Consider the following 63,509-nt stretch of genomic DNA (forward strand, 5'->3'; position numbering starts at 1 on the left):
TTTATAAAATGGTTTCTAATTTATTCAAATAGTAACTAATTATTTTCGTCTCTAAAATTAGTTTTTATTTAATAATTTTCTATAATATTAATATTATTATTATTATCAATATAATTTTTTCGACAAAGTTTTGTGTTCTAATGGGAATAATTTCTTCTTAATTTTTTTAACAATTAGGATACATATGTCCTCTATTATCAAATTAGCCTCAATAGTAGTAAATGAAAGGAAATTTCAACATAACATTGTACAAATAATCTTTTGAGAAAATGTTAGTCATATATGCCTTTAACACTTACATAATTTTCACATACATATTAAGCTAATAAATAGAACAATATACATTAATAAAGTAGTAGAGTTGAGCACATAACTAAAGTTCTATATACATATAAGAATTCATTTATGCATCTATTATCTTGTTTACATTTTTTTTATCAACAAGAAATAACTAAAATAAATCAGCACACTAAGGAGTGATCCAACCCTCATACAAAATCTTTATATAAAGTAAGAATGAACAAAAAAAAATACCTTTCCAGTCTTGTTTACACTTAAGGGTTAACTTGATTTATTATTTTGTTTACACTTAATTTAACTCATGAGTATGAGAGTGTATAAACTAATCAAGAAAAATAAATATCAATACATAACAACCAATTTTGTTGTTGAAGTTGTTTTAACTATATTTGGACAAATTTCTTTACTATATGGATATGAGAAATAAAAAGAAAAGGGTAATAAGTTTCTCTATAACATAAAAAATTAGTATATGCATATATAAATTAATTTGTAAAAGTTTTCTCATCTAACTTATCGAAATTATTATTTTTAAATTTGTGTGAAAACTAATTTTAACTATGCACCCATTTGTTTAATTACATGTTCTTATTTATTTATTTTGTTGCAAAATGTTTAGGATATTCCAAACATATTCTTTTCTTTAATCCCATTTTTCTTTGTTAATTAATGACATTCTTCTCATTAAGGCAAACAGTAATCTATAAAGCATGTATGAAAAGCAATGTAAGCATATATTTTTTGAAGTTGTCCACATGGCTGGTCTCTTATAAAATCCCCCATTCACCACATTCTCAATCTCTCACACTTCTTCTCTTCTCTTTCTCTCTTCCACACCACAAACCAAACCAAAAATGGTGAAATTCTCAAAGGAGCTTGAAGCTCAACTCATACCAGAATGGAAGGAGGCCTTTGTCAACTACAGACAGCTCAAGAAATACATCAAAATCATCAAACTCAAAAGGGTTTTCAACAACCAACCACAGCCCCCAAAAGAAACCTTTGGTCGTTCCATTTTCGATTCCTTTCGCTTCATAATCAACAAGCTCTACAATTCAAACAACAACAACATGCAAGACATCATTCAGGTAAAGTTTACTGTTTCTTGTTTTGTATCCAAAAAAATAAATAAATAATAGAGGTTTTTAAAGATATCTCAATACTTATAAAAAAAACAAAGACATCCTTCAACCTAAAACTTGCTTAAACATCTTGAAAAAGAAGACTATGCAGTACAAAAGCTACAACATCTACTTCATATTCTAAGATAAAAAAAAAACATCACCTCTAACATTAAGTAAGATCACTATGTACATGTATATGTATAGTTTATAAAGTTTGTGCATGTGTGTGTGCTTTCTGGTTTGTTTGTTTTACTTTTGTTGTTGTTGTGGTAAAATATGAGTTCCGGGGATGTGTCTAAAACCTTTGCGTGTGTTTATGATTTTGTGTGTGTTTGTCTTGTTGTGTCTGTGATGCAGAAAAAAATGACATGGTTTTCAGACAATGAAATTTCTTGGAAGCCATTAACACGTATTTAAGGTTAAGTACCTCATGCAAAATTCAGAAGCTAGCTCTAGCTGGTAAATTTTGTAGGAGAAGGTTTGAAATTGTGAATTGGTTGTGGTGAATAAGAACCACAAAAACTCATGAAAATAGTCAATGATCTATATATTGGTTTGCACAGAACCTAATATATATTTTGGAACGTGCTGCATCACATTAAACATCTTGGTAGGTTTAAAGTTATTCTCTTTTATGGTGAAAACATGTGATTCTATAAAGTGATTCTTATGAATATATTATTTTCTGTTTGATAAAAAAAATATGAAAAGATTTTAGTTTTGATCGTTAAATAACTTTTAACCTACTATAAGTCTATTATTTTATGATCCAAAAACCTTACAGTTATTCTCTAAAATAGTGAAAAAACGTGATTAGGCTCTGATGTTGTTAAGCTTTTGACCATTGAGTAACTGTTTATCTAAAACTACTATATATTCTTTATTTTATGATTCCAAAATCTTAAAGTTATAATCTAATATATTGAAAAAAAAAGTGATTAGACTCTGATTTTGTTAATATTTTTTATCTTTGAATAAATGTTATAATCTAAACGAACTATAAATCCATTATTTAAGATCCAAAACTCAGTAATGTGCAATAAGAAAACTAGATAGAAAAATATAAGGTAATACAGAATAATAAATATTTGAAATTTATTTTATTTATCAGCATGGGTTTGGAATAAAAGAATATTAGTATAACATTAATTACTCATTGGGATTTATTGTGTTATGGTTTGTATATGGGTTGCCCACCTAAGTGGTTCATATTATTTATTTTTTCTTGCTGATAAAAAAAAAACTCATAAATAAATATTTTTACATCTAATTATATATATAATAGCATACCCTTTAAATATTATATACTCACTAGGAGACTAAATTGGAACTGATAATAAAATTTATTAACATTGTTTACATATATTTTTAGATAAAACGTTGAAATTCGGTTCCGTATCAAATATTGTCCTTATAATGATAAATAAATAAACTATACAAGTTTGATGGAGTGAATAAAATAATAATAATAATAATAATAATAATAATAATAATAAAAATGATGAAGTGGAGAAAGTGAGAATGGCATTAAGGGCTAAAAAGCAAGTTTAGTGGTCTTTTTTTTTTCTCTGAAACCTCTTTCTGCTTTTGCTTTGGAGAGTTTCTCATTCTCTCACGAAATCAAGGTGAAAATGGATAGTGGGAACACTGTTGCATACATATCCATCACCAATGCACATGTTCATCAATGGAAACTCGTCAAAAATTATTTAAAAATGAGAGAGGTAGCTACAATTCTACATCAATATACGGATATTAATTTGGGATAAATAGTGCTCTCAATGGGAAAATCAATAAGGTTGGATCATTATGGAATTAGGAGAGTTTTGGATTTTTTAGGTTTGGTTGAATATTTTTTTGTTGTTTTTTTTTATAATAGAGTTGGAGTATCTTAAGTGTTTTATATTATTTTATTTATTTTTTCTGAGAAAAAAAATTATGAAATTAGGAAAACAGATTACCATATGATTAAAAAAAAATAGGATTTTTATAAATTTGTGTATATGGGTTTGAAATATTTGGATTGCTTTGTTTAGTGAAATTTGAAAACGTCGGAATACGCATATGTTTTAAGGGAAGAGTGATTGGTCATTTTGAAATTTTCTCCTTGAGTCAATTGAAGGTTTGGTTTTTGATTATTACCAAAGTTCTTTCCGTTTTTATTTTCAGATTGGTGTATTGATCCTTTGACTTGCATGTTTTTAATTAAAACAAGTGAATAGTTTTGGGTAACTGTTTCTTTCTACTGTTTGTGAGGGATTGTTGTTTCTTGTTTGAACTATTGTGGACTTTTGGTCCCAGATGTATAAGGGTTGGATCACCCCTGAAGTGGTTCATATTATTTATTTATTTTTTGCTGATAAAACAAAATGTATTTGTTGATAAAAAAAAATTATATCTAATTATATCTTGGTGTATACAAATAATTATTTATCATTTTCCGTGTTTGGAAAAAACGTTTATAAATGTCTTGATATTGTTTAGTCTAATGAAGATTTTTTTTTATCAGAAAAAAACGAATAAATAAATAAAAGATATTTTAAGAATACATCAATCATTATACAAAATTTTCTTTAACCTCCTTACTTTCTCTAAGTCGAAGTCGAGGATATAATGTATTGTATAATATTTTTGGTTATGATTTAATTGATTGAATTTTTTTAATATGGATTGAACTATTCCTAATGCTTTTATTTATTAAATTTCTTTTACTACTAATAAAAAAATGTTGATTGAGATCAAAGATAGAGATAAGAATTGTAATTTATGTTGTTTTGTAAATAATGGTGAGATGAAAGAAACCCTAGGTGTGATATGAATGTGTGTGTTGCAGGTGAAGAGAAAAAGAACAGAAGAGAGTGAAGAAGTGTATGAAACTGAGCTGGCACAGTTGTTTGCAGAAGAAGATGAGGTGCAAGGCTTTTTTGCAAAGCTTGATGGAGAACTTAACAAGGTGAACCATTTCTACAAGAAGCAAGAGAATGAGTTTGTTGAAAGAGGAGAAACGTTGAAGAAGCAGCTCAACATCTTGTTGGAGCTTAAGCAACTTCTCACTAACAGACGCAGAAAAAATCCCTCTCTAAAACCTTCTAATTCTGGAATTTTCCCCCACTCTCCTTCCCAAGCTTCAACTCACTCAGGTACAACCAAATGAAATGAAATTTTAGATACAAAAAATTCTGTGATTTTTGTTTTTTTATCAGAAAAAGGATTGAATAACAGGAACCACTTAAGGGGTGGTTCAGACCTTATACATATCTAAAAAATATGAGATAATTTCTCTGGTCTCCCAAACCAACAAATAGAGAGAGAATTATTTGATTTTTGTATTCACTTAATTAGGTTTTGTTCATGTTTATTCTCGATTAATGTAATAAAAATATATAAAAATGAGTGCATGTGATCCATGTATTTGTGTATGTAGAAAGTGTTGGAAATTCAGAGGTTTCAGAAATGGATGAAGTGATGTCAACATTGGAAAGAAATGGTTTAAGTTTTGTGAACTCAGCAATGAGGTTGAAGACGAAGAAGGGAAAGCCTCAAATGGCCATAAGAATTGATATTCCGGCCACCACTCCAACGGCGGCTACTTCCATGGTGTGGGAGGATTTGGTGAACAGTACAATGAAAGGAGGAGGAGGGTGTGGAGGAGAGATCATTAACAAGAGAAAACTTCAGTGTGCTGAGAAGATGATTAGAAGTGCATTTGTGGAGCTCTATAAAGCTCTTGGCCTTCTCAAAACTTATAGGTAATTCATCTATATAAAATACTCTTATTTTAATTAATGTATGTTATATTAATTAATTATATATATCGTTTTTGTTTTACAATATTAGTAACAATAGTATTTTTAGAAAGAATATTAGAGAATTATTAAAATTTAACATAATTAACTTATATTTATGTATATATTAATTCTATTTTTTATAAATGAAAATTGAAATAGTGTTTATTTCATTACTTCATCATTCACCAATTATTACAGTTTTTACTAGAAAATAATTAATTAGAAACCAATTTTAGAGACAGAAAGTGATTAATTACTATATTGACTAAATTAAATAGTATTTTAGATATTAAAAAAATTATTGGTATCTAAGTTAGTTTTTATTATTGATAAATAGTTTCTAAATTAATACTTAATTGGTTACCAAGATTTCGACTACTAATTATTTAGATTCTAAAGTTGGTAGCTAATTTGCTACTAATTTAGAAATTATTTGTCAAATAATATAATTTAATTTACATACCAATATTTTTTATAATTTCCAAAATAGTATCTAAACTTAACCATAATCATATAATAATGTTTTTTTAACAACAAAGAATAAAATGAATTAAAGACTCTTCAGGAATGTCTCAACCCTTGTAGAAGCACCTAAACCTTGTCACCTACATTTTGAAGCAACCTAAACCTTATCACCTACATTTTGATTTCCAAGGGACAATACCTACACATCTATATTGAGCCAACAACAAAATCATATAAAATGTGAAAGTGATAATTATAACAAAAGTAGAATGAATAAGGTATAATCAATATATTTAATTTATATGATAAGTACTAACCTATAACCTATGATTAAAAAGTGTATATCCTTATCTAACAATAGTGATGTAAGATGGAAAGAAGGAATGTTGATTTGGGGAGATCATGGTAGTTTATCCTTGAATTGGAATGATGGAAAAAGATGATTCTACAAATGATAATGAGGCTAATAGAGTGTGGAGTTGCATGGAGTTTCACTACACCACGTAAGAAAAAAGATTATTTGGGTAGATAGACGTTGGTGTGATAGGTAGGTTATACCGTCTAAGACGTTTCTCCTAGGATCTAATCTAAGTTTCAACAAATAAATCCTCATTTTATATCATCCAATCATGCATGCTTCAAAATCATGGAGAACAAATCCAAATTCTTCATCTTTTTTCTCTTCTCAACCTTTTAATTTAACCTTAACTTTCTTCTCCACTTTGTAACATCAATGACGAGACCAATGACATGCTAAGATGCAATGAAACTACCAAACTTTTGCTTCCTACCAAAGAATTCTTACGTATCAATTTCAGCTTTTGGTCATGCCAATACGTAATATTTTACCTATTTCTCATTAAATGGCAAGTTATATAGGTCATACCCTACCATAAGTCCCTTTATTTTTATGACCCATGTGAACACTAGTTTTGTTCCTTACCACATATATTCTATCTTCTTTGTAGTTCCTTGAATATGGTAGCTTTCACCAAGATACTCAAGAAATTTGACAAGGTATGACTTCATCCCACTTATAAACATGATGCAACACCATATGTGTGTATAAAACAAAAATACCTAATTTCACTTAAAAGTATTAGTTAAATTAATTTACTTTTCTTGATTTCATTAAAGAATACTATTTTAAAATGACCCTTAATCAAAGGTTATGCTTAGATGTCAAATCAAGAGTGTCTACAATGATAGTATGGTTGAATGAAATAGTTTATATTTAGGTTAATTTTTTTTTCATCTTCTTTCACATGAAATTAATTTTTGTCCCGAATTCAAATTTTAGACCTCTTGTGCATTTGTAGTAAATAAACTATTGAAATGATTCATTTCAATAGTTACCTTACTACAACAGGAAGTCTAATATTTGGATCAAGAACAAAATTCAATTTCGCGTTATAGGACAAAAATGAAAAACATATTTAACCATTTATATTCTAGTTTACTGGATACGAGTATTTTGTTGTTGTTTTTTATCAGCAAAAAATATAATTAAATTAAAGTTAAACATTTAAGAGATTTTTGAATTCCTATATAAGTAAAGATGAGGGACTAAAAAAAGTTCTATATAAGTATATAAAAAAGGGGAAAATGGGATAAATATGTTTTGTTTTTGTTCCTTATTGAGTTACATTGTGTATGTAAGCATAGTTATTGGTTGTTGGGGTTTAGTATAGTTTATGTTGGTACTCAAGCTAGTTATGGAAAGAGTAAAGAGAAATGAAAGAACATTAAAATTGGTGTTTTGTTACATAATTCATGACTCTTACCAACTTGCGATTGAGGGCTATATTCTTCACGTGAAGGTAGTGAGAAATATAACAACTTATCTCAATGTATTCAACTCCATATGTTACCAAACCTAATTTCCAAACACAAAAAACAGTTATCTTCTTTCTTCTTTATAGTTATTGGCTCATGTACTTCTTTTTTTAAAAATTATAAAAGAATGTAAGTAACATACTATTCACTGAAATTATATATATATATATATGTATTTTTTTAATTTAAGGAAAAAAAATCAGGAATAGATTATGTAGAGGTTGATCCATACCTCTCACTTTCTTCATTCATAAATAGTTGTAAGTATTGTTAATTAAATATATCAACATGATACTTTTGGAACACAAGTGTATCTAGTTTTTTTTTATTGTAAGTTTGGTTGAAGATCCTCTTTATTTGGACTTTCTCTTCCAATAGAGTTAAAGTAACCCTAAAATATTTTATATTATTTTTTTATGATAAAAAAATAATAATTAAAATTTCATTAGATTTTGTATATATCCATCCACACACAAATACTTAGGTAAATGTGTAAGAAAATTGCGATAAGAATTTATTTTATTTTATATATTATGCAGCAAATGTGATTATTAACATTTTTATAAATTAAATTTTAATGAATTGCTGGTGTGAAAACATCTTACATATGAACTAGTAAATTTATTAGATTTTTTTATGTTACTAATAAATTTAGAATATTTAATTAGAAGGTATGAAAGATGTATGAGTTTTTACTATTTTTTATTTTTTTTATATTTTATTGATGAAATTGTTTCGCTTTAACTTGTTGACGGTAGATGTTTTGGCAGAATTTATTTTTTAGAGTAATTTTCTGAAAAAGTTTATGTTGTTAGGTTGTTCTTGTTTTTTTTTATATGTGTTGAAACATCTTAAAGTGGTTCATATGTATATATTATTTATTGTTGATAATTTTTTTTAATGAAATTGTTAAGTTTTACTTTAAAAATTGTTTTAACTCAATAAAATATTTACACTAATAATAACATTGGCATTTGATAAGGTATCTTGTCAAAAGGCTTCTACAAATTATTTGAAGGAAGTGAAGAGATCCCATTTTATTAGTTCGGATAAGGTATGATTTATTCTAAACCCTAATAAAAGAAAGAAAAATGGATTCAATATTAAGATAGCTTTTTGATTTGATCCTTTTTCAAATTGTACTAATTAATAATTGGTGTTTTTATGCAATACAATACTTTTGAGTAAAGGTTGTTAGACTAATGGATGAAGTGGAATGCACATTCACAAAGCACTTTACCAACAATGATAGGAAAAGGGCAATGAAGTTTTTGAGACCACAACAACCTAAATCTTCTCAAATGGTCACCTTCCTTGTTGGTAATCACCCTCAATCTTATTATCAATAACTCTCAATATAATAAAAATTAATTGAAGAGATCAAAATAATTAGTTATTATATTGATTAAATTAAAAATAATTGTATAAATTAAAAAAAATATTAAATTTAAAGTAATTTCTATTATTAATAAAAATATATAAAGTAATTTTTAAATTGGTATATAATAATTAACTATCAAAGACTGAATTACTTTGCTTTATTTTATATTTTAAACTAGTCTCTTTTAATCTTATAGAGACTGATTTAGAATTTAAAATATTAGTAGCTAAAAACTTAACTAATTTAGATACCAATTTAAAAATAATTTTATAATTTTTTATTAATAATAGAAGTTACTTTAGATATCAATAATTTTGTAATCTCTCTCAAATAATATCTAATTTAATCAATATATATAGTGACTAATTATTATTTTTTTAAAATTTGATTGTTATTAAATAATTTTTTATATTTGGAAAATGTTATAAAAGTTTAATGGTAATAATTTAATAGTTTTAAACTTTCAACCAAAAACGATAAAAAAATATACAGACATTATTTATAATAATATAATAATACTTTTAAATTAAAAAATAAAATAAAAATAAATAAAATATTAATTTATTATGATGCGTAATGTGTGTTTTTACACTACAAGAAAAATATGAAATAGAAATCAATTTAGAGAAAAAAAAATAATTAATTGCTATAGTAACTAAATTAGACATCATTTTAGAAACTAAACAAAAATTTAGTTTTTAAATTGGTTTCCATTATTGTTAAATGGTTTCTAAATTAGTATCTAGTTAACTACCAAGGTTTTAACTACCAATTATTTAGTTTCTAAATTTGGTAGCAAAAATATTGGTTGCTAATGATATACTAATTTAGAAACCATTTAACAGTAATAGAAACTAATTTAGAAATAAACAAATTTTTAGTCTCTAAAATGGTCTTTAATTTAGTCATTATAATAAGTAATTATTTTTTGTATAAAAAAATAGTTTTTATTTCATAATTTTCTTGTAGTGTTAATGTTGGTTGTTAATGTTGGTCATGTTAATATATAACACTAAACCTACTAATCTAGTTCATAGGTCAACATTTTGTTCTCCTTATTCTAACAATTCATTGATTTTGATACGTTACTTCCTCTGTAGGGTTGAGTACAGGTTGTTCTGTATCCTTGTGTTGTGTGTACGTAATCTTGGCTCATTTGTGTGGAATTTTCTCTCCCAACTCAGACCCTGCATATATGGATTCTGTTTACCCTGTTTCAAGGTGAAACAATGCATGCTTCCTATTCAATTTCCTTCATAAATTACTTTTCTTTATGCCCTTTTAACCAAAATTATTCATCATGCATTCAAACATCAACAATTGTATTTTGAGGTTCACCATATGTATGATAAAAACTTCTAAAGAGGAAGAACAAGAAGAAGTATAAGAACATAGTATGTATTTGTTGTGACTTTAAGAATAGGACCACTAAGTTGCTAAGTACTTAAACATCTAAAAGCTGCAAAATTGAAAGCAGAAAACTTATGTTAGAATGATTTTGTGCAGTGTGTTTGTGTTATTAAGCCTACACCTGTTTATGTATGGATGCAATCTGTACATGTGGAAGAGAACAAGAATCAACCATAATTTCATATTTGAGTTCTCACAAAGCTCAGCACTGAAACACAGAGATGCATTTCTGATGTGCACCACTCTCATGACAACTGTGTTTGGGGCAATGGTGATGCACCTGCTTCTAAGGGCTGCAGGTTTTTCTCCTGCACAAGTTGATGCCATTCCAGGAATTCTTTTTCTGGTTAGTCAACTTTTCCATGTTACTAGAAAGATGAAAAAATGTGAAATAGCATGGTTTGGTTGAAACTCCATAAAGTGATTTACAATAGAATCTGTAGTGTTGCTCAAGTGAAAACCTTTGTGTGTGTGCTGATTATCATCAACTTCCATTTTCAGTTCTTTGTGGGTCTTCTCATTTGCCCATTTGACATTTTTTATCGACCTACTCGTTTCTGCTTCATCCGTGTTATTCGCAACATACTTTGCTCTCCATTTTATAAGGTAAACTTCTTCCATACATCACAAAATAACCTATGCACTGTAAAACAATTTACTCTACTCAATCAGAAGCATTTTTTTTATCTGCACACTACCTTCTACCGAAAAAACAAAAGAATCGTGAGATATTAAATCGAATACATACCTATCAAGAATTCTAAACATTCGTCAGAGAATGAGAATTCTAAACATTTAGAAGCAATACAAGACCAAACTTTAACTTAACTCCCTACAATGTTAAACTCTCTGCACTATAAGTATATAAGAGTTAAATTCTTCATATATTTCTTGGAATTATTGGGTACATTGACATGCCATAGTGCATGCAGTAATATACAAATCGAGCTTGTGTTTTCTAATTTAGCTTACTATTTCTACAGGTTCTTCTGGTAGACTTTTTTATGGCTGACCAACTAACTAGCCAGGTGATCTTACTATATCCCAAGTTAATTTTGTTTCAACTCTGCTTCTGAAATATGCATACTATGATCAACATTAAATTGCATGTTATTGGTTTCAGATTCCATTGTTAAGGCATTTGGAAACAACAGGTTGTCACATTTTTGCTAAAGTTTTCAAATCACACCACCCTCAGGCTTGCCATTCTGGAAGGCTGTATGTAGAAATAACCTATCTCATATCATTTTTGCCATATTGGTGGCGTGCTTTGCAGGTATGCCCTTGGTGATGCATGATACTATATAGAATCATAAACATAAACATTTTCTAGCTGAATTTTTTTAACCACTTCATTATGTTGTTAACCTATGAGATTCAGACACTTCTCTTAAATGGTTTGTCCGTGTTGGACACACGTACGACACGTATCGGTGAAATGTCCAATTCAAAAAATATTTGTTAGATTTCTAACACAATCTTAAAAAGGAGAAATACATTAAGTTTCTAAAAACTCAAACTTATTGTATAATTATAAAATTAAGGAACAAATCCTTTTGAAACAACCATGAAAAACATCTTTCTGTTAAAAAAGAATCTGAAACATATTTATGCACATAAATCTTTATTATCAATTTATATAATTCATAATTATATAATATATAGATCTTTGTTTTCGTGTCAGTGTTACATAGGTTGTGAACTAACACATGTTACTTGAATGACACATGACAGTGTGCAAGAAGATGGTTTGATGATGGTGATGTGAACCATTTGGCTAACATGGGGAAGTATGTTTCAGCAATGGTTGCAGCAGGAGCTAGAGTCACATATAGCAGGCAAGATAATCATCTATGGTTTGCTATAGTCTTTATCACTTCTGGGGTGGCAACAGTTTACCAATTGTATTGGGATTTTGTGAAGGACTGGGGGTTTTTTAATCCCAACTCCAAAAACCCTTGGCTAAGAGATCATCTAATTCTAAAGAACAAAAGCATATACTACATGTCTATTGTAAGTACTCTTTGACCACTTTGTTTTGTGAATGTTAGAATCATGAATTAGTCTTTTGATCCTAAAGGGGCATTGGATTTCACTTTTCAGGCATTGAATGTTGTCCTGAGAGTGGCTTGGGTGGAGACTATCGTCCACCTCAAAGTGGGACCTGTTCAAACAAGGCTACTAGACATTCTTTTAGCTTCACTTGAGGTTATTCGAAGAGGGCATTGGAATTTCTATAGGTACTTTCTCAAACATTTTACAACATCTCAAAAATCACTTTTTTTTTTTCATTTTAAGAACAACAAAACATGGATACCGTTGAAGATCTCACATCGACTGGAGATCGGGACATTTCATTTTTTATAAGTAGTGCAAACCTCATCTTATAAGTCGGTTTTATGAGATTGAGTTAGGCTTAAAGTCCACTTCTTAATATGGTATCAAAGTCATTTAAAATATATTTTCATAAGAGTTTGTTGGACTTATTATACCACCCGAGACCGTTATCAGACCATCCATAATATGTTAGTCCACACACGAGTTGCCACTTGAGAAATGTGTTAAAATCTCATATCGAGTAGAGATTGAGACATTTCATTTTCTTTTATCTTGAAATGGTGAGCAAAATTGGCTGTGAATTTGACAATTTTTGCATGAACTGTACAGATTGGAGAATGAACATCTAAACAACGTAGGACATTTCAGGGCAGTGAAGGCAGTTCCACTACCCTTTCGTGATATAGACTCAGACAACTGAAATGGTTTTCTCAGAGGTGTGCACAGATTGTCCTACAAAAAAGAGACATGCAAAATTGCCATAAGGGAATAAAATTTTGAAGGTCACATACCTCATTGGATACTAATCAATGGAAAGTACAAACCAAAATGTAATGCCAAAACAAATCCATAAAAGATGGCATTTTGTCGTCTACAACTTTTGGATTTCATGTTCAAGAACAACATCATGCTAACAGTTGATTTGGAATGTGGGTTTGAACAAGATCTGTGTATCCAATGTTTTGTAAATTGCAACTAAGAAAACTACGTGTTGATTTAATTTGTAGAGGTGAGTTGGAAAGAATTATTTAATAATCAAATGAGAATGGCAATTTTAAAGTTAATAAAAATTTTATCTTCCAAACTTGTATGCTATAAGCCAATAGTGTCCCTTTATTTGTTAATGTATTGGTTCTTCATTATTCTGAGTCAATATTTAGTTTAATTACATTAATGATGTGAAAAATCAAATCAAATTCAGCTCATTCAGTATTATGCAAATGAAAAATCAAATGTCTATTGATCATACACAAATAATGACATTCAAATGTAGATTCAGAATAAAAGTTTTTCAATGGTCATTTTATGCCTAAATAGATTGAATATGAAAATATACAGAGTCAAGGAATACCATTGGCTTGACATATATCAGTGACAAGTGGTCACCCTAGAAATGCACCTATTGCATAAAATACCAACACCAAATCATCCACATCCTAACATAATCAATTCCCTCTAAACTATAACTTTAGTCCTTAGCATGTAAAAAAAGCAGCACACAATGACACATTCTTGAGAATTAATCATAACTATCAAACTATTAGATGCCTCCACATAGCAGGTCGATCTCTTGATATGAGAAGAGCACGAGAGCCAAGATAATCAAAGGAAGGACAGTACATATCATCTGGGCCAATAACTTCTCTAAAACTTTGAGCATTGGAGTAATCCATGTTCAGAACCCTTAGTGCATCATCTTTCACTGCATCAAACACAAATAGTCCTTGGCCACAAACACCCATCACAAAGTCAGAATTACCCCAAACTTGGGAGATTGCTGCATGGTGTGAGTGTGCATTGGATTCTGGGAGAGCATAGGTGGTGAACAGGCCTTGTCTGCGTAGCGAAAACTGTTGCAGCATTGTTGATTGCTTCTTGCCCATTGAACTTGTGCTGGAGCAACCAATGAACACAGAATCCCCACGAGAGAAAACTGACTGCACATTCACACCAACTTTTGATATCCTTAGACCCACACCAGACTTCTGGCGAAAGTCCATGACATTGATAGAATCTGAGGTGCAGAACACACCATCGTTCCCTTCAGCCTCTGATGAACTCATTCTGCAATGTTGTATTTCTAAACTTGGTTAATCATTTGTATGAATTTGGTTAATCTCCGATAAAAAAAAAACTAGCGAAAATGCATGAATTTTGAACTACTAAAGAAAAGTTCTCTTTCCTCAAGGACAAAAATCAAGCTCTTTAAGGACGTTTGCTAGCTCTTTAATTTTCTGTTTTCACTTTTTAATTTAAAAAACATCACATTGTTTTCAACCTTTTTCCTGTTCTTAAAAAATTCAATAGAAAACAGAATATTAAAAACAAATGTTTTCAATTTTTCCTATGCAAATATTTGGAAACAGAAAACAGATTGAAAACAAAATATTTTTTTTTGTAATTAGAAGATGAGATAGAAGATAAAAATGTAAGTAAACATCCCCTTATATTTACCCACATGTTATCCAATTACATGAAGAAAAATTAATGTTCTTTACAACATTGAATTACTTTCAACATTATCTGTTTTACAAAATTTGAAAAACATCCCCAGATTATTAGATTGGAGAAAATGACATCAAGGAGACGATGAACTTGACCTAACTTTGGCATGTTCCAGTTTCTCAATAAAAAAGAAAATAAATTGCATACAGGCCTAGAGTGGAGTTTTACTGATGACAAGATAGCTATAATATAAGAGTAAAGATACATGTGCTTGTGGGTGCTATCAGTAGAAAGAACGAATACAGAAAGTAACTAAGATATAGTTTTCTTGAATAAGAGGCAAATAAATAAAATAGTGACCTCAGATTGCATCAACAGAACATTTTAGGTAAAGACAAGAAGCAAGAAGTTAATATTAAAACAAACTCACCTTTTGCGAACCCCTCCACCCAATTCTGCATCAGTGTTGCTCACATGGAGAGCAGAAACTTTTTGACCATCTAAAGGAACAGATAAGAGAGCTTGAGGAGTAAGTGAGTTCACATCCCACAAAGAAATGGATTCAGCTTCAGCAACAACTACTTTCCCTCTGTTCCTCCACTGCAAAGGGCTGCAATAATCCATGGCCAGAACAGGCTTCTCAACATCCCATTTCATGATTTGCTCGCCATCGCGAACATCGAAAACTTTGACAGCTCTCTGTGTGCTGGCTGTTGAGATGATGAGAGGTCCACAGGGCCTGTACCAACACTGCTTAGGCTCTGCTGCCACAGTGCTGGAGGTAGAATTTCTTCTTTGCACAACGTTGTTAGGCAAGGCTCTAAGTGCAATTCTTGAGGAGGCTGTTCCAGAATCTACCTGCAAAGCTCGCACTTCTTTGGTGTAAAAGTCCCACGAGCAAAATCCTGAATCCATAGTATTGCCAGCAGATGCAGCTACTACAAACCTTCCAGAGCAACCATCAGAACCAGGGGCACGAATTACCCAACAATCTCTCCATATATTGGGCAAAACTTCTGGGGGTGGCATATACACGGCTTTTTCCTGGAAGAATGATGAATTGTCAGCAGAAAAAAAAATGCTTCTTTCTTCTTTAATCAATCCCAGTATGAATTATTAGTACTTTCACATGGAAAACGTCTATGTCATATCCCTACAATTCTGCACCAGTCTGAAAACCCCTACAATTTTCTTTTTCGTTTCATAATCTGTTTTGTAGACCCTCAAGAAATATAGTACTAAATAATAACCAACAATCATATGAATAACTACCTCAGTATTTATTACTATCAACGTTCAAATCAAAAGAACTTGATGAGACCAAAAATTAATGACACCAGCTGAAACTCTAGGGGTCCATATGATTAATTATGTGTTATGCAGAACATTCAAATCTCACCATTAAATCTAAACGTGGGTCATTTTTTAACATTCATCATTAATTGTATCTTTTTAAACTAATCTTTCATTTCAAGCCTTCGATTTTTGCACCTGTCTGGAAAATTTTAAATGAAAAATAATAACTTTTTTCATAAGCACTTTAGGAAAGAGTTAGAAATAAGCATATTATTCTTTCAAAATAAACTGAACCAATACAAACTGAAAATTGATAGCATCACATAAAGAGACATAAATAAGCACAATGCGGATGACCCACGACAATAGTCACCACTATATCTACATTCAAATCAAAGATGAACTTGGGGAGACCAAAACTAATAACACTAGATTGATATTTTAAGGTCATTCAATCCTCTTATAGTACCTTTCATTGAGAAGATTCATAATTTCAGATCCTATCACTTAAGTCCAATCTAAATGGCCACAAATACAACAAATAATCAACCGTCTAACGAATCACCTACATCAATTCACCATCATTTTATTCTCAACTCAAAAGATCTACTACTCCTAAGACCAAATCAACAACACTACTCCACAATTTGGCATTCAGAATCTGCAACAAATGAAGAACACATACCTCACAATTGGCAATATCATAATAGCTGCAAGAACCATCATGATGAGTAAGGAGGACTGCTTCACCTTCCGAAACAAACCACCCACCACAGGCAACCTTGTTACCAATCCCATTCAGCCTAAAATTGAAAGCCTCATCCATCTCCTCCACAACCGCCCCTTCCTTGTTCTCCTGATCATCAAACTCCTCAAGCTTCTCATCCGCCGCGAGCATCGGATCCATGCCGTTCCTCGGATCACTCAAGCCCCCATTCGCACCACCCTTGTCCTTCATTTCCTCCTTAGCATTCACCTTATCAATCAAGGCCAAAAACTCAACCGCAACTGAGTTATCGTCAACAGGGCTCAACACCTTCTCTTTTTCCAAACAATGCTTATCCTTATCACTCTCAACAACCACTGTCCTCTCCCGAAGCAGTTTCTGGTGAGGAAAAAGACGCGCCTCGAGTTCCTCGTTGTTCAATCTAGACCCTTTGACCAAGTTCTTGTCTTTCCCAAGGGTGTCGCATTCACTGTCCTTATTGGAAACAACATGAACCATGGCCTTTTCAATTCCTGAGATCTTGTCCTGAATGTCGGAAAGAATCACCTTGGAGGCATCAGGGTTGTTCATATCCAACATCTCCTTGGTCTTCTTTATGTCTGAAGCTATTCTCTTCACTTTGCCCTCGAGAAAAGCGAGCTTCTCGTGAAGCCTGCTAGGGCCCTTTGCCCTCGTGCTGCTACTTCCATCGGTGGGTTCTCGGGAGGTGGTGGTGGTGGTGGTGGAAGGCTTGGGCTTTTGGGCGTTGGAGGTGGAAAGTTTGGGTTTTTGTAAGGTGGGCTTGGGGGTAGGATCACGGGTGGGCTTTTGGGCGGAGGCTCGTTCGAGGGAGGCCCGGGAGACATCGGAGGGGCTGGAACTGCGGCCGCGAGGGAGGGTTTTGAGGGTTGGGTTGGAGCGGGAGGTGGAGCGGCGAGGGTTGGAGTTTTCTTTGAGGAGAGAAGGGGAAGGGGCGCGGCGAGAGGCGGAGAAAGGGCGGGGACGGACGGCGGCGCCGTCGTCTCCGCTACCGCGGCGAGTGGCCATATCTGTGTGGAATAAATCTATAACAAATTGATTGATCTGTTTTGTGGTGACAGAAAGAGAGAGAAAACGAAAAAGAAGAAATTTGCAGAGTGAATGAATGGATCGAAGGGATTGAGCAAAAGGGTAAGCGGGAAAATCACTGCGATTTTGAGTTTTGAAATTTCTTCGCCGGGAATTTGATTTCTTCTACACTTTACAATATTTATATAAATTTAAGAATTCAAAATCCCTAATTGATACCACATTAATGATTAATGATTTATCAAAAATCTTCAGTGAAGTTTTTATTTTAACTATGGAAGCTTAGTTTTTCATCATCCCATAAGAAAAGTTTTGTAAGAAACTTTATTAAAACCTAGTTTATTCAGAATGTTATATTTTTATAAATATATACAAACAAAAAATCCAAATTTATAGAAACTAATTTTTTTCCTTCCATTCTTAAATTCCTAGATATAAGGCTAATTTTTTATAGTTATTTAAAGTTTTTATATTATAGTTATTAATTTTATATGTATTAATATTATGATTAAATAATACATTGTATATATACTAATATTATCTCAAATATATTAAGTTCTTGCTTCAATGCTTAGTGCTTTTATTAAACTATTTATTTTACAATAAACATTTAGTTTTAACAATTTCATTTAATTCATATTAATTTAAATGAAGTTAAAAAGAAAAAAGGAGAAAAATAGAAAAGGAAATGAAATGAGATTGAATAAATAAAAGAAATGCATCAAAACCTGTAATAATAATTTACAACTTGCAAAACAACATGTCTCTCCCTCACTTCTTCTCTTTCTCCCTAAACTCTTTCTTCACATATTACTCTCTCTTTCACTCACTATTGGGCTCCACCGGCCCACTTTCAGACCCAGACCCATAATCTGAAACCGAAATTTTGACTCACTCCAATTTAAACCCTATTGGGCTCCGCTGGCCCACTTTCAGAGCCAGACCCATAATCTGAAACCGAAATGTCAGTTAGAGAGTCTCCTCCTTTGGACGATCTTCCCGAGGATTTCTTCACGGATCCATCCTCCGAGTTCTTCGATTTCCGCCGGCTGCCTTTCGCGCTCGCCGGCGGCATTTCCTGGGACGACGGCGACTCACCGCTGTGGTTGGAGCTACGCCGTGGTCTCCGGTGGCGGGAGCTGCCGGTGGAGGTGTCTTGACTTAAGGTGTCCGCGGAGGGGTCGGAGGAGCGCTGGTGGCGGCGCGATGTCTTCGGTCTAGGCGCCTGGCCGTCGGGGTCGTTGGATTGGTTTCGGGACTTGGGAATCAGGTGGCGGCTCCTCGAACTTCTCGAACTTTTCTCCCTTTCACCTGAATTTCAACGAAGAAGACGAACTCAAATGAACCATTTCTGGAACAGATTTTAGGTCAATCTTTTGTTTTCTTTTTAATAAAAGTTTTCATTACTTCTCATCTCAAATTTTAACTAATAATAATTATAAAAAAATATTATTATAAAAATATGAAGAAACGATAAAAAAAAAATTGTTAAGAAAACTTTATCTATTTATAAATAATTCTAAAAATAAATTTTAAATTAAAATATGAGGTCAAAATTGTTTTTTATTACTCACTCTTTATTTTTACCAAAATTAAATTTAAATCCTTATTTAAATTTTAGACTTTATTTTTTATCAAAGTTAATTTGAATTTATTCTTTATCTAATTTTTTTATTTCGTAAATTTAAGTTTTTTATCAACATGAAAAATAAGTTATCATTGATCTTTAATTTTTTTAAGACACTTTTAAGCCTTTTTTTTTTCAAGATGTCATATTATTCTATTCGATTTATGTGTACAAAATCTAGAACCATTATTTTTTTTATAAAGGACAACAGTGACTTAAAATTATAAATTAAAGATTAATATGATGAGTTTTAATAATTAAAAAAATGAATGACAAACTTATTTTTGCCAAAAATCTTATGATATTAGTAACCCTAAATTCTTTTGAAGAAGTTAAGTACTAACTCTTCATGATATTAAAATCTATTTAAAGAATTAATTTCTTGCTAAATACATATAAATATGAAAATTAAACTCCTGATTACATGCTTAATATATTTACTTCATCAAACCTTGTGTTCCTAAAGTATATTCAACATTCATACCATAAATTTGGAAGTTGATACATTTCACTAAAGTTTAAACACTAATTTGAAGGATTATAATTTTTTAAATTGTGTTTTTATTTTTAAATATTAAGAGTGGAGAATGAATTTTTTTCATTATTAGAAGAAAGTCTGAATAAATAAGTGAAATGGTAAGTAGAGAAACATGTTAAAACCTTCTTGATTAGGGTTTCCTGATGGGGTTTCTTTTCCTCCTTTAAACTCTGTCATCTGCATAAGATTTGAAAATGCACAGAAACTAATGTTTCTTAATTAAGGAAGAGTTATGAGCTAAAGAAAGTGATAAGAGTAGAGAAAGATAATAGTACCCAGCTTGGTGCATTTGCTTGTGGATCATCTGATCCAATATGTGCCACATGCTTTACATCAGTTGGCAAACCAATTTGAAATTGTTCTTCTTTCTCGTCTGCAAAATACTTATCACCATAACTTTTAACTTTTCAAATTGTCACCATAATTTTTGTAAGGAATTGTAAGCATATTTAAACTACCAATAAAATTATGTAGTAGGCTTTTGGATGTAGTAAAACTTGTTTTGTGTATACTGTTTAGACTAAAAATTGATTATAAGGATTCGGTTAGGGTAGTAGCGATTTTTTTTATGTGGTTGATCATTTCTTTAAATTGAAATTTAGTTTGGAGATTTGTAAAGCCTGAAGAATGTATGTTGGTCAGGTGTTGAACAGGTTGATCTTGGCCATATTTTATATAAGGGTTGTGACGCTTTGAAATGTTTCATTTTATCTTATTTATTCTTTGTCTATTAAAAACACTCCAATAAAATTAGGTAATTTTCAATGCACGTACCGAATATTTGGGATATGTATCTAAATCCTTTAAGCAAGCCTTTAACCTTGGTCGACATTAATCAATGTAAATGAAGTTTGCTGATATATCTACACCAGAAATCTTCCACTTGAAGAGCTGCTGATTGTATTCAATATTCAATGGAATATAAACTAGAACCCTTCTGAAAAGAAAACAAAACAAAAAAAGTGAGCCACATAAAACAAACCTTCATGGCACAATAATTTGAGAGACTAAACCATAAAAGTTTCCGAGTTTATAACTTGTAGTGTTATTGAGATTTGAGATTGTAAGAAAACAAAAAGGTTTTGTTAATGCTTCTTTCCAATGTTTGCAACTACTTTCCAATACCTGATTGGAAAATAGAAATAAGAAGATTTTTAAAAGCCGCATTATAAATTATATCGAAATTTTTTTATGGTACAAGTAAAGGTATGGTCATGGTTAAATTCCAAAGCCTGTAAAATAAGTTTTTCGTATTCTAATTAATGTGTAGAACCTTTGGTACGCATGAGATTTGTTAGAAAATGATAGGGGTTTATGTTTATTTGTGGTGTTGTTTACATTTGTCAGCCACGACCCTCATTTTTATGTATTCTGGACTATGTAAAGTTTTTTTAGGATTGACTCTGACCGAAATATCTCAATTTAATTTATTCATTTTCGCTGGAAAATGTAGAGTTGGGAAAAGAAGTAAGAGAATGAAGGATATAAGAAGAAGAGGTACCTACCTGGGTAGTTTGAGAAAAAAAATTAGATGTATATGTTGAAATGATAAAGGTGAAGAATGAAGAAGTGAGGAAGCATAAAGATAGAGAGATGCATGAGTGTGGTAGGAGAGGAAGGTTGGAGGTTGGTTTTGTGGGAGAAAAAACCAACCATGAAGAGGAGTCTTCTTCAGGGTATGGCAAAATCTCAAAAGTGAAAACAAAGAAGATTGGTTTTTGACCCACCACCCCTTGCCGATTCAGAGTCAAATCAAAACCACTACCTCAACATCTTTTTAGGTTTAAATCCACCTATGTAGCACTCTGCAAAACCTATCTTTGGGAATGCCTTCTTTTCTAAATCAAAGGTTCATAACTCATCATTGCTCAACCATAAAAACCTAAACCTCAACTCAACATTCTATTAATAAGACAAATGTTCGGTTCACACTTTTCACCTCATCAAACTTTCTTTTAAAACCATAACATACATTTAACAAACATTTATAATAATATAATATTTTGAATTAAAAAGGAAAATCAAAATAAATAAAATATTAATTTATTCAAACACTACAAAAAAGGTTAGTGGTAATTTGATACATATAAAAAGAGAATTTTTTTAACAAGATAATTTTGATTTTTGTAATAAACTTTATGGATAAAAAAAGGCTTAGTGTAGATTTTATTTTATCATGTAGAAATAAAATTATTATTATTATTATTACTACTAGCGGGAACGGGCCCTGAGGTGCCGCATTTTTTATTTTTGTTTCTTTAGTATTTTTTTTATTTTTCAAAAACAATTTCTCTTAATAAAATTAAAATTAGAAGTTAAAGAGTATACAATTAAATAGTAGTGTGTATCCGCATTTTTTATTTCTCTTTCTTTAGTATTTTTTTTATTGTTCAAAAATAATTTCTTTTAATAACATTAAAATGAGAAGTTAAAGAGTATACTGTTAAAGAGTAGATTAATAAAATAGTGGAGAGAGAAAGTGGGGAGTAGGTACCTATATATGAGAGAGAAAGTGGGAAGTAGGATAGGTGACTTATGTGTAGTGGAGAATCATAAGATCCGTTTCTTAAATCAATTTAAAAATTCTACAATTGCATCCTTTTTATGAAGAGTTTAAATTTTATATCTCAAAGAGTTTAAACATTCTACAATTGCATCCTTTTTTTTTTCAGTTCATCTCCCACTTTTATCCCATCAAACTTTCTATCATTTTTTTCTCCTTTTCATTAAACTTTCTATCATCTTTTTCTCCTTTTCATTAAACTTTCTATCATCTTTTTCTCCTTTTCATTAAACTTTTTATCATCTTTTTCTCATGTTCATCTTCACTTTTATCCCATCAAACTTTCTATCCTCTTTTTCTCCCGATCATCTTCACTTTTGTTCCATCAAAATTTATATCATATTTTTCTCCTGATCATCTTCACTTATATCCCATCAAACTTTCTATCATCTTTTTCTCCCAATCATCTTCACTTTTATCCCATCAAACTTTCTGTTTTCAAATTCAAATTACCAGAACCACTTCCGTTCTAGAACCACCACTTCCGTTCCAAAACCACCACCACTTTCGTTCCAGAACCACGAAATCAATCGGTAAGTGTTGTTTTTCAACTATAAAGTATATATTCTGATTTTACTTTTATTGATTATTCATTTATGAATGTCTTTAGCATTTTTATATGATGACAATATTATAATTATTGTGCTCACACAAACAAATAGAACAATTAAAAAATTGAAAGAGAAATTAAGTACTAGAAAAAACTGAACCAATGAGAGGATTACTATATGAGAAAACATATAGGAAATTTCCATCCAAAAGATCGTGATTGAGAGGCATTGCAGTGATAGGTGAGTTGCAGGGATTATGGTTTTCTTAGGGGTTTAGTTTTTTAAAAGATTTAAAATTTAAAATTTAAAATTTAAAATGGTAATTAAGAGGAGATCCCCTATATATAGGTAATTTAAAATTAAAAAGAAATTAATATTTAATATTTAAAATTCAAAATTCACTATTTTAAATTTAAAATGTTAGTTAAGAGGAGATCCCCTATATATAGGTAATTTAAAATTTAATATTTAATATTTAAAATTTAAAATTTATTAGTACATAAAACATATACGAAATTAAATATTAAAATTTAAATATTAAAAATTCAAAATTAAATATTAAAACATTAAAATTAAAATTCAAAATTTTAAATTTTAAATTTTAAATGATAGTTAAGAGGAATCTCGGTAATTTAAAATATAAAATTTAAATTATAATATTTAAAATTCAAAATTTAGTTTTTAAAAAATTAAATATTCAAAATTCAAAATTTTAAATTTTAAATTTTAAATGGTAGTTAAGAGGAGATCTCCTATTTAGGTAATTTAAAATATAAAATATAAAATTTAAATTTTAAAATATTTTTTTAAATAATTTCATATTTTATATATTTATTTTTACATTTTGCGAATTATGATATGAAGATATTTTTTAATTATATTTTTTCATTTATATAAACAATATTTAATATATAGATCAAATTGTTTTTTAAATATTTAATATTTAAAATTTAAAATTTATTTTTTAAAAAAATTAAAAATTAAATATTCAAAATTCAAAATTCAAAATTCACAATTTTAAATTTTAAATGATAGTTAAGAAGAGATCTCCTATATAGGTAATTTAAAATTTAAAATTTAAAATTCACTATTTTAAATTTAAAATGATATTTAAAGGAGATCTCCTATATATAGGTAATTTAAAATATAATATTTAATATTTAAAATATAATATTTAATATTTAAAATTTAAAATTTAGTTTTCAAAATTAAAGAAGTCACAAAATTACAAATATCTCCTCTCATATATTTTTAAAATAATAAAATAAAACATAAATATTATAAGGATAAAATTTGAATAAATACTATTAAATAATATATGGATTAAAATATTTTTTTAAATAATTTCATATTTTATATATTTATTTTCACATTTTGAAAAATATATTTTGAATATATTTTTTATTTACGCTATCTATTTTTTCCATCTAAATAAATAATATTAAATTATATATGCATAAAAATATTTTTTAAATATTATCATATTTTATGTATTTATTTTCACATTTCGTAAAATATTTTACGAAATCTGTTATGAAACAAATGATAGTTAATGAGGGGAAAAAATAAGGTTAAAATCAATAATGCATAATTTTTTTTTCTGTATTCTTCGTTCATAACAGTAAGAAAAGTTTATTTAATAATAACTAATCTAAACAAATAATTAAGTTAGATATTATTTTATAAATTAAAAATTTATTAATATTTAAATTGTTTGAAAATTTTCCTTTATTTATTTATTCTTTACCATTTTAATGCAGTTTTCTTCCAAATTTTCTCAAAAAAACTTATTTAGTGTCGTGATGCAGACTTTTTTCAAGTCTTCTTAAAAAAATAAAGTTCTGATCTATTTTAGGGTAGTCTTTCATCCAAAATTATTATAAAAATTTAAAAGGTATGTTTAATTTAATTACTATTTTAATGTAAATTTATTTATAATATTATAGATATTATAGATATAATATATATAATATATGTACACTACCAACTTTATTTTGATACTTCATCCTGAATTATTATAAAAACCAGAAAAACCTATTATACACCTCCTATATAAAACTGAAACGACTAATAATATGTTTTTCTTTATGAGCAACAAAAATTATATACCTATACGACAAATAATATGTAACTATAACTATATTATCAAAATGTAAGTATTGAATAAAAATATATATTTACTTATTAATTTTTTTGGTATAATCAGTAGAAAATAAACACCATATGAATATGAATGATGATTTTTTTCAAAATTATCTCATTTTTACCTGCATTTACATATCATAGTCTTTAAAAAAAATAATCAAATGAACCTATAAACATCTCTGTAAATATTTTTGAAAAAAAATTAGAACCATTTATTCAACCAAAAAACACACTTTAAACGATGAGAAGTAAATTAATATATTAATATATCTTCCTATAAATCAGATATTAACTGATATTTTATTGATTCAGTCAATCAAAACAATGATTCATAATAAACATTATAAATAAATTATCTATAGATAAGATACGCTCCAATCAATCAAATCAAAGGATCACTGATATCTTATACAACCAGTTTTAGATACTATCTATATTCTCTTTGTCTATACTATCTAGATCCTCTTTGTCTATACTATCTAGATCCTCTTTGTCTATACAGGTACAATCAGTTTTAGATACTATCTAGATCTTCTTTGTCTATACAGGTACATTATTATCAATCTCTATTCTATAATTTGTGTGTAACTGAATTTGATTTACGTCTTATTTTGAGGGTTTTGCCGTAACAATGTATTTGGATTGTATTTGGCTAATGTTTTCCATTTGGCTAGTGATGTATGATGTTGTGAACCATCGCATGCTTGTTGAGTTCGTTGCTTTTCATGATAAATTTTACGCCATATGACTCATTTTAGTGTGTTATTAGGCTTTAGGGTTTAAAGATTTTTTTAAATATGATTTTATGGTGGAAGTCGTAGTAAAGAAATTTAATTAAATTGACTGTCGTTCGATCCTTGTAAAAATGGTTTTACTTGTTAGATCTTGTTTATCAATTGCTTTACCTATTATATTGTGTAGGTATATATATATGGAAATACCAAATTATATAAATTCTGCATTTCGTTCATCAAGAAAAAATGAAGTTTATTTTTTCATATACGACAAGTATATGCGGTTGTATTATACTCCTGGACAGACAAATGATCAAGTTTTGACAGATTTGCGTCAGATCGGTGATGATTTTGTATCACTTCAGAGTACGACATTTGAAGCATATGGAATAGATTGTTCCTTCGACACTGAAGGCAACAAAGCATATATCTTTTGTGACCAAACTTTTGCCTACATAGACTATGCTAATGACAAGATTCTCTCAGATACCACAACTAATCAAATGTTTCCTGTCTTAAAAGATACGGTGTTTGAGCATGTCATAGACTCTGCATTCAGGTCATCCAGAGGGAAAGAAGTTTACTTATTCAAGGGCAATAAGTATTGTTGCATGGACTATGATTCCAAGCAACTTGTTGAACCCATTCGTAACATCACTGATGGATTTCCTGTTTTGAAAGGTACCATATTTGAAGATGGAATTGATGCGTCATTCGCTTCTCATAACGAGAATCAAGCTTATCTTTTCAAGGGAGAAAACTATGTATTGATGAATTTCACCCCAGGTTCTACCCATCACACTCTTGTGGATGTTGTGAAGCCCATCGTTGATGGTTGGTCATCTTTTAGAGGCATTTTGCCTTTCAATGATACATCAGTTGATTTAGGACCTAGTTCTTATATTCTTTATTATCCATCCTCTCCTGAAGAGCATGATGAAGAGCATGATGAAGAACATGATGAGCATGATGAGGTTTCAAAAAAATAAAAATAAATAAAAAATGATGAGCTTTGACAAAACAAGAGGCCATGATAAGAATAAGGTTTTCATTATCAAAGTTTGCTTCCTTTTCTTTCCTAGTGTAACAAGTGTGGATGCTTGTTTTACTTTCTGAATGTGATATTTGTTTTCCTTTCTTCTATGTGATAATATGTTACATTGGTGGAATTTTTTAACTTCACGTTGTTGTCATTTTTTTATTTATTATTTTGTTATTATTTTTACACTTCTTTAAAGAAAAGAGGAGTATATTAATTAATATTTATTGAATTCAAAGAGAACACAAACGCATAGAGATAGAAAGAGGTGTGAAAAGAACTTTTCAAGCAACAAAGGAAAAAATATAATCATGTCTTGACAGAATTTATGCTGTTACATTTGTCTTAGCTGAGATTATTTTGCCCTTGGAGTGTGTCTCTTAACCAAAAGTGATTTCACGCCCTCTTTTTGACAGTTCTTTTGAGCTTCAAAATCTTGTAAAATTATTTGGAAATCTAAATGGGGAAATTGAATCTGAATCCTTAAGGATTTTGGTTAAGCATCGTTGGTGATGTAAATAATAATTATGCCCCTATTTGTTTTGACAACAGAAATATCAAAATCTCAGTGTAAATTTATGGGTGACATTAGTTTGGATATACATTTCATTCACTCTATTAATTTTATTCAACTATAAAATAAATGGGTCTTAATTCTTTTGCAAACTTGATGATATCCAATCTAATAATGAATACTTTAGGTGGCATTTGCTTTAGGTACATACTTCTCTTCTTTGAAAAGGTAAGCTTCGGATTCCTCAATGATCATATCTTTCAAAATAGTAAACTCATCACCGATGTTACGAATGGTGCCAACAAACTCCTTGGATGTTTGGAATCATAGGCTATGCGACCATACTTATTACCCTTTATATCAATTTTAAATTTTATATCAATTTTAAATTTTAAATGTGGAGTAGTTTGTCAAACATGTGAAACAACTTTTTTTTTCATATCTTCATCTCTCTTAAAAATTATAATTTTTTATTTCTTCTTATTATTTGATTTAGTTGTTGTCCCTTCTTATCATTTGGTTTTTTTTTTTATAAAAAAAATATGAATATAATAGTGATAAAAACAAAAAATACGGATACACAGCACGTCATTGGCGTATGTATTTCTGCTAGTAATAATAAATATATCAATAATAATGAAGATAAGAATAATAATAATAATAATAAAAACTAATTATGATAATAAATATAATAATAATATTAATAATTTTCTTATAAATAATAATTTCTCACCTTTATTTTCGTATACATAACACTTAATTGATTGTCGGAGAATCTTTTGCAGATTAATTCTCAGTCGGCTAGGTATTAGAGAGCGAATACAAGAAGAGGAAGGAAGAATGAATGAACACCAATGAGTGAATATGAGAATGAAGGTGAAGGAGGAGCGACTGAGGGATGAAAGACAATTGTTCCAGTCACTTACACTTACTATCTAAACCCTATAACCCTATACAAGTACAAATATGATTTCACTAATGACCTCTGGAACATAATCTGGGTCGGGGTGGTTAGTGTGATATGGAATCACAGGAATAACTTTATTTTCAAGAGAGGGGTGGCAGATGCGTCTGAAGTTTTTTCTTTGGTGCAAGTAAATGTTTGGTCTTGGGTCTCTTTAAATTTTAGGTCAGCTTTGTTTTCCTTTTCAGATTGGTGTTTAGAACCTATGTTGTGCATGAGGATAATCTTTTGAGAGTGTTAGTTTTAGCAAGGGCAATGTAAGTTTTAGTTAGTTTGGGAGACTTTAGGCAGGAATCGGTAGTTGGACACCGTGTATAAGGATTGAACCATCTCTGAAGTGGTTCTTATTTATTTATTTTTTATTGTCGATAAAACAAAAACAAAAAAAAACTAATGACCTCTCTGGTTTTTTTTTAAGTAAATACATCCTTTACTCTTTTCCACTTTTGAAATTATTTTCACATATAATATTTTCTGTAGTTAAATGGAAAGTGCGACAAGAAAATTGATGTGCCATACACTTCTATTCAAGAAAAAGGTAACTTTATGAGCTTAATCTTCAAGAAAGGTATTGCTTAATTTTTTCACAGCTAGTTGAACCATATTTAAACTGCATTATAACATTTTTTGGACATAATTCTTGTATTTAGGCTTATAAAAGTTTGGAACATCCTTAACGTATCAGTTTCATTTAAATATCAGTTTTTTCATTGCCATCATCTTTAGTTTACTTAAGCATGATTACAAGAAGGAATGATGATGTTGTTGAGTCTCCCTTTTTCAGGTAAGCAAGAAACTCCAACCTCTCTAATCCTCATCGTGGAGTTTACGTGTTTCAATTCAGTGGCTTTTAAGGTTATGTGTTATCCCTCTTATCTTCAAGTGCCACGCTCTCAACAACCATTTAAAACATCAAAACATTTTAACTTATAAGCCTGCTTTGTTTTTACTTTTAGATAGTATTATCAATTGCTTTACGTTGAAACAATACCAATAGTAAAGAACTTCCCACTCCATAACACTATAAATAGGTGCATCTCAAAGGAAAGTAAGCATCCTCAAATAAAATCATATCTCTCTCTCTTGTGTTAAGAAAGATGGCTTACATCAATGCTGCATTTCGTTCATCAAGAGACTATGAAGTCTATTTCTTCATGAAGGATAAGTATGTGCGGGTGCATTACACTCCAGGATCAACAGATGATAAGATTTTGACTAATCTGCGTTTGATTAGTAGTGGTTTTCCTTCACTTGAAGCAACGTTCTTTGCAGAACCTGGAATGGATAGTGCATTCGTCACTGAAGGCAATGAAGCATATGTGTTCTCAACCAAATACTGTGCCTACATAGACTATGCTCCAGGTACAACAAATGACAAGATTCTCTCAGGTCCTACCACAATTGCTAAGATGTTTCCCGTCCTAAAAAACACAGTGTTTGAGAATGGCATAGACTCTGCATTCAGATCAACCAAAGGAAAAGAAGTTTACTTATTCAAGGGCAATCAGTATGCTCGCATAGACTATGATTCCAAGCAGCTTGTTGGCACCATTCGTAACATTGCTGATGGGTTTCCTGTTTTGAAAGGTACGATCTTTGAAAGTGGAATTGATGCGTGTTTTGCTTCCCATGAAGAGTCTGAAGCTTACCTTTTCAAAGGAGATGAGTATGTGCGTATGAAATTCACCCCAGATGCATATGATGACGTTCTTCTGGGTGATGTGAGGCCTATCCTTGATGGTTGGACATGTCTTAGAGGCATTTTGCCTGTCAGCTAAAGAAGGGTTCACCATCATCATCAACCACCTTAGTCTCATCACAAAACATGGTCTCGTAATATGCTTCAAATAAAGCTTTCATTGCCAAAGTTTACTTCTGTCTCTTTAATGTAACATTAGGATTGGAAGCCTCATTCCTCTCCGAATGTAACAAGTCTGATGTTTGTGTTTCCTTTCCTGTCTTTGTTTCCTATCTTCATGTAATTTGACACAATAATAAATAAAAGTGGGTGGTTTGGTTTAATACAATTGATTATTATAGATTTAGTTTAATCCATAAAAAAATAATTTGTGACTTTATAGATAATTGTTGTCAAAATCTAATTTTAGTAAAAGGCCTCTATTTTTTTCAAATACTACAATTTAAGTAGATTTTAGTAGAATATGACTACATAAAAGCATGACAGAAGGAAAAGAGAGTAAGAGAAGATGAGATAGTGAATCTTTTGAGGTAAGAATGAGATTTTAGGAAGTGGAGAGCTTGAAATTTGAAGGAAGCAAGGGCCTTATAGATGTTTATTTAGCATGTTGGAGGATTAAGTAATCAAATCAAAATGAAAACAGATTAAGTACAAAATAGAAATATTTAAGAAGCACACTTACAATAACTGAAATGTCAGATAAATCATTATTCTGGATTATGTTAAAGGACATGCTACTGCAGAAGCTTAAATGATAAAGAATGAAATATCTAAGGAGAAAAATTCTGAGAGACACCAAAGATATAACACTAAACTTTGTTTGGTGATGAGCAGCGAATGAAGCCTTGAAAGTGGATACAGAGAAAATGATGCATATATTACCTAAAGTATGCACAAGACACCAAAAAATGAGCATACAAAAGGGCTACAATCATATTACACTTTTCATTACTACACATGATCACACTCACCATAATCTCGCTATAATACTTAATACTATTGATTTAAAATTTAATAATTTTAATATTAATCTATCAATGATTTTTTAAAGGTAATTGAGTTTGGTTAGTCTTTATTTATTGATGAGGTATTTTAATAAATTTGTACTAAAATAAATACTATAAATACTTTTTTTTATCAGCAATCAAGAATATATATATACACAAGAACCACTTCAGGGGTGAAAAAAGATATAAGCAGCCTAACCGCTTAACACCTTTCAAACATATAAGAAACAAGCAACTCCTGACATAACCTGACAGAAATTTCCTCCGACATCCCACTAAAGCAAATACAGACAAACCAAAGGAGCGAGACACCAATCAGAAAAAGAAAACTAGTTAAGGAAAACTTAGACGTGAGTCAAACCCAAACCTTCAACTGAACCAAAGAAAAGATTTAAAAAAAATTCAAAACTATAAATACTATAATAGACCTGTTAACTAAATGTCTAGAATGTGAGTATGTTTTGAAATCTTTCATATATTTTTAGTACTATGTTTATTGTATTAATCAAATTTATCATTGTTTGAATAACATGAAGATTTTCAAAATAAATTTTGTTGAGTTATGTATGATATTGCATCAATGCTAAATTTTGGAGAGTATTAGAACACAACCACTAGAACAAAATACATACTTATAATTAGTGTTGACCAAAAGCCAACTTTAACAGTTAAAAATAATAATAATTTTTTTATCTACAATTAACATAATCGTTAATTAGTTAATAGTGTCAGATTTGCGTTCCACATTCAATAGATTCTAAAATTATATACTTTAATTCATTAGAGTTAACTTTTGAAGACTGATTCTGGATATTGTCGGTTAAATTGACGTTTATTCAATACTAATTTTTAAATTAATTTTAAAATAAAACAATTTAGTATTGTTCAAACTAATTCTATTGCGTTTATACATAAAAAAATATTCAATATAACTTTAGTTAAGTCGACCATAAATGAAATATATTTTAATATTAATTTAATTTGTATTACTGTTGTCGATACTAACGACAATTTTTTTTTAAATATTACCATAATGTCTCCATTTTTACTAAAAATAAATAAAAAAAATAGACAAAAATGTTACAGGGAGTAAGAAGATGAGTGTGACGGAAACAAATGATTATGGATTAAAGAAATAAATGTTGATTAAAGAGATGATTAGAGAAAATTTAAATAAAATAATAGGAAGAAAGATTGTGATTAAGAATATTTGTCATATTTAAAATATAAACGTTTGTGAAATGTGGTTTTGTATTGAAACATCCATCTCCTTCTTAATTTATTCTACTCTTTACCCGATATATATATATATATATATATATATATTTGGATTAAAAATAATCTATTATTATTGTCACAAAAATTCATACATTCATAACATAAATTAATATTGAATATATTAATTAAATATTGAAAATATATTATATTAATGTCGATTTAAGTGATTGATATTGATCTATTCGGTCTTATTTTGCTTATTGACACTTCTTATTATTATTACCCTAAAATCCTACATAATCCATCATAAAATTTTCATTAATTATTCCATTTATAAGTTAATTAATGGTTGATTTTGTGAATTTAAAATTTAATTATGTTTTATTTATAGTTACATTATCTTTGGTATATTTAAATTATTATTTTAGCAAAATAAAGTTAAACTCTTGTGAATGTTACTGACGAAGTTCAACTCCCCACGATAAATGAAAAGTACAAAACGTACATGTCAATAATAAAATTATTATGTTATGTAAATAATATTAAAAAAATCATTAAATAAAAATTAATTTTAGAGATTAAAAATAATTAATTTATATATTGATAAAATTAGACATTATTTTAGAGATTAAAAAAGATTGTATCTAAATTAATTTATATTATTAATAAATAATTTTTAAATTGATACCAAAGTTTTAATACCAATTTTAAAATTTAAATATTTGATAACTAAAACTTAAGCAGCTAACTAGATATCAATTTAGAAACTATTTATCAATAATCTAAACTAATTTAAATATAAATTATTTTTTTAGTCTCTAAAATATATATAATTTAGCTATTACAGAAATTAATAGTTTTTTATCTTTAAAATTGATTTTTTATTTAATAATTTTGTAGTAGTGTAATATTAAAGTAAGTTTATTTTTATCAATCTCTCTTCCATAATTTTATAACCTTTCAAAGTTGTTCCAAATGACTTTTAAACACTCATATATATATATATATATATATTTCAAATTAAGATATCCTATGACAGTGCTAAACTTATCGAGTTTTATGTGACGAGGCAAACAGCACACGGTTTACATAACAGAGTAATAGATTAATGTATTGAAGGTGCATGCAGAAATTAGATAACATTTGTTTACGTGTTCCAATTTAGTGGTTTTTAAGGTTACGTGTTATCCCTGAAACAGAGAGGACATGCTGCACCGATAACAGTGTAGAATCCCAGCAAGTTCATAACATAACATTTGTTTATGTGATGACAAACAGCACATGCAGAAGTTACATAACATTTGTTTACGTGTTTCAATTTAGTGGCTTTTAAGGTTACGTGTTATCCCTCTTATCTTCCATAATTTGTAACAAAAAAACAGATGATGCTAACAGAGAGGACATGCAGCACCGATAACACTTTGTTTTTACTTGTTAGATCATCTTTATCAATTGCTTTACGTTGAAACAAGGGTAAGAAGTTCCCACTCCATAACACTATAAATAGGTGCCTCTCATGGGAATGTATAAGCATCCTCAAATCAAATCATATATCTCAATCTTGTGTTAAGAAAGATGGCTTACATCAATGCTGCATTTCGTTCATCAAGAGAATATGAAGTGTACTTCTTCCTGAAGAAGAATCACTATGTGCGAGTGCACTACACTCCGGGAAAAACAGATGATAAGATTTTGACTAATCTGCGTTTGATTAGTAGTGGTTTTCCATCACTTGCAGGAACACCATTTGCGGAACAAGGAATTGACTCTGCCTTCGACACTGAAGGCAAGGAAGCATATGTGTTCTCAACCAAACACTGTGCCTACATAGACTATGCTCCAGGTACAACAAATGACAAGATTCTCAAAGGTCCTACCACAATTGCTGAAATGTTTCCCGTCCTCAAAAACACAGTGTTTGAGAATGGCATAGATTCTGCATTCAGGTCAATCAAAGGAAAAGAAGTTTACTTATTCAAGGGCAATAAGTATACTCGCATAGATTATGATTCTAAGCAGCTTATTGGCAACATTCGTAACATCACTGATGGGTTTACTGTTCTGAAAGGTACGGTCTTTGAAAGTGGAATTGATGCATGTTTTGCTTCTCATGAAGAGTCTGAAGCTTACCTTTTCAAAGGAAATCAATATGTGCGTATCAAATACACCCCAGGTAGTTCTAATGACACTCTTCTGGGTATGTAACATTAGGATTGGAAGCCTGATTCCTTTAATGCAATAAGGGGAGATTTCATAAGTTTTGCGCTAGTGCAAAGACACTCTTAAAGAACATTTATAGACAATGGTGACAATTTTAAAAATACATTCAACAACCTAAAAGTCCCAAATTGCTGAAACCTCACTCACTCAAATTACGGTGCATTTCCGTCTCCTTCATGCATTTATGTTATTATCATGGTTGTCAGCGATATCGCTTCTGTTCAAGATCGTGTTTAGAGATATCATTACTATTTACAATAGCCGTTGTCTTCGTGTTCGCCTCTTGCAGTCGTTGTTCCTACTTGTCGTCGTTGCATCCCCTGCTATTCTGCTCGTCGTCATCAACCGAGCTCAGATCACTACCATCTACCACCGTTCACCTTCAACGACACCACTGTAACGGCATGCATCTTCATGGACCTTTGACGCAGCTTCACTAAGGACGATTTTAAGGTGCTGGTTTTGAGGAAATTTCTCATAGAATAGGTTTTAAGTAGAAAAGAAAAGAGATTAGGGTTTAAGCAGAAAAGGAAAGTGGGAGCGTCTGCCCCACTAAACCTTTAAGTGTTGTGTTATCTGATAGTTTTTTACTACAATAATCTCTATGTTGGCCAAACCTACTTGGATCATTAAAAGTGTTGGTCAATCTTGCATTTCTCCAACCAACCTATGATATTTCAAAAATATTTTATTACAATGCGTCCAACGCAACAAATATATTTCATTTTTTTTTCTTTTCTTCGACTTTGTGCCTATTGGAGGGGAGTTTAATTTTTTAAATCTCTTTTTTGGGTTTGACTGACAATAATAGCTTCCATTTTTAGGTCAGCGCAAAATTGTGAAGTTAATTTGTATTTTTCTTGTAGTGTCATACTTTGAAGAAAATGTGAGATTTTACGTGCATTTAATCACCACATAATGTTCATGATGATTACAAACTTTTAGATATGGATCGAAATTGAACTAATTCACCACACATAAATAATGAATATGAGAGAGGATTAAAAGAATTTATACAATTTATGCAACGTAATGTTAATAATATACTGATGGAGTAAAGTTTAAGTGTCGATACGTTAATCGTTTGAATCTAACTAGACTCTAACTATGAATCAACCTATCTATAAAAACATAATTCCATTTCTGACATAAAACTTTAAAGCCATGAATGTGGACCTCCTCACTCTACACTTATTCCTCTAAATCTCTCATTTTAATACAATATGATATATACATGTCAAGTATGATTTCAGTTAACAATATTTTACAAATACTATTTTTCTCATGTACGATTTAAACATAATTATTAATTAAAATCGTATGCGTCGTCGGTTTAGCTGGTACTCGTATCTTGCATGTACGATTTTTTTAAATTTCAAAAACTGTGAACATGGATAACCATATTTTTAGAATTATGTCGTACTCGATAAACACGATTTACTCAACTCTGAAAAAAAAATTGTCCATTTCAAAAAATATGAAATCAAATTACATAATTTTAGGAAATAAGCCTATTTTTTTTTCTTCTTTATATCATTTACTTGCCTTACGTATCATAGCCTTTAAAAAAATACACGGGAATCAAATCAACCTATAAACATCTCTGTAAATTTTTCAAAGAAAAAAAAATTAGAATCATTTATTCAACCAAAAAGCACACTTTTATTATTAAACCATTAGCATTACATGAAGAAAGGAAAACAAATATCCACATACACGAGAGTAAACACAAACATCCACACTTATTACATTAGGAAAGAAAAGGAAACAAACTTTGGCAATGGAAGCCTTATTTTTATCATATTATGGCATCTTGTTCTTTTTTTTTCAAAGCTCATCATGTTGTTCAGGGTAGGATGGTTCATGATGAGTGTGAGGATGAGAATCAACTCCTTTATTGTCGAGAGGCAGAATGCCTCTAAGAATTGGCCAACCATTAAGGATGAGCTTCACAACATCCACAAGAGTGTCACCTGTAGTACCTGGGGTGAAATTGATCCGTACATAGTTTTCTCCCTTGTAAAGATAAGCTTGGTTCTCCTTATGAGAAGCGAAACACGCATCAATTCCATTTTCAAAGATGGTACCTTTCAAAATTGGAAATCCATCCGTGATATTACGAATGGTGCCAATAAGTTGCTTGGAATCATAGGCTATGCGACCATACTTATTGCCCTTGAATAAGTAAACTTCTTTTCCTCTGGTTGACCTGAATGCAGAGTCTATGCCATTTTCAAACACCGTGTTTTTCAGGACGGAAAACATTTTAGCAATTGTGGTAGGACCTGAGAGAATCTTGTCATTCATTGTACCTGGAGCATAGTCTATGTAGGCACAAAGTTTGGTACAAAAAATATATGCTTCGTTGCCTTCAGTGTTGAAGGCACAATCTATTCCATATTCTCCAAATGGCGTATCCTCAAGTGATGGATAACCATCACAAATCCAACGCAAATCAGTTAAAATCTTATCATCTGTTTTTTCGGGAGTGTAATACACCCGCACATACTTGTTTTTTAAGAAAAAATAAACTTCATATGCTCTCGATGAACGAAATGTAGAATTTATATAACTTGGTATCTCTAGAACTGAACTAGTATACCACTCAAGAGCAACATCCCGTCAGCATTCAAGGCCTCTCTTTTCTCTCTCCTAGGCGGATAAGTTTCTTCGGGTAGGTCTCTTCTTACACCATTATCATCTGTGTAGTAGTACACCGGAATATAAATTGTTAGTGCAAAGTAAGGATGTGAGATTGGATTAAAATTCCTGTTTATTATCAATCTTGTTTCTCTATGTTATACGTGGATACCTGCATCATAATATAATAGTTTATAGTTAGTAATTGATGATATGAGGGGATTATAAAAATAATATAGCATGAGATGTAATCCAACCTTGATCCGACTTCACGTGTTGCTGTGAATATGAGACAAGATCGAATGTACTGAGGTGCAATGCCTCCAACATAGCAAACTTCATCTTGAGAAATGTATGTGTATCGATTCCAAAGGGTCATACCAACCCAAATACCACCAGGAGCATAAATTTCATAACGATAAAATTGAATCCGAGAACCTTCTGGGAGGACTCGGGGGGAAGGATTTGGTCGCCAAGCATTGTTGAGAGTGGTACTCACAAAGACATGTCTTGAAGTTGAAGGTCGAGCTGGATCAAGAGGAGCACCTGCCTGTTCAATGAAGTTAAGCAAATTATAATAAGTGGAGTTGGGAATTTGACCCTGAGACCATGCTTGGAAGCCATTTGCAAAGATCTCCTGGTAGGGCCTTGTGTCCCAATGATGCACAGGCGCACGGATATCATAATTTTCGTCGGCCGTTCTGTATGTAATTTCTGTCAAGTTTCCTTCCACAACATTCACACGGTTGATATTATCCATCAAATTTCGACCTCTATCAAAATCTCCTTCTCCCAGAGGCTGTGGAAATTTTGATGAACAACCTCTGGATGGATCATTTGGTGGAGGGATAGACATTTTCTTAACAAAGCTTAGAAAAGGATGGACAAGGTATAGATAGATAGAGATATATGAGTTGATTTGATGGTTAGATTCCTAAGAGATGCACCTATTTATAGTATTATGGAGTGGGAAGTTCTTACCTTTGTTTCAACGTAAAGCAATTGATAAATGTGATCTAACAAGTAAAACCTAACCAGCCTTACATATTATTCTAATACTAATGGCAAAGGTTTTAAAATGTTTTGATGTTTTAAATGGTTGTTGAGAGTGTGGCACTTGAGGATAAGAACGGTTTGTCATCACATAAACAAATGTTATGAGCTTGCTGGGTTCCAATATTATGTCAGTTCCAATACATTAATACAGAGATTACTGTGTTATTTAAACCGTCTGCTGATGAAGAAATCACAGAAATACATTAATATTATCTCATTTAGTATAAATGTATTTTTATTCTTTTCAAATTTAATATTAAACCAACTCAAACACTTTATATAGTAAAAGAAATAAAATTTAAAATAAATTTATGTATTACTCGTTAAAAAAATTAAAATTCATGTTGTTTTATAATCTATTAGCATCCCATATTGAGTCACACTTTAATTTGGAAACTACTTTTTCATTTTCATGTAATATCAATAAGTTGCTACATTCACAATATCATAACATATTTTAGTTTGTAATATATATATATATATATATATATATTCTATATTATAATATAAAAATTTAGATAAAGAATATTAATACTTTTATTTCAAGTTCAAAGTTTAAATAATTTTAAATCAAAACATTGGAGTTGAATTCATTGTTCATATTGTATAAGTTCTAATTAGTTTTCTGAATTTTAACTAATATATATTATCTAATTTTTAGAGTTGGTATATTTTTCAATTGATTTTAACTATCAGAAGTAGATATCATCATAGTTTTATTTTTTTCTTACTAAATTTTTTCACAGTTTTATTGTATATATTTGCTAATCATTAATAGGTCTTCTAGATAAATTACATTACTCTTATTAGACAACATCAGTTGTTCTTGTAATCATTGTAATCATGCTTGAAGGAAACTAAAGAGGATGGCAATGTAAGGTTATAAGCAGGATGATAGAGAAGTTACTCTTTTTTTTTTTATCTTAAACTGATACGTTAAGGATGTTCGAACACTTTTATAAGCCTAAATACAAGAATTGTGTCAAAAAAAAATCTTTTAATGCAGTTTAAATATGGCTCAACTAGCTGTAAAAAATTAAGCAATACATTTCTTCAAGATTAAGCTCATAAAGTTACCTATTGCTCGAAAAACTATTTTTTTTATCTGCAATAAAATAAATAATAAATAGATATGTATCACTTTAAAGATGAGTCAACCCTTATACAAAATAAATAAAAGATAATAAACTCTTATTTCTTAACTTAAACCAATCTTTCAACAAAAACTGTCAACTAATCCAAAATCCAATAATATCGTCTAGTCATTTTTAACAATCGTCAGAATATACAAACACATTGTTTGAAGGACATAATTTGGATTGAGAATAAAAAGGTTGAGAAGTGATCATTTGGTGTGAAAGGATAAAAAATATAAAGATCCCCTCATTCTATTTGTTAGAGAAATATTGGATTTGAGTTTTAAGCTTAGCATTTCTTTGCTTTAAACCTATAATTCATATATATGTATATACTATTTTTTTTTTTTACAAAATATTATGTGTAAAATTAAAAAAAAAATTAAAAATGGAGATTAGCTCTCTAACACATAAATGGAGAATTTGTTTAGATAGTAGGGTAAATTCGCATGGCAATAAAAAAAAACCTCAAAACACTCTTCTACGAACCATGGTTATATATAATTTAATCAATATAGTTTCTAATTATTATTTTTTTCTCTAAATCCAATCACTAATGATTTTTTTTAAGTAATTATCTAATTAATCGATATTAAGATGAGATGATACAAATATTTTTAAGAAAATAAAGAAGTTGTCATCATACTTAAAGAAAATTATGAAAATAAAATATAAAAAAAATACACTATCTTTAAAATTAAATTTGGGTCCTAATAAAATAAGTTATTCATACAAAGTATATTAGCGTCATAAAATTTGTCCTAAAACAATTATCTTTAACTAGATTTAGAAAATTAAATTATTTTTAAAATGTTTATTTTTACCTAAAAAAAACAAAAACAAAGTATTTATTTATTATTTACACCAGAGAAATATTATCAATTACTTACAGAATTATAGTGTCGATTGCATAACCAACACAAATGTCACTTAAGTCTATTTTAACTTTAAACTAGAATAAAATTATTTAATATCACTAAAGTTAATCAATTAAGTTGAAATGTATTATTTAATTTTAAAATTTAATAAAAGTTAGTGTGAATTAAGTTGATGTTAGTCTAACTTATTTTTAACACTTATTTAAGTAGTGCTGTTTAGGTCAACACTAATGTAGTTTATTTTAATGCTTATTAGAACTAGTTGGCCTAGTCAATTCTAATTTCATTTTATTTTAATACTTATATTTTTATAATCAGTTCTGGATTAGTTGACACTAAACTAATTTATTTTTAATATTTATTTAACTATGTCAATACTAATATAATCTATTTTTAATAGTTATTAAATTTAGTATTAGTCTAGTCAATATACTACCATAAGTTAATTCCACGTTAATATTATTTATTGTTAATATTTATTTATTGTTAATTTAAAACAAGTTTAGGTGAATATCTGCACATGTAAAGAACCTCAAACAGGCTGCATATAAACAACCTCAAACATTAAATATTATTGAGACTCTACACAAAATACTTTTATAATTAATACTAAGTGGTTCCTGATGTGGATGAAAGTCAACTTTTCATTAACTAACACACAAAATGCCTTTAACAACTTTTAGAAAGTTTATTACTAAACAATTATTAAATAAAAATTAATTTTTAGAAAATAATAACTAATTTTTTATTAATTAAATTAGAAACTATTCAAAACACTAAAAATTTATTTATATATTTTTAAATTTATAAACTAGTTTATAAATTGGTATCTAATTAGCTATTAAAGTTTTATTTATCAATTATTTTAGATACTAATTTAGAAACTAATTTACATATCAATAATTTTTTAATATTTAAAATAGTTTATAATTTAGTTAATATAGTAACTAGTTATTTTTTGTCTTAAAATTAATTTTTATGATTTTTTTTTATGATATCAATACTTATTTTAGTCTATTTTTTTTTTAAATTGATCTCTATTTAAGGATATTCTTTTCTAATAGTGTAGAAAATAATAAAATTTCCAAACTTAATATTTTTCCCGTAAAAGAAGATTGAGTGCTTTGAATGTTATTTTTTATCAACAAAAAAGAATAAATAAATATGACTCACTTAAGAGTAGATGATTCAACCCTTATACAGATAAAGACTAACACTCCTCTCTCCAACCATAAGAAACCCCTCACTACCAACATTAATAGAATAAAAATTCTGTCATGTCCAGCTGTCACTAAAGCTAACTCCCCACTAAACACCTCACACCGTCCTTTTAATCGAAATCATATATACTTTTGGTTTTAAGCATCAATCTATGAAGGAAAAACTCGTTAAAGACGTCTTTGAAGAGATTCAAGACTAAATCTTTAAGCAAATAATTACTTTTATGTTTCCAAATCACCGCTAAAACAGCGAAAGGTTATTTGTTGAATGAATTTTTTTTTATCAACAAAAAATTAAATTAAATTAACAGAAACACTTTAGAAGTGTCACACTCCTTTAACCAACACAAACAAAGATAAGCAGCTCAAGTAATTGAATTGCCCCTTGCTGCAGAATTATGCAGCATAACTGCAAAAGATGAGCACCTGAACTGCATAAAACTGCAGCAATTCTGCACCTCCCTTTCTTATATGTGCCTTTGATCAAAGGAGCTACATGATTACCTATATACCTTACACAATCCAGCTAAAGATGCTGCATAAAAAACAGCTCCTCACACCTTGGCCATTTGTTGAATGTAATGCAAGAAAAGGAAGGAAAAAGTTGAGAATCTGGAATCGGAATGCAGACTGTGCAGTTCTAATGCAAAGTCTTGCTCCTCTGCGGCAGCAGAAATTTTGTTCCAATGGTTTCCTTATTGGACCTCGATCAACATTTGAATCTAGGACAAAACTATGCAGAATCAGGTGCAACAGACAAGATAAGGCTGTACAGTTGTAGGAACAAGGTTAATAGGTAATTTTGGAATAAGCAGGATAAGGCTTTCTTTTGCTATATGTTCTCTTAGTCTTGGTCTTAACCAATTTGGTAGCTGTTTTTTATTTCTGGAATAGTTTGATACCTTTGAAGTGTCTTTTTAATTCATTTATTCTTTGTTGAAAAAAAGATTCCTCCAATCCAGATATTACCCATTATAAGATTAACAAACATAGGCACATCAATAAAAATGAACTGCAAGAAATGTAAGACAGGCATAAGATGATTTACCGATCTCACTCTTAATCACTTGTAGCAAAGATTCCAAACTAGCTAGCTAGGATACCCTGTACCGAAAAAACAAATGACTAGTCAGACTCCTCTGAAATCTCCACACAAACAACAAAGGTTGCTCTCGATAAAAAAATCATGTCTCTCCAAGTTACCCTAGTAGCTTAAAGATTAACATTACAAGATGTTTTAAATTTTTTGAACACAGTACTATTCATAAAACATGAATGAATGATCACATTAATCCCTAAAAAGAAGAGTGGTTGAAAGGAGGTGATGTATGTATAATTTGGGGAAGCTAATATTGATGTAATTTATTTATTTATTTAACTAAGTTTAGAAAAAAAAAACAATTAGTGAAGTTTAATAGGTTATTTCAAGTTTAAATTCTGAATAGGAATTTGTGTTACATATTTAGAAAGAGAGTTTATGATTCATATTGATTTTATTCAATTCAATCACAATTATCTTTCATAAATTACGGGTCTAGGGAATAAAGTCAAGCATTTTGTTAGTTGCTGGTTAAGTTTTTATGCAGGTTGTGCTCAAGAACCCTAGACCACCATATTTACAGGACTGCTATGTGCTTTTGATTTTTTTCGGTCGTCTTGCTGTTTTATTCAATTTTGATGTTTGTAATACTCATCTAATTTTGTAATTTAGATGGTGAAGTTTTTTTTATTTGTATAATAAGAGTTAAAAAACTTTTAAAATGTTTATTTTTAATTCATTGATTAATTATTTGTTGATAATAAAAATCTTTCATAAATTGTGGTTTTGAGAAACATAATTGTACATCACAAAAACCCTAGTTTATTTATTTGAACATTTTTTTTATCAGCAATAAAAAATAAATAAATGGGAACCACTTCAGGGGTGGTCCAACCCTTATACATAAATAGCTATCGCCTTACCAACCTCCAACTAAGGAACACCTTCCAACTAAATAAGGAACAACCAAAGCAACTCAAGAAAGCATTAAACAACCAGCCTCATACAATCCACTGGGTACAAAACCCAGTTGGAATACGTAAAGGAATTACAACATAACTTTGCAAAAATCCAAGACCAAACATTTACCTGAACTAGTGCAAATACCTCGAGCGCATCTACCACGCCCCTGTCGAAGGTCACCGAGTTCCTATGTCTCCAAATTCCACTCACAACACCAACCCAAATCGCCCCCCAAACGTCATTAACCACATCAGAAGCCGAACACAACCTGAATTGTTGGAAGTTTACCAAAGGGTCCTTGTGAAAAACAAACGACACTCCAAGCCACTCAAAACAAAGACACCACACCCGCCAGGTAAACTCGCAGACAAAAAACATTTTAAACATCAAAAGTCACAGTATATGATTATTGAGTCTTCCCGAGTTGTAACAAATATTAGACGCATTTATACTAAAATTAAGTCGTAAAAATAATATTTATGGAATTAGTAGAGTAAATATGATTGTACTAAACCAAACCAGAACAGTTTTATTTATTATTAAGATTACGAACATAGGAGAGAAAAAGATTGACTTGAAGGAAAGGAAACAGAAACATGCAGAGTTGTTACATTAGGAAATGAAAGAAGCATCGAATCTTAATGTTACATTAAAGAGAAAGAAACGAACTTTGACAATAGCAGCCTTATTTGTAGCATTTATGAGATGAGAGTGAAGCCTTCTTTAGCTGACAGGAAGAATGCCTCTAAGACATGTCCAAGCATCAAGGATAGGCCTCACTCCACCTAAAAGAGTGTCATTACTTGAACCTGGAGTGAATTTGATCCACACATACTTATCTCCTTTGAAAAGATAAGCTTCAGAATTCTCATGGCAAGCAAAACACGCATCAATTCCACTTTCGAAGATCGTACCTTTCAGAATAGTAAACCCATCAGCGATGTTACGAATGCTGCCAATAAGCTGTTTGGAATCATAGTCTATGCGAGTATACTTATTGCCCTTGAACAAGTAAACCTCTTTTCCTCTGGTTGACCTGAATGCAGAGTCTATGCCATTCTCAAACACTGTGTTTTTGAGAACGGGAAACATCTTAGCAATTGTGGTAGGACCTGAGAGAATCTTGTCATTTGATGAACCTGGAGCATAGTCTATGTAGGCACAGTATTTGGTTGAGAACACATATGCTTCACTCGCTTCAGTGTCAAAGGCACAGTCAATTCCAGGTTCTGCAAAGAACGTTGCTTCAAGTGCTGGAAAATTAGTACTAATCAAGCATAGATTAGTCAAAATCGTATCATTTGAACTTCCTGGAGTGTAATGCAGTCGCACATACTTATTCTTCATGAAGAAATACACTTCATTTTTTCTTGATGAACGAATTGCAGCATTGATGTAAGCCATTTTTCTTCACACAAGAAATAGAAATAGAGGATATAAGAGAGAGATATGAGTTGATTTGAGGATGGTTAGATTCATATTAGAGACACCTATTTATAGTGTTATGAGAAACTACCATGAATAGACTGATTTCTGAATGTGCCATTTTGTGATCACATAAACAAATGTTTATGAGCTTGGTGGGGTTCTACACTAATAAATGCTATAGGTTTTATCTGTAACCGTCCCACATGAAAAAGTCTATGTATATGGGTTGGTCTATTCTTAAATAAATCATATATTTATATTTATTATTATTTTTTGATAAAAAAAAACTTATTTCTAATTAATTAATAGATTATTGTGTTATTTAAACCCTGTGCTGTTTACCTCATCACATAAACTCAACAAGTTTTTCATATCATAGGATATTTTAATTTACAATATATAAATATATGTTAATTTAAAAGATGAGTGTTTAAATAGGTTTGATAGGTTATAAAATTATAGAAGAGATTGGTACACGTAAACTCAATAAACAACTCAACTATGTGCTCATTCAATATGATATGTTAATCAGTAACGTGTAATAATTTATGCAAGATAATATTATATATAAAACTATTCAAAGAAATAATCTAATTAATATGTGTTTTTAGGAGACAAAGTGTATATTTTCCCGTGCTGTGCGTTTACATTAGTTATTATTTTTAATTTATTATTATTATTAAAAAAATAAATTAAATAAAAATAAATTTTAGAGATTAAAATAATTAATTAATATTTTCACTAATATAGTAATTTTCTAATTGGCATGTGCATCTTTTATAAATTATGCATAAGAACATTTTGTATCCTATAGCATATTTGCATAAATGTCTTCAAAGTATTTACGATATTTGCATAATTAATATTTACGATATTAATTAATATTTTGGTAGTTAAAAACAACTAGAATAAAGTATAGATAAAAAATTAAAACTACGATGACAATGGGTTGTATGGGTAGTTGACAACTATCTGTTTACAAATAAATACAATTATTACAATCAAGATATTTTTTAATTGTTTTATATATTTATTATAAAAAAAATTATTAAATAAAAACTAAATTTAAATACCAAAATAATTAATTAAATTAAAAACTATTTTATAAATTAAAAATTATTTTATAAAATTAAAAATTTATTGATATTCAAAATAATTTCACTATTAATCAAAACTTATAAAGTAGTTTATAAGTTAGTATATAACCATTAACTACCAAAATTTTAACTACTAAATATTTTATATTCTAAATTAGTCTCTATTAATACTTTAGAGATTAATTTAGAATCTAAAATATTAATAGTTAAAACATGAGAACTAATTTAGATATTAATTTAAAAATTATTTTATATATTTTTATTAATAATATAAATCATTTTGGATATTAATATTTTTTACTCTCTAAATTTAATTGTTATTTAATGATTTTTTTAGTAATTTAATAACAATTTTTTTTTTTACAAAAAATTATCAGAAAATATCAATAACTCTCTAAATAATAGCATAAAAATGTAACATTATTAAAATCGACCAAATAAACTTTAACACGAACTAAAAGATTAACTTTTTTTAATAAATGTAAAATTATTTTTAAATAGTTTTATATTATGTAAAGTGTGTATCGGATAAGTTGGTGCTTAGAGCCAACTTAACTAATAATGAGTTGACATTAATTTTTTAAAAACAAGTAAAAATATTTGTATTTGTATCAAATTAACATAGTAAACTAACTAACGTTGACTTGAATTAATATTAAAACTATCAAACACTAAATTAAATAATTTATAAAATAAAAAATAAGTCAATTTAGTTGAAAATAATTGTTTTAATTAAAAATTAATTAAAAAATTAGTGTTAGTGTTTTCTTAACATATACTATTTAAAGTAGTAAAAGTTGACACTATTGAACTAACATCGATATTTTAGAGTGGGTTACATATTCAATACAAATTTGATACTATTAACTAATTAACCTTAACTTTTAGTTATTAGAATTGATTTTTACATAAGTTAAATTTATATTTTCTTGTAGTTATTTGGGTTATATACATTATTATTTTTATTGAAATCAACTCTATGTTTTGGGGTTTGAACTTTCACAAGAATTATATTTTCTAATTTGGTATAGAGTGTGCTTACCTCCAACACATTTTTTTAGTGAATTCTGAACATGGTGTCACCACTTTTGTAGGTGAAATTCTGATATAATAATAATACTTGCCATTTTTCAATGAAGATCCTAATTGGTTCAAAGTGTTCATACTATATAAATAATCAAATATCAATATCCTAGACATATAGAACTACATTCTATACTCAATAAACAACTCAATTATGTGCTCCTTGCGTTTACATTATATATTATTTTTTAATTTTTCGTGGATCTCAACAAAACCTTATTAAAGAAGGCAAATCACAAGATGGTCAATTACTTTAAATATTATTTACATAAGATAATAATTTTATAATTGATATATTTTTTTATGATTAAGAAAAAATAAATAAATGTGAATCATTTAAGGATGACCATGCCCTTATAAAAAAAATTCTTAATTTTTTCTAAACAAATCAAAATTCTCCAACAGACACTTAAAAACACACCTAACAAAATTCAGAAAAATTCGGCTATTGTGCTAACCACCTTAAAACATTCATAAAAAATCAATCTATACAGACTAAAGAATTGAGACACCAATTATAAAAAAAAAATTGATGTATTTTTTCTATGGTAAATTTTTTAAAATGTCTTTATTGTTAATTATAACATTTAATGATATTAATTCATCCTTTGGTAGTTAAAAACAGTCAGAATAAAGAGTATTCGTAAAATTCACTGTTTAAAAGTAAATAGAATTATTACATCAATCTATTGCTTAATTGTTTCTTATATTTAAGAACATAATTATTGTTTTCTAATTTTAACATTTTTTTACTAAAATTATCATAATTCATATTATAAGAAAATATTAAATATTAGTTTCTACATAGTAACGTCACTTAAAATGAAGTATTATTAAAATCGACTAAGTCAAATTTAACATGTAAAATATATATTTTTTTAAAATTAAAAGAATATAAAATCATTTTTAAATATAATTTTATATCATGTAAAGTGTATAGATCAATCTCATGTTGTTCAAATATAATAATAGGGTTGACTTAGTTAATTTTGAGTTGATCTTAAATTCTTTTAACAAGTAAAAGTATTTGTATTAGTATAAAATTAATAACAAATTAACTAATGTGAAATTAAATAAATCTTAAAAATAAAGTAATATTAAAAATAGATTTAGTATCTACCTTTCCATTTTTCAAGTCTAGATTTAATTTTTTAAAGCACATCATTCCAAAAAGGCTTACATCTTATGACACTCTCTACCGACATACCCAAATATTTGAAAGGTGTTTTCATCGCATCACAATTAATAATAGCAGCAAAACCTTTTAACTGCAAACAAATCAATCACCACTCCTTTACCGCTACTTCTCAAGAAATTCACTTTTAAATCATATACAAACTCAAAACAGCTTAAAATAACCTTAATGATAAACACACTTTTAATATTTGCCTGACAGTAAAACAATGTATTATCTGTATATTGGAGCATATTAACCCTGACATTCTTGCTTCCAACTTCTAAACTCTCTAAAAAATCGGTCTCGTCAGCTTTTCTAGAAACCTCAGCCAATCCTTCGACCGTTATAAGAAACAAAACAGGGCAAGAGGATCACCTTGTCTCAAACGTTTCTAATGAGAGAATTCCTTAATCAGAATCCGATTAACGAGAACAAAAACTGTAACAGATTCTAGACCAACTTTAATTTACAAAATCCACTATCACAAAATCTCAATCTGCATAACATGTAATAAATAAACTCACACTTCACATAATCATATGTTTTCTCATAGTCCACCTTAAAAAATACACAAGACTTCTTCTTCCTCTTTACTTCCTCTAGTACCTATTTATATATTTTCTACCCGACCTTCAAGGAATCAGACAAAGTTAACTAAGAACACATTTTATAGTGTTTTACATTTAACTAAAAGAATCTAAGAAGAAATATGAGATAAATATAGTAAATATAAAACCTCAATTGTCCCACAAACAATATGCAAACTTTACAATAACATAATAAAATGAGAATTCGATGTTTTTCAATACTAAAAAAAATATGAGATTAAAAATCATTAAAAATTAAAAAAAAAATAACAACATTGTAAAGTAGTTTTACAATATATTTACTCATATAATCATGGTCGAATCACCATTATAAACATCTTTTAAAAGAATATAGTTTTGAAGTATATTTTGTTATTTTTTATAAAACTATTTTTTTTCTCAATTAATCTTTGTTCATCTAATGCAGACTTTTACAGTACATATCATAAAAAAAAAATACCAGTAGCAGCGTGGATTCTTTTATATACATATATATATATATATATATATATAAAGTGCAATAAATTTCTTAAAAATACATGGTTAAGATAAAATTCTGTTTTGAACTTTCTATTTCAATTTTTTATTAATATAAAGTATACGCACAAAATAAAATAATAAATACCATTATAAAATAAAAAATATATTGAAAGATAAAAGTTGGAAATGTCTGAATTCGAAAATGAAAAGAAATAGAAAGCACAGAAGAAAACGTGTTGAAATTAATAGCTTATCCGAGGACCACACGTATGAACAAGCACACTAAAAAAATAATGTTTGGGACCATAGTTTAGTCCTCTATGAAAAATTTCAAAATTGGTCCCAAACAAACACAACACGAATATAGTATATATGAAAAATCTGAAAATATACTCACATGTGTATTCTAGAAATTACATCAACATACTTACTTGTATTCTAATTACAACAATTATGATATTAATTAATACTTTGATAGTTAAAAACAATCATATTAGTTCTACTTCAAGTTTACAGCAGGGCTTTATTATACAGGTTCTTAACATTGATTAGTGAGATTTAGAGATACATAAATAATTGTTAATTTAAAAGAGGTGTGGTTGATGAAGTTTTTTCTTAAGGTTTGGTCAATAAATTTCTCGTTTTTTAACTGGTGTCTAGAACCTTTGGTATGTATGTATTTGATTTAATGATTTTTCTTTAGTTGGTAGTGTTGGGAAAGGCAGTAAGAAATTTTTTTATGAGATTTAGATGCGTATGCAAAAATGTACTTTTGTTTTTTCTTACTTTGTAGGAGAGTCGTAACACCCTTAAGTGGACCTATTTAATTTAATTGTTTATTACTGATAATTTTTATTTTTTTTTGGTTTATATATGCTTCGGAGGAGTTTGGAAGTTTAAAATACACATATATATTCAACCAAACCACAAAGTTCTTATTTATAATATGAAAATTGGAAAGACATACATTAGGAAAAGAAAAGAGACATTCAATCCTAATGTTACATATTAAAGAGAAAGAAACAAACTTTGACAATAGCAACCTTATTTGTAGCATATTATGAGACTAAGGTGGTTGATGAGAGTGAACCTTTCTTTAGCTCACAGGCAAAATGCCTTTAAGACTTGGCCAACCATCAACTATTGGCCTCACTTCACCCATAAGTTTGTCATCATATGTACCTGGACTGAATTTGATACGTGCATACTTATCTCCTTTGAAAAGGTAAGCTTCAGATTCCTCATGGGAAGCAAAACATGCATCAATTCCACTTTCAAAGATTGTATTTTTCAAAATAGGAAATCCATCACCGATGTTACGAATGGTGCCAACAAGCTGCTTGGAATCATAGTCTATGCGAACATACTTATTTCCCTTGAATATGTAAACTTCTTTTCCTCTGGTTGACCTGAATGCAGAGTCTATGCCATTCTCAAACACCGTGTTTTTGAGGACGGGAAACATTTGAGCAATTGTGGTAGGACCTGAGAGAATCTTGTCATTTGTTGTGCCTGGAGCATAGTCTATGTAGACACAGTATTTGGTTGAGAACACATATGCTTTACTCTCTTCGGTGTCAAAGGAACAGTCTATTCCAGGTTCTGCAAAGAACGATGCTGTAAGTGATGGAAAACCACTACTAATCAAACGCAGATTAGTCAAAATCTTATCATCTGATTTTCCTGGAGTGTAATACAGCCGCACATACTTATCCTTCATGAAGAAATAGACTTCATAGTCTTTTGATGAACGAAATGCAGCATTGATGTAAGCCATCTTTCTTAACACAAGAGAGAGATATGATTTGATTTGAGGATATATACTTACATTCCTCCCAAAGGCACCTATTTATACTGTTATGGAGTGTGAACTTCTTTACCATTGGTGTTGGAAAGGAAATCATAAAGAATCTTTTACAACATAAAAAATAAAAAAAAACGTTGGCATTATTGGTGCAACATGTCCTCTCTGTTTTTTTATTGGCATGAATAGACTTATTTATGCATGTGCTGAATCACAGAGTTAATCAAGAAGAGGATATCAAATAAATAAATTGAACTAAAAAAATTGTTAAAACAAAAAATGTTGTCTATATAGCATTACAAATGATGATTTTTACAAAAATCGTCATCTATAATGTAATATTTTTTTTCAACTAATGAACAAGATGACAGTTTGTGCAAAAACGTCATTAATTATGAAAAAATAAACGATAATTTTTATTAATAGCTTTAGCCTATAGCAAAGTAAAAACTACCATTTTAATTATCGTGTAAATTAAATTTTTAAGTATTTTTTTTATCAGTAATGAAAAATCAATAAATGGGAACCACTTCAGGGGTGGTCCAACCCTTTTACAAACTCACATCCAAACCGCCGAATAAATAACCAACAAAACCAAGTGCTAATTTAAAGATAGTCAATAAATTTTTAAATAATAGACAACGGATTGAAAATAGTTGCTTTAAAACTCTAAAAAAATTCATCTAAACACTATTGATTGTAACTAAAAATCACAAATCTTCATTTGAGAGGACTATTAAGACATAAAAGGACATCTAAGTAATAAGTTATACGTTTGTTTCACAGTGCAATCGTACATATTTCTTTTAGTCATGGCAAAGAAAAAAAATTACTTATTAAGATATCTATGTAGGATTTTAATTGAATAAAATGCATGTAAAATTGGATTATTTTACCTTTTTTTTCATACAACCTATTAGAAGTGAACTTTAAGCCTAACTCAATTCTATAAAATCGATTCATAGTGAACTTTAAGCATAACTCAATTTCATAAAATCGACTCATGAAATGAAGTTTGCATTCATTTATATACAATGAAATGTTTTATAATTTCTAAATTTCTAGTTGACGTGGCATCTTTAACAAAATCAGATAAATGATTGAAAGTTGATCCCAAACATTCCACTACTTCACATATTTTTTCTATCTTTTAGTGTTTTTTTTTCATACAAACATATTTTTTCTATCATTTAGTGTTTTTTTTTCATACAAACCATATTCGAGGGACCACACGTCACAAGATATGAATTTCCATCAACTTAACATTAACTTTTATAAATATATGATGTTGATACAAACCATATGAAGGTGACAACTGTACCAAAATTGATTGCAGGTCCCAAACAAATACAACACGTGAAAAATACCAATTGCAGTGTGGGTCTTATTTTGTAAGAGTTTATGGATCACATTTATTTTTTTATAAAAAAATTAATAACAATGTAAATTCTATATATATGTATAGAAATAAACTACAATAAATTTCTTAAAAATACATCTCGTTAAGATAAAATTCTGTTTTCAACTTTCTATTTCAATTTTTTATTAATATAAAGTATACACACAAAATAAAATAATAAATACCATTATAAAATAAAATATTGAAAGATAAAAGTTAGAAATGTCTGAATTCGATAATGAAAAAGAAATAGAAAGCACAGAAGAAAACGTATTGAATTTAATAACTTATCCGAGGACCACACGTATGAACAAGCACACTAAACGACATGAAAAAAAATAATGTTTGGAACCAACGTTCGGTCCTCTATGAAAAATTAAAAAAATTGGTCTCAAAATTGGCCCGAAACAAACAACACGTGAATAAAGTATATATGAAAAATCTGAAAACATACTCACATGTGTATTCCATAAATTACATCAACACATTTACTAGTATTCTAAATTCTAATTACAAACCTTTATTGTAACACCCCATAATTTACATATAACTATTACAATAAAAGTTCTAACAGTTTTTATATAAATTTGGATTTTTTCAAAACATTCCTAATACATGATTAGGATTTATAGAAATACAAATATTTACATATCCAGTTTAAAAGAACATCTTAATGTCCTCCAGAACCTTCAACACATGTATGGTCATCTGCTCGTGTACGTCGTACAGTCATCGTAGTTCAAACACAACAAGAAAAGCAAGGGTAAGCTAATGAAAAGAAATTTCATATCTTATCTAATTTATTTATTTTTTGCAAAAAGAACCAATCAAACAAATCATTTATAAATATTTCTTTAAATGTTATCATATAAAATTTCAATATCAATTTCATCATTCATATAGACCACACATGGATCTATTTTCAATCACAATCATTGGATTTCATTTCAATCCTACTTCATCTTCCCGGAAGACTCATTAAGTATGCCCCTACCAGAGACTAACACCTGACCCAAAGATTACCATCGAATCCAATAGAAAGGATCAGGGTAAGTTCAAACATCCAATACCGAGTGTCTACAATGGGACCCGGTGTGTATGAACTCCCTCTCAGCTTCTCACCACCTAATATCTTAGTCTACATGACTTAGATCATTAGTGAAGCCAGAGGATCTCCGTTAAACATAGGCTTTTCATACTTAACGTACCATCAAACAACAACTCATACATTATCCCAAATGTATGACATCAATTTCATACAATTTACATCATTCGTATATAATACATATCATTCAATCAGAACATTTTAAAAAGTTATACCATTCAAGAACTTTTCCTACATCAAAACAATATTTAACTTTCAAACTATCAAACTATGATATTTATAAAGTTAAAATAATATATAAACAAACACACAATATATAAACAAATAACACCCCTGCAAGAGAAATTCAATATTGGGACCACGTCCCTTCCGCATTCAGATTTTCTATCCTAAGGTGCTATTAAAAATTAAATTAAGCTTCCCTTACCTCAATTGCTTGTTTTCCAAGCAACTTCAAGAATTTTGTTCCCCACAGTCTTGATAAACTTCAAGATTTACGGGCCTAATGCAAGTTATCCAAACAGAACAAAAATTCAGTATATAGTAGAATAAGTTGAAAGGATTAAACTTCTCAACTGACCCAACCAAGATTGATGACTAAATCCTAAGAAAAAACAGATAACAAAGGATCTCTAGAGTAAAAATGAACTTACTCTGTTTGAAAATAAATCTGATCGGGTAGAAATGTACCTTAACTCCTCAACTACAGCGTGGTACGATCAGATTCTAAAATAGATGAGGTATGGAGTGAGAAATTAAAAGAGAAGGTAGAAGGAAGAGATGGAGGGAAAAAGAAGAAAGAAAAGAATGGTTAGTGAAAGTGGGGGCAAAGTTCTGCTTCTTTATCCTCTCTTTTTTTACGCTGTTACATTTATGATATTAATTAATACTCTGATTGTTAAAAACAACCAAAATAAAGTATAGATAAAAAAAATTAAAACTTCCCACGATAATCGAGGATCATTCTTAAGAGTATCTTAACTTGAATCTTAGAACTATATTCAATATATACACAAAATTTTATATTTTTACTAACTTAAACATCGAAATATTTTTCTACAAAATGAGGTCTCTCATTTTCTAATGGTTGAATTACTATAACTTGAAAAGAACTCACTAATGCTCCCGCCCTGAGTTGACGAACATAAATTAAAACATACTTCACATGTTACATCATCAACAGATTTACTAGTATTCTATTTTAAACATTTATAATATTAATTAATACTCTGGTAGTTAATTTGAATTGATATATTAACATAAAAATTCTTATTTATTAGATTTTTTTATAATTTTAATTTCAAAATGTTAATCTTTTACACTACAATAAAACTATTAAATAACAACTAATTTCAAAAATAAATAAACTATTATATGAATTAAGTTAAATATTATCTTATAAATTAAGATATTCTATTATTGTAAAAATTTATAAACTATAGTTTCTAAATTGGTATTTCACATAATTACCAATATTTAATTATTAACTACTTTATATTCTCAATTAATCTTTATAATAACTAATATATTATATTAATATTAATTTAATTGACATTAACTTAAAAAAAAATCACATCAATTAAATTAACATTAATTTTATTTTTTAATATTTTTTTGAATTAATTTTAGTTAATTCGTCATAAATTTAACATTAATACAAATATTTTATTCATTGAAAAAGATAAAATAAAATAATCTCAATTCATAATTAACTTAAAAAAAACTGAAATGTAACTTAATATGTATCTCAAAATTCTGATAAAAAAATTTAATTCTAAGTTAACAGATATTTATTTAGAGAAAAATAAACTTACTTAATTAAAGATGGTGTAAACTTTTTGTAGCTTATATGCTTTGAAATTATTATTTTTGTAGCTTATATGCTTTGAACATTTTTCGGATTTTTTTTCTTCCTGTTTAAATGTATTTCCCATTGTACCATCTTTTTAAGTTACTCTCTAAATGTTTTAGTAAACTAGCTATTTGATCTTAAAAAATTAAAATTAATAAAAAATATAGTTTATAAGATTATTAGCTAATTTATTGATGCAGACACAGTTTCCTCGTACAAACGTAATAAAAAACAAACCTCATACAAATCAAAAAATATTGAAACACAGGTCTCAAAAAAGAGACTTAGAAGTAATTGGCATGCGTGTCTTTTATAAATTGATGCTGCATATAACTCGATTTTGTATTTTTTGTTCAATGGTGATTTTCTTAAAATGTCTTTGTTGTTAATTATAACATTTAATGATATTAATTAATACTTTGGTAGTTAAAAAAAGTCAGAATAAAGAGCACTGAACTTAGTCAAAAAAAGAGAAATTAAAACCGTAAAATTCACTGTTTAAAAGTAAATATAATTATTACATAAAGCTATTGCTTAATTGTTTCTTATATTTAAGAACATAATTCTTCTTTTCTAATTTTAACATTTTTTTACTAAAATTATCATAATTCATATTATAAGAAAATATTAAATATTAGTTTCTACATAGTAACGTCACTTAAAATGTAGTATTATTAAAATCGACTAAGTCAAATTTAACATGTAAAAGATTATTTTTTTAAAATTAAAAGAATGTAAAATTATTTTTAAATGTAATTATATATCATGTAAAGTGTATACATCAATCTCATGTTGTTCAAATATAATAATAGGGTTGACTTAGTTAATTTTGAGTTGATCTTAAATTTTTTAACAAGGAAAAATATTTGTATTAATATAAAATTAATAACAAATTAACTAATGTGAAATTAAATAAATCTTAAAAATAAATTAATATTAAAAATAGATTTAGTATCTATCTTTCCATTTTCCCAGTCTAGATTTAATTTTTTCAACCACACCATCCCAAAAGGCTTTCCTCTTATGACACTCTCTACTGGCATACCAAAATATTTGAAATGTGTTTTCATCACATCAAAATTAATAATAGCAGCAAAATCCTGAACTGCAAACAAATCAATCCCCACGCCACCATTGCTACTTTTCAATAAATTCACCTTTAAATCAGATACCAACTAAAAACATCTTAAAATAACTTTAATGATAAACACTTTTAATATTCGCTTGACAAAAAAAATAGTGTATTATCTGCATATTGAAGCATATTAACATTGACCTTCTTGCTCCAAACCTCTAAACTCTCTAAAAAAAAACAGTCTCGTCAACTTTTCTAGAAACCTCAACCAATCCTTCAACCGCTATAAGAAACAAAAACAAGGCAAGAGGATCATCTTGTCTCAAACGTTTCAAATGAGAGAATTCCTTAGTCGGACTCATTAACAAGAATAAAAACTTTAGTAGATTCCAGACAAACTTTAATCCACAAAATACCAATCTTCCTAACATGTAATAAATAAACTCCCACTTCATATAATCATATGTCTCCTCACAGTCCATCTTAAAAAATACACAAGACTTCTTCTTCCTCTTTACTTCCTCTATTACCTATTTATATCTTTCTACCCCGACCTTTAAGGAATCAGATAGAGTTAACTAAGAACACCTTTTGCAGTGATTTACATTTAACTTATAGAGTCTAAGAAGAAATATGAAAAAAATATAAAAGATATAGAACCTCAATTGTCCACTAATAATATGCAAACTTTGAAATAAGATGATATGAGAATTCGAACTTTTTCAAGTACTAAGGAAAAAAAAAATATGAGATTGAGAATCATTAAAATTAAAAAAAAATAACAACATTGTAAAGTAGTTTTATAATATATTTACTCATATATTCATGGTCCAATCACCATTATAGACATCTTTTAAGAATATAGTTTTGAAGTATCATTTGTTATTTTTCATAAAACTAATTTTTTTACTCAAGTAATCTTTGTTCATCTAATGCAAACTTTGACAGTACATATCATCCAAAAAAAATACCAGTAGCAGCGTGGATTCTTCTATATATAAACTGCAATAAATTTCTTAAAAATACATCGTTATGATAAAATTATGTTTTCAACTTTCTCCATTTTTAATATTTGTATTTAATTTAAATTAGTATCGGTTAACGTTAATATTATTTATTGGTTAATATTTATTTAAATTAACATCAATCTTCCTAAAATTACTGTAAGTTTTTAATATCTGTATTTAGTTTAAATTAGTATTAGTTAACATTAATATTATTTATTGTTAATATTTATTTAAATTAACATAATCTAACTGAAATTACTGTAACTTTTTAATATCTATTTAAATTTGAATCGACTGATCATACGATGTCTTCCCCTGGCACACCACAATTGAATTAGCTATTAGCTGATACAGTTGTGAGTGTGTTGGTGTGTGATTTTATGCAGGTTCTGTTTTGTAGTGTTGTCTTGTGAGTAAATTCACATATGTGTTAAACCAAACCACACAACCATACAGTTTTTATTTATAATTAAGATTATGAAAATAGGAAAGACAAACATGCAGTGTTCTTACATTAGGAAAAGAAAGAGGCATTCAATCCTAATGTTACATTAAAGAAACAGAAACAAACGTTGGCAATGACAGCCTTATTTGTAACATATTATGAGACTATGCTTTTTGATGGAGAGTGAAGCCTTCTTTAGCTGACGGGCAAAATGTCTTTAAGACATGGCCAACCATCAACGATAGGCTTTATATCACTCAGAAGAACGTCATTAGTTGCATTTGGAGTGAATTTGATACGAACATATTGATCTCCTTTGAAAAGATAAGCTTCAGACTCCTCATGAGAAGCAAAAGACGCATCAATTCCACTTTCAAAGATCGTATCTTTCAGAACAGGAAATCCATCAGTGATTTTACGAATGGTGCCAACAAGCTGCTTGGAATCATAGTCTATGCGAGTATACTGATTGTCCTTGAATATGTAAACTTCTTTTCCTATGGTTGACCTGAATGCAGAGTCTATGCCATCCTCAAACACTGTGTTTTTTAGGACAGGAAATGTTTCAGCAATTGTGGCAGGACCTGAGAGAATCTTGTCATTTGTTGCACCTGGAGTATACTCTATGTAGGCAGACTGATTGGTTGAGAACACATATGCTTCACTCCCTTCAGTATCAAAGGAACCGTCTATTCCAGGTTCTGCAAATACCGTTCCTTTAAATACTGGAAAACCAGTACTAATCAAACGCAGACTAGTCAAAATCTTATCATCTAATTTTCCTGGAGTGTATTGCACCCGCACGTACTTATCCTTAATGAAGAAATAGACTTCATAATCTTTTGATGAACGAAAGGCAGCATTGATGTAAGCCATCTTTCTTAACACAAGAAATAGAGGGATATATGATATGATTTGAGGATGCTTACATTCCTCCCATAAGCACCTATTTATACTGTTATGGAGTTGGAACTTCTTTACCATTGGTGTTGGAAATGAAATCATAAAAGAATCTTTTACAACATCAAAAATAAAAATAAAAACATTCGCCATATTGGTGCACATGTCTTCTCTGTTTATTTATTGGCATGAATACACTTATGTATGCATGTGCTGAATCAGAGTTAATCAAGAAGAGGATATCAAATAAACAAATTGAACTAAAAAAAATTGACCACAGTTAAAACAAAAAATGTTGTCATTTAAACACTATTGATTGTAACTGAAAATCACAAATCTTCATTTGAGAGGACTATTAAGACATAAAAGGAAATCTAAGCAAAAAGTTATATGTTTGTTTCACAGTGCAATGATACATATTTTTTTTAGTCATGGCAAAGAAAAAAATATTAATTATTAATATATTTATGTAGGATTTTCATCAAATAAAATGCATGCAAAATTATGCGAAATTGGGTTATTTCACCTTTTTTTCAACCATTCAGTGTTCTTGTTCATACAAACCATATCCGAGGTACCACACATCACAACATATGAATTTTCATTAACTTAACATTAATTTTGATAAATATATGATGTTGATACAAACCTTATCAAGTTGACAACTGTACCAAAATTGATTGCAGGTCCCAAACAAAGCACATGCAGAAGTTAGATAACATTTGCTTACGTGTTTCAATTTTAGTGGCTTTTAAGGTTACGTGTTATCCTCAAGTGCCACACTCTCAATAATCATTTAAAACATCCAATTTTTTAACATGTTTGCCATTTAAAAATAATTTATAATTCACATTCGTTTTCATTAAGATGAACGAATTCATAATATATAAATAATTATGGTTTAGTTGGTGTTAAATTAGAATTAATGTTAATTACTAAATAATAAAACTATTCAATAGCAACTAATTTTAAAAATAAATAAATTATTATATTAATTAAATTAAATATTATCTTATAAATTACAAAATCATTAATATTTAAGAAAAATCTATTATTAATAAAAAAATTATAAATTATGTAGTTTCTAAAGTGATATTCACATAATACCAATATTTTAATTATTAACTATTTTATAACTATCAATATTTTAATTATTAATTACTTGATATTCTTAATTAATCTTTATAATAACTAATATAATGTTCTTATGCAAAGTTATGCTACATTATTTTGTGGTTTTAAGCGTCAGCTTATGATGCAACCAAGTAGTTTCAGCTGAAGTTCTTCTCTGCTTGTGCCAGACTATGCAGCTCAGATCATCTCTTTGTTTTAGAATTTTTGTGTATAAAAGAAGCTCAGTAGTGTTAGGTACCTCTTTTAACTTAAATAAATAAATAAAAAATCACATCAATTAAATTTATTTATTTTTAATATTTATTTGAATTAAGTTTAGTTCATTCATCACAAATTTAACATTAATACAAATATTTTATTCATTGGAAAAAATAAAACAAATTAACCTCAATTCATAATTAACATACCAAAATTTTAAGTGTAGTTTAATATGCACCACAAAGTTCAGATAAAAAATCTAACTATAACACTAGGATTTTGAACTAGGATTCTGAGCTAATAGAGATAAATCTTGGAGTTAAAAGAGTCACATTTTCTTTTTTTGTTAATAATATTTTTTTTTCATGTGATGGCAGATGATTGTTGTTACTTGAGGTGTCAGCCTAGCTGAGATGTCAAGTTGCATAGTGATGTCTAACATGAAAACTTTTTATAAAAAAAAAAAGTTTATGCAGAGACAAACCTAACAAGTTCAAAATTTGACTCAAATGGAAGAACAAAAATGAACTTACTTTATTAAAGATTCTAATTTGGCAGTCTTGTAGTATTCATTGCTATGAGTATGAGTCTAATGACACACTCCGATCGCCAAACCTCAAACTGGAGAGCGAGTAGATCAGAATCTTAAAAAGAAGACAGAGAAAAAAAAAAAAAAGAATTTTTTTTAAAGAGATGATTATTCTTTTAAAATAAAACTTTAATCTTTTAACTTTATCAATAAAATATTCAAGTGTCATTTTAATAATACCTACTTTTACTCTAAGACTATTTTATTTGATCCTACCTAGATATATAGTATTTTAAAATATTACTTATACATATATAAAATTTAGATAAATATAATATATTTACAAAACAAGGCCAAATAAAACGTCCATGATCTTGTACCTCTATTCATATTTCATGTATGGCAATTTACAAAACAAACAATGTATTATACTAATTTTATATTTTTATGAATATATTAAAGTTATTATTATTTTTTATGTATTTTAATATTAAGATGTATTTTTATGTTTTCAACTTTCTATTTCAATTTTTTATAAGTATACATACAAAATAAAATAATAAACGTGTTGAATTTAATAGCTTATCCTAGGACCACACGTGTGAACAAGCCCACTAAAAGATATGAAAAAAGTAATGTTTGGGACCAGCATTCAATCCTCTATGAAAAATCCCAAAATTGGTCCCAAACAAACACAACACGTGAATAAAGTATATATGAATAACTATTTTCAAAGTATAGTTAATTAATCAATCTCCTTTTATGACAACAATTATTTTCATTCATATGAATGCGAATTATTTTTTAACGAATGTAGAGAACTAATGTTTTAAAAATATTGAAAAAATAAGAATTCAAAAACTGGTGAAAATTCGAAAAGTGATATTTTTTAAATTAAGAAAATTTAAAATAATTATAGTTAATTATAATAGTATATAATTGTTACCAAAAGTAATGTTGGAAGAAAAATTAGATGCAAAATGTAATGATTATAAATATATGAATACTATGAAAAATAATAATAATTATAAGAAAAAATGAAAAATAATCATATTTAATTAATGAATTGTAGTCCAATAAATTGTGAATATAATGTATTACAATAGATGACAAGTATTGTTAGAGTCTTATTGAAAGAAGTTAAGACCAAATAATCATATTTAACTAATTCTTCGTAATAAAAATTATCTACTTTATGAACTAATTATTAAACTTATTTTATATTTTATAGATGTTCAACTACTCGAATCCGAATAAATTGATTATTTAACGATAGTTTGGACATCCTATTTGCTCAACTTTTACAACACCTTAAAATAGATCATGATTAAAATAACTTAATCATATATTTTCTACTATTAGATTTAGTTTATATGCTTTTAATATATATAAATTTTGATTTTACATAATTAATTTTTAATTTGATTTGATGTGGTTAATATTTTATTATTTTATGAGCATGTTTTTCTGTCATATTCTAAAATCTGCATGGGATTTTTCAACTAATGAACAATAAAGGTGACAGTTTATTAAAAACGTCATCTATTATAAAAAAAAGTAATTTTAATTATCATGTAAATTAAATTTTTTAAATAATAGCAAAATATATGACGGATTAAAAATCATCATTTTAAAACTCTAAAAACTTGTCATCTAAAACACTTAATATTAAAAATCACAAATCTTCGAACTGTTAACACATATTTTTTTTTTATCAGTAATAATAAATAAATAAATATGAGTTAGTTTAGGGTGATCTAACTCAAATACAACTTATTAAAAATAGTCAACCAACAAAATACTAACCAAACTATATCAAAATTATTCAAATTACTCTGAAAAAAAAAAAAACTCCAAAACCAACGATCAATAAAATATAATCACAATTAAATTGAATTTAAGCAAATCATAGATTCAAGACATCAATTTAAATAAAAAAAATAAATAGATGAAATTTTAAAAGAAATTCAAAACCAAATTTTCATTTCAACTAAAACAATCTTTAAATAATTCATACTACATTTAAAAATAACCTAAAATATTTATAAAAAAAAATTGGACAACTGTACCACAATTGATTCCACCGATAAATACAACATGTGAAAAAATACCACTAGTGTGGATTGTTTGGCATATAAATAAAAGTTAGAAATGTCTGATTTCGAAAATGAAAAGAAATAGAAAACACAGAAAACGTGTTAAATTTAATAGCTTATCCGAGGACCACATGATTATCTTTTTATAATTTCTATAATTTCTTTTTATCTTTTTAACGTATTTCACAGTTCGTTTAATAATTTATAATAATCAATTATAAAATTAAAAGAATTAATGTTAAGATAAATCATATATTTATCAAAATTAATGTTAAGTTAATGGATATTCAGTCCTCTGTCTGGTTTGTATGAAAAAAAAAGTTAAACAACCCAATATCTTATCTTTCATCATAAATAATTCTACATAATTATATTCAAGAAAAATATTTATTTCACAATCGTCCCATCCTACAATCCCAAAAATATTAATTGAAATTTATAATTTTATTAATTTTGAAAAAAATTCTAACTAAGGGTTTTTTTAT

The 63,509-nt window shown here is 28.6% G+C and overlaps 9 protein-coding genes and 1 non-coding gene across 11 annotated transcripts; 4 read left to right on the forward strand and 6 right to left on the reverse strand.

Annotated features, from left to right (window-relative positions):
• The first annotated feature begins 1,038 nt into the window (after positions 1–1,038).
• Positions 1,039–13,446, forward strand: LOC137827519 (phosphate transporter PHO1). Of its 2 annotated transcripts, XR_011083758.2 has the most exons (15): positions 1,050–1,388; positions 4,258–4,564; positions 4,849–5,173; positions 6,646–6,694; positions 8,496–8,567; positions 8,704–8,833; positions 9,995–10,115; positions 10,401–10,650; positions 10,806–10,910; positions 11,288–11,332; positions 11,428–11,580; positions 12,039–12,142; positions 12,228–12,317; positions 12,408–12,544; positions 12,972–13,446. XR_011083758.2 is itself a non-coding variant. In XM_068633689.2 (14 exons), the coding sequence occupies exons 1-14, from the start codon at positions 1,155–1,157 to the stop codon at positions 13,060–13,062; spliced, it is 2,298 nt and encodes a 765-aa protein (XP_068489790.1). In that variant the 5' UTR covers positions 1,039–1,154; the 3' UTR covers positions 13,063–13,446. The 2 variants fall into 2 exon arrangements, 1 of the variants encoding a protein (XP_068489790.1); XM_068633689.2 differs by having other exon boundaries at positions 1,039–1,388; positions 12,039–12,317.
• Positions 13,447–13,636: 190 nt separating this feature from the next.
• On the reverse strand, positions 13,637–18,116 carry LOC137827520 (Transducin/WD40 repeat-like superfamily protein). The gene is made up of 3 exons (XM_068633690.2): positions 16,789–18,116; positions 15,238–15,851; positions 13,637–14,426 (listed from the first exon to the last, which is right to left on the reverse strand). Exons 1-3 carry the CDS (start codon positions 17,854–17,856, stop codon positions 13,895–13,897), a joined length of 2,214 nt encoding a protein of 737 aa, XP_068489791.1. The 5' UTR covers positions 17,857–18,116; the 3' UTR covers positions 13,637–13,894.
• A 567-nt stretch (positions 18,117–18,683) lies between these two features.
• Positions 18,684–20,910, reverse strand: LOC137827521 (uncharacterized). The gene is made up of 4 exons (XM_068633691.2): positions 20,817–20,910; positions 20,318–20,415; positions 20,165–20,219; positions 18,684–19,188 (listed from the first exon to the last, which is right to left on the reverse strand). Exons 1-4 carry the CDS (start codon positions 20,872–20,874, stop codon positions 18,779–18,781), a joined length of 621 nt encoding a protein of 206 aa, XP_068489792.1. The 5' UTR covers positions 20,875–20,910; the 3' UTR covers positions 18,684–18,778.
• Positions 20,911–26,232: 5,322 nt separating this feature from the next.
• On the forward strand, positions 26,233–26,923 carry LOC137829478 (albumin-2). The gene is given in 2 exon segments (XM_068636280.2): positions 26,233–26,877; positions 26,879–26,923. Coding segments are annotated over 2 exon segments (690 nt in total).
• A 2,675-nt stretch (positions 26,924–29,598) lies between these two features.
• LOC137827554 (albumin-2) lies at positions 29,599–30,579 on the forward strand. The gene has a single exon (XM_068633741.2). It carries the CDS (start codon positions 29,650–29,652, stop codon positions 30,328–30,330), a length of 681 nt encoding a protein of 226 aa, XP_068489842.1. The 5' UTR covers positions 29,599–29,649; the 3' UTR covers positions 30,331–30,579.
• Positions 30,580–34,010: 3,431 nt separating this feature from the next.
• LOC137827545 (albumin-2) lies at positions 34,011–34,681 on the forward strand. Its single transcript, XM_068633731.2, has one exon. It carries the CDS (start codon positions 34,052–34,054, stop codon positions 34,679–34,681), a length of 630 nt encoding a protein of 209 aa, XP_068489832.2. The 5' UTR covers positions 34,011–34,051.
• Positions 34,682–36,334: 1,653 nt separating this feature from the next.
• Positions 36,335–38,240, reverse strand: LOC137827546 (uncharacterized). Its single transcript, XR_016522918.1, has 2 exons — positions 37,594–38,240; positions 36,335–37,508 (listed from the first exon to the last, which is right to left on the reverse strand). It is a non-coding gene; the product is annotated as an uncharacterized LOC137827546 (transcript).
• A 5,897-nt stretch (positions 38,241–44,137) lies between these two features.
• On the reverse strand, positions 44,138–45,091 carry LOC137827556 (albumin-2). Its single transcript, XM_068633743.2, has one exon. The coding sequence runs from the start codon at positions 45,030–45,032 to the stop codon at positions 44,352–44,354; it is 681 nt and encodes a 226-aa protein (XP_068489844.1). The 5' UTR covers positions 45,033–45,091; the 3' UTR covers positions 44,138–44,351.
• Positions 45,092–50,392: 5,301 nt separating this feature from the next.
• Positions 50,393–51,308, reverse strand: LOC137827549 (albumin-2). The gene has a single exon (XM_068633734.2). The coding sequence runs from the start codon at positions 51,255–51,257 to the stop codon at positions 50,577–50,579; it is 681 nt and encodes a 226-aa protein (XP_068489835.1). The 5' UTR covers positions 51,258–51,308; the 3' UTR covers positions 50,393–50,576.
• A 6,844-nt stretch (positions 51,309–58,152) lies between these two features.
• LOC137827550 (albumin-2) lies at positions 58,153–59,098 on the reverse strand. The gene has a single exon (XM_068633735.2). The coding sequence runs from the start codon at positions 59,041–59,043 to the stop codon at positions 58,363–58,365; it is 681 nt and encodes a 226-aa protein (XP_068489836.1). The 5' UTR covers positions 59,044–59,098; the 3' UTR covers positions 58,153–58,362.
• Positions 59,099–63,509: the final 4,411 nt, after the last annotated feature.

The sequence above is a fragment of the Phaseolus vulgaris genome, chromosome 7, assembly GCF_051622355.1.
Source record: "Phaseolus vulgaris cultivar YP4 chromosome 7, ASM5162235v1, whole genome shotgun sequence".
In the NCBI taxonomy this organism is placed as follows: domain Eukaryota; kingdom Viridiplantae; phylum Streptophyta; class Magnoliopsida; order Fabales; family Fabaceae; genus Phaseolus; species Phaseolus vulgaris.

What these genes read in the sequence shown, in the direction of transcription:
- LOC137827519 (XM_068633689.2), top strand. Translation starts at nt 1,155, where the DNA reads ATGGTGAAATTCTCAAAGGAGCTTGAAGCTCAACTCATACCAGAATGG. An exon ending in ACATGCAAGACATCATTCAG is followed by an intron (nt 1,389 to 4,257) that starts GTAAAGTTTACT and finishes TGTGTGTTGCAG; the next exon opens with GTGAAGAGAAAAAGAACAGA. An exon ending in GGCCTTCTCAAAACTTATAG is followed by an intron (nt 5,174 to 6,645) that starts GTAATTCATCTA and finishes TCTTCTTTGTAG; the next exon opens with TTCCTTGAATATGGTAGCTT.
- LOC137827520 (XM_068633690.2), bottom strand. Translation starts at nt 17,856, where the DNA reads ATGGCCACTCGCCGCGGTAGCGGAGACGACGGCGCCGCCGTCCGTCCC. An exon ending in ATGATATTGCCAATTGTGAG is followed by an intron (nt 15,852 to 16,788) that starts GTATGTGTTCTT and finishes TCATTCTTCCAG; the next exon opens with GAAAAAGCCGTGTATATGCC. An exon ending in GGTGGAGGGGTTCGCAAAAG is followed by an intron (nt 14,427 to 15,237) that starts GTGAGTTTGTTT and finishes ACAACATTGCAG; the next exon opens with AATGAGTTCATCAGAGGCTG.
- LOC137827521 (XM_068633691.2), bottom strand. Translation starts at nt 20,874, where the DNA reads ATGTCGACCAAGGTTAAAGGCTTGCTTAAAGGATTTAGATACATATCC. An exon ending in ATACATATCCCAAATATTCG is followed by an intron (nt 20,416 to 20,816) that starts GTACGTGCATTG and finishes AGTATTTTGCAG; the next exon opens with ACGAGAAAGAAGAACAATTT. An exon ending in AAGCAAATGCACCAAGCTGG is followed by an intron (nt 20,220 to 20,317) that starts GTACTATTATCT and finishes AATCTTATGCAG; the next exon opens with ATGACAGAGTTTAAAGGAGG.
- LOC137827554 (XM_068633741.2), top strand. Translation starts at nt 29,650, where the DNA reads ATGGCTTACATCAATGCTGCATTTCGTTCATCAAGAGACTATGAAGTC.
- LOC137827545 (XM_068633731.2), top strand. Translation starts at nt 34,052, where the DNA reads ATGGCTTACATCAATGCTGCATTTCGTTCATCAAGAGAATATGAAGTG.
- LOC137827556 (XM_068633743.2), bottom strand. Translation starts at nt 45,032, where the DNA reads ATGGCTTACATCAATGCTGCAATTCGTTCATCAAGAAAAAATGAAGTG.
- LOC137827549 (XM_068633734.2), bottom strand. Translation starts at nt 51,257, where the DNA reads ATGGCTTACATCAATGCTGCATTTCGTTCATCAAAAGACTATGAAGTC.
- LOC137827550 (XM_068633735.2), bottom strand. Translation starts at nt 59,043, where the DNA reads ATGGCTTACATCAATGCTGCCTTTCGTTCATCAAAAGATTATGAAGTC.